General features: G+C 37.6%; 6 protein-coding genes and 1 pseudogene across 6 annotated transcripts; 2 read left to right on the top strand and 5 right to left on the bottom strand.

Moving 5' to 3' along the window:
• Positions 1–2,335: 2,335 nt before the first annotated feature.
• LOC110271801 (uncharacterized) lies at positions 2,336–3,109 on the bottom strand. Its single transcript, XM_021123203.2, has one exon. The coding sequence runs from the start codon at positions 3,107–3,109 to the stop codon at positions 2,336–2,338; it is 774 nt and encodes a 257-aa protein (XP_020978862.1).
• A 30-nt stretch (positions 3,110–3,139) lies between these two features.
• On the bottom strand, positions 3,140–3,661 carry LOC148563491 (uncharacterized). The gene has a single exon (XM_088486829.1). The coding sequence runs from the start codon at positions 3,659–3,661 to the stop codon at positions 3,140–3,142; it is 522 nt and encodes a 173-aa protein (XP_088342955.1).
• Positions 3,662–5,894: 2,233 nt separating this feature from the next.
• Positions 5,895–8,109, top strand: LOC107643147 (Rieske (2Fe-2S) domain-containing protein). The gene is made up of 3 exons (XM_016346721.3): positions 5,895–6,506; positions 7,304–7,564; positions 7,666–8,109. Exons 1-3 carry the CDS (start codon positions 6,096–6,098, stop codon positions 7,852–7,854), a joined length of 861 nt encoding a protein of 286 aa, XP_016202207.1. The 5' UTR covers positions 5,895–6,095; the 3' UTR covers positions 7,855–8,109.
• A 13,718-nt stretch (positions 8,110–21,827) lies between these two features.
• On the top strand, positions 21,828–22,609 carry LOC107641734 (uncharacterized). The gene has a single exon (XM_016345206.3). It carries the CDS (start codon positions 21,864–21,866, stop codon positions 22,488–22,490), a length of 627 nt encoding a protein of 208 aa, XP_016200692.1. The 5' UTR covers positions 21,828–21,863; the 3' UTR covers positions 22,491–22,609.
• A 3,596-nt stretch (positions 22,610–26,205) lies between these two features.
• Positions 26,206–30,618, bottom strand: AAE1 (acyl activating enzyme 1). Its single transcript, XM_016346720.3, has 2 exons — positions 28,179–30,618; positions 26,206–27,763 (listed from the first exon to the last, which is right to left on the bottom strand). Exons 1-2 carry the CDS (start codon positions 28,374–28,376, stop codon positions 26,291–26,293), a joined length of 1,671 nt encoding a protein of 556 aa, XP_016202206.1. The 5' UTR covers positions 28,377–30,618; the 3' UTR covers positions 26,206–26,290.
• Positions 28,934–31,341, bottom strand: LOC148563490 (pentatricopeptide repeat-containing protein At4g20770 pseudogene; annotated as a pseudogene).
• A 49-nt stretch (positions 31,342–31,390) lies between these two features.
• Positions 31,391–33,757, bottom strand: HSD5 (hydroxysteroid dehydrogenase 5). The gene is made up of 6 exons (XM_016346719.2): positions 33,340–33,757; positions 33,041–33,233; positions 32,683–32,768; positions 32,463–32,594; positions 32,196–32,360; positions 31,391–32,060 (listed from the first exon to the last, which is right to left on the bottom strand). The coding sequence occupies exons 1-6, from the start codon at positions 33,706–33,708 to the stop codon at positions 31,758–31,760; spliced, it is 1,248 nt and encodes a 415-aa protein (XP_016202205.2). The 5' UTR covers positions 33,709–33,757; the 3' UTR covers positions 31,391–31,757.
• Between the last annotated feature and the right edge of the window lie 28,065 nt (positions 33,758–61,822).

Genomic DNA, 61,822 nt, shown 5'->3' with positions numbered 1-61,822 from the left:
TACAAAAATTTATACCAATCCACAAACTAAAGAATTCGCACAGCTGACTTATGGGTATTTGATAACTAATAAGTCTCTCAAAAATAATTTATTTATTTAATTATTTAATTTAATAAATATAAAAATCCTAAATAGGACTGGTCAACATGAAGAAGTAATGGAAATACCAAGCCAAGACAATGCCAACACAAATCTTCATAACAGAACGATTAGAAATCGAAAAACTATCTAAGATCTAATGGTCATACAATGAAAATGGATAAAAAAAACTCACAACATGCATTATACATTCATATTTACACAAATACCATATACCTAATAATAACATAAATTGAATTTTGGAATAGAAAAATATCTTCACAATTTTAGCAACTATAAATGAAATTGATGACAAATTTGGATGGAACTATGTTGAATGTAAAAAGTGTCAGAAGAAAACATATAAAAAAGAGACAACTATATTTGTGGCACATGTAATCAAACACCACAATATCCAACAATAAGGTAACTCTATATACTTTTCATAATTCTATCTATCAGATTATTAGTTACTAATTCAATACTCATTTTAGGTTCAGAATTCAATTAAAGACTTCAGATCAAAGTGTTACAACAACTTTTGTACTATTTGATGGGGAAGCAAAAAAAATTGTTGGCAATAATTGCTTTAAATCTAATGACACTCCAAAAAAATAATGACATTGAAGTACCACCCCAATTGAAACATTTGTGCAACCTAACACTTATATTTGAAGTCAAAGTAAATTATTTTAATATCAAAGAAAGTTCTCAATAATATACTATTACTAAAACATTTGTTCCAACCAAGAACACTGAACCTCAACACCCGTTACAACAAATAAAATAGGTAATACTCCAAAAAAATCATTTATTCAAGACATCATTTTTATTTCTAATTTAAATTGATTATAGGAACCAATTTCGCCAACACTATTATCATCAGATGAAGATCACATACCCATCAAGAGATTAAGGAGAAAGAAATCCATACAAATTCAAGACACATCTTCGGAAGAAGAACATACATGCAAAGATGGAATAAGTAACACAATAGAAAGTACATACAATTCAACAATTCATAAAGAGCATGCTTTCACAAGAACCTACGACAGCAAAAAGAAAGCAACAACTCTAACAACAACCAATAAAGAAAAAGGAGAATGAGCACCATATAAGAAGACTAAGTTCATCAACTAAAATAAATACAAAAATCAAACTATCAAATAAAAATGTTACTTTGTACAACTCCAACATCCAAATTTTGTGTACTACAAATTATTTTAAATAAAACACATTTTAAATTTAACTTTAGTTTACACATATTTAATTTAATTCTATAAAAATAGCAATTTTTAATATTTATTATGTACTATAATTAATTTACCGTTCCGCACATCGCGCAGGTCTCATTCTAATTACTTATGATGACTAAACAACACATAATTAGATATTTGCGTATGTCCATACATAAATAGTTTTATATGTGTATATATGACCGTAATAAATTTAAAAATTATTTATTTTCAATAATATAATCATACTCGATTAAATATGTGTAAAATTTTTACATAAATAGTGCATGAAAATTAATTTTTATTTGCTACTATTTCACTTTCACATGTTAATAATAACATAAAAAAATTGGATTATATTTATACAATTTTAACAAATAATAAAAACTGATTGCAAATGATAAACAAGGAATAATTATACGCTTAGTCTATTAATATACTAATATTTTTTAGGGTAAAAAACGTAAACAAGCCAAAGGGAGAACAATTTGACACGAATAAGCCAAAGCAAAATCTGATTCATCAATCAACCAAAGCACATTTCTATGTAGTTTGAACCAATATGGTTCGAACTCACTTTCCAAATAATTCGAACCAAATAGGTTCGAATTACACATATAACCCATAGCCACATAATTCGAACCAATTTGGTTCGAACTCTAACTTCATAATTCGAACCAAATAGGTTCGAATTACACTGAAGAAATAGTCACCAAGTAATTCAAACTAATATGGTTCGAATTACTCAGAATTTGTTCCACACAGCAATTTAAGTTACGAACATAGTTTTCGCATCATGTCTTAATAAAACTCGTACAGTTATTTATTCCGGTGTGAATTAGACATACATTTCGTTTAAAACTGCGGAGACAGAACATATTCATTAACTAAAATCCCATTCAAAGTACATCGCACTAACGTTAACAAATTCTATCAGTCACCAACTACAAGTAAGAAAACCGATAATAGTGGAATCTAAACGCAAAATTGAAATAACAAAAGTACCAAAGCCACCAATACACCTAATCATGTCCCCGTGTGTGCTCTGCTCCTCCGAGCTGTGGGCAACTTCGACGTGTGTGGCTGGGCTGCCGACAAAGCCCACATCTCTTTGGCCGGTTCGGATCTGCCTCGTCCATATTGGTCCGTATCCGAGTGGACCTGGGACGACCCTCTCTCGCACGCCTCTTATTGGGGTCAGGGATGACAGTCGGCCCGTCATATGGTGGCCAGAAACCCTCTGGAATGGGAGGTGTGAAACCCATCTGATACACACTGAAGACTGAACTAAGACGATACACCTGGTGGACGTAAGGCTCCCATGTAAGCCGTGAGTAGGCACAGCATGCCAGTGCGTGGGGACACGGGAAATGAAGTGCCTGGAAGTATCCGTAGTCACATGTGTGAGATGCAAGCGAGACTCTGTAGCTACCCAGTGAGAAAGAACCAGTCGAAGTTGTCTCTGCGACGGTGAACTCGGAGTTATCCCTGTCGTACACAGTAACCATGAAGCACCTAGCCGTCTTCAAGTTGGCCTCTATACACTTCACCAAGTGCTGACTAAATTGTTGTCCGGTTCCCATCTGTGCCTCAGCCTCTCTCCCTTTGCGAACAAATAATTCGGCCAACCTTCCGTATGTTGCCTTCACTAGCGAGCACACAGGAAGGTTTCTGACACCCTTGAGGATCGAGTTCACACACTCAGATATATTTGTCGTCATGTGTCCGAATCTACGCCCCTCATCACAATGCTGTGTCCACAACGAATACTCAATCCGGTTCGCCCAGTCACACATCGCCGGGTCTTCGGACCTAAGAATATCAAACTAGTAATGGAACTCGACCTCGGTTTTAGCGTGCGCCACATTCACAAGTAGCCTCCTTGCATCTTTGCCCTTGAAGGTGAGGGCGAAATTTGCCGCAACATGTCGAATGCAGAATGCCCGGCATGCAGACGGAGGTAACCAGCCTCCGTCAGGAGCCTCAAGCGCGGCCTTGATGCCGTTATGCCTGTCTGAGATAACCAGCAGACCCGGCTGCGGTGTCACATGCTCACGCAGGTGGGAGAGAAAGAAGAACCACGACTCAGCATTCTCACCCTTGACTAATGCGAATGCAACAGGGAGTATGTTGGAGTTCCCATCCTGTGCAATCACGACAAGCAACGTTCCCCCATACTTGCCATACAGATGGGTGCCGTCAATACTAACTAGGGGCTTGCAATGACGGAATGCCTCGATATATGGTGGAAACGTCCAGAATAGTCTGTGAAAATAAGCTCGAGACTCGTCCAACTGTCCACCGACACGAACAAGGCTCGTCTTTAGCACTGCAACAGTACCAGGCATCGTCAACTGGACTCCTAACACCCACCTTGGGAGCTCGTTGTATGACTCATCCCAGTCACTATAGATGAGGGCAACAACCTTCTGCTTCGCCAACCAGACCCTCCTGTAAGTCGGCCTAAACCCAAAGTGTGCGGTGGTGGCATTTAGGAGCACCTTGATGCTGACGGATGCATCAGCCCTAACCATTGTCATAATGAATGCCGATATCACATGGTAATCCAAACTCCTGTGGTCGCTGGAAATGGAGGTGGCGAGACAAGTATGCGGTCCGTTGTAACGTTTAACTTCCCAAATCCCCTTGCGCTGTCGGAGACTAAGCCGAATCAACCATGTGCACCCATTGCCGAACTCAGAACACTTGCCCACATACCGGCGATAGTCAGACTCCACGACCTTGTACTTTACCCCTTGTCGGATGCTGTAAGTCTTGACACTTAACAGGGCCTCTTCTTTATCCGAAAATTGCTGACCAACCTGAAACTCTGTCAGACCTGCAGACCCTTCAGCATCTCTAGCGCCAAATCCAGTCGGCTGCCCAGGAACCCCCTCCTGCCTCATGGCATCCAAGTCCAAAGAGGAAAAATGTGGAGGGTACTGCTGCGTGCCAGAGCTAGAACCACCGCCCGCCCCAGCAGGCTCACTTGCTCCAACATCATCGCCACTGTCATCAGCAATCATATCCGGCTCGACATCATCGTCCTCTGGATCATCCAAGAATCCATCTCCAACCCCAGCCGGTGCAGCACACTGTAAAGAGGTCCGCAGATATTCCCCTTCTCCGACCTCGTCGCCTACACTGCCGTTGAGATCAACAGCAAACGAAGGGGAGGCGACAGGTTGGACGGGTGGCTCGTACGCAGGGACGGAGGAAGATGCAACGGCAGGTCTAGAGCTAGAACCGGCTACCGTGGCTAAAGTGGTGGTATTCCGGTTTGAACCCCCCGAGCTGGACACCGCGTCAACCAACTTTGCCAACAGTTCTGGTGTCCTCACCTCTGGAAACTGCCGGCGACAATGAAACATGACCTGCAAGTCCTCATCACTCCCGATCGTGAAACAATCGTACTTTACGGTTTCCTGGAGCACCGTGATTGGAAATCGATAAAAAACTTCTTAACCCGTTTCACACCTTCCAGACCAAATTTCAGCAGTACAGAGCTAACAAGGTCCTCATACCTCGTCGTAGGCCTGACGATAATACAGAGAGGATCCTTATCAGTGAACTTCACACCGGAATGAGTTTTCCTCTTAATGAATCCTCTGTGGTGAACCAATACTGCGAAACTCTCCTCACTAGCCATGTTACCCCCATCTAATGATAGCAACTCACGTTCACACCATATATATACAGCTCTGGTCCTCACTAATTCGAACCAGCCTAGAACGAAATATGGTCTGTGTAATTCGAACCAAGCTGGTTCGAATTACTTGAGGAGTGTAATTCGAACCTATTTGGTTTGAATTATGAAGTTAGAGTTCAAACCAAATTGGTTCGAATTATGTGGCTATGGGTTATATGTGTAATTCGAACCTATTTGGTTCGAATTACTTGAAAAGTGAGTTCGAACCATATTAATTCGAACTACATAGAAATGTGCTTTGGTTGATTGATGAATCAGATTTTGTTTTGGCTTATTTGTGTCAAATTGTTCTCCATTTGACTTGTTTACGTTTTTTACCCTATTTTTTAACACTTTAATAAGTAAATAAAAAATAAAATTTAGGTGCTTCAAAAGTAACTCGATGTTTTTTGCGCTCTGAACCATTAAATGCTTAGCACAACAGTATTATAGATTTATCATTATTTTCAAATTTAAATTAAGAAAGGAAAATAAAAATTAACTTCAAAATGAATTATATAAAAAGATATTTCAGAATAATTATGATACATGTATAAAAAAATTAATAACTAAACAAACACTGATATAAAATATATTTAAAAATGAATTAAATAGTATATATTTATAAACAAATATATAATAATTAATTTAGTAATTTTATTTTTTTTATATTGGTTATATTAATATAGATTTATTTATCTTATCTCCTAAAAATATATGTTAAGTTTATATATTAAAATTCTTTTATTAAAAATATAAAAAATTTAAGTTTATGATGTATTTATTTTGTATTTGTTAAATAAAAATATTTAAAATTGTTTGCTTGAGAGGATAAGAAATAACCAACATAATGCATTAAGGTAGTTAAAAGAGTATGAATATTGGTGTTACAAACAAAATACATTACGGTAGTTGGTAGTTACATAAGAACACTGCAATTTGGAGTTTGATGTGGATGAATGAATAAAATGGTGCCAAGCATTAAGACTACAATTGTGGTTCATAATTCATAACTTATTGCATTATCCTCTCTGTGTGGTGCTGCTTCATGACTTCACTTTCTCTCTCACACACACACCTTCCTCCTTCCACTGATGGCCATGGCCACCACCAATCCTTTCTCCCTCTCTTCCTCCAAATCCCACTTTCCCGCTCCTTTCTCTTCTTCTCCTTCTCGCAACCGCAAACACCCCTTTCTTCTCTGCCACCGCCATTACACCAACTCTCTTCGGCTCTGCTACTACCCTAGGTCTTCTTCTCGCCGACGAGTGGCGTGCAAGGCCGCCCAGGTTTCCGTCGCGGAGGAGTCGTCGTCGTCGGGAGGGGAGAATTGGGTGCCGGTGGTGCCGCTGGGGGCGCTGCCGAAGGGGGAGCGGCGCGTGATAATACAGGATGGAGAGACGATTCTGCTGCTTTGGTACAAAGATGAGGTCTTTGCAATCGAGAATCGTTCTCCTGCTGAAGGCGCTTACAGCGAGGGTTTGCTCAATGCCAAGCTCACGCAGGTTCTGCTTCTTCCGTTTTCTACTTTCTTACGCAATTCAATTCTATCTAGCTTAGGGTTTTTGCATAATTATAGTGAATTGTTCGTAGTTGCTGCTAAAGATGTGAGCTTGGTTAGTTCTGTTGCTCTAGAATTTAACTTCAGTTTTTTTCTTTTAGAACTGGTTAATTGTGAATTAAGATTCAAATAGAATTCAATTCATTTCATGAAATTATTGTTAAACTAAAGGATTCAATTCATGATGAAGTTACATTCCAAACTAAGAAAGGTTTGACGGATTGTATAAGGAAGATGAATGTGAAAGGAAACTGAATAGAGAGATTGTATTGCATTATGATATTCACTGTGCACAATTGATTATATATGAGGAAAGGAAAAAACCGTCCTAACTACTCAGAGATTCTGTTATACCAGAATTAGCAATAACAGAATTAACCAACTAGCTTGTGACTTAGTCATTAAGTAACAGAATTAACTACCCTACTGATTACTCTCTTGATCGCTATACTCTATTAAGGTTTAACTCATAACAGAAGAAATATTAAATTCCCGTGAATTGAATTATATCCAATTATGCATTCCAAACTCCCTCTCTATGCACACCCTGCATTGGATGAGATCATTTTTATTTCCGGTTTAAAAATTTTTGTAATTTATGGAACCTTTGGACAAGTTTTGTGAGATGAATATAGACAATCATCATGGGGTCGATATTGGTCCATGCAAATTAACTCACGATTCTGGCTAGTTTGACTTGGAAACAAGCTAATCTTTTTCCATTTTCTTTCTACTTTTCAGGATGGATGCATAGTTTGCCCAACAACTGATAGCACATTTGATCTAAGAACAGGAGAAATCAAGGAATGGTATCCCAAAAATCCTGTTCTGAGAGTTCTCACGCCTGCTCTCAGGTCACTCTTTGTGTATCCTGTGAAAACAGATGAACAGAATATATATATCAGCATGAGAGGAGGTGTGACATCTGACGCCTCGGCCGAAATTGTCTTCAGTGGGAAGGCTCAACCCGGTTTAACAGCGAGTGATGTCAATGTCGACGAGGTAACAAACAACATTAGCATTCTGTTTTGATTGTTAACTTTGGATTCATGCAAATTACATTTTTATCTTATTGCTTCCATGATTTGTGTGTGTGATTATAGGTTAGAATGGTTGTTGACGAGGATTCAGAGGGATTTGGTTTTACTGGTAAAAATGAATTGATAAATGGGAAAGCAGCTGTTATTGGCTTCCTTTTGTTGTTGGATTTTGAGCTATTAACAGGTAAGGGTCTTTTGAAGGGAACAGGCTTCTTGGACTTCATATATTCAGTATCTAATGCTCTCAACTAGATATCGTCATTGTTGTCGTCATCACCGTCACCATTTATGTGCATTTCCAGGACATAGCAACATTATACATTTATAATTATATCCTTTTTTTAGTCATCACAATTTGCTTTGGGACACCCTATATCTCAGTGTATATCTGCAACCTTTCTTTCTTTTTCTTATTTTTTGTTCCCTCTTAACTCACTTTCTGCCTCAATGTCACTGATTGTACACTACTCATAATTTGTAATTCAAAAGGGTGACAAAGTGATTCCAGAGTTTGTGTTTTTTATCCTTATCAACTTTTTCAATAATGGATAGTCATGTTCTCTAGAATCTGATTTATATTGCAATTAACAAAATTAAGACAGGCAATATAAAACACAGGAATATGGGTGGTTGAACAAGCAGTCATCAATAGCATAGCAAAGAAGTCACAAATTCACAATGTAGCAAATGTGATATGCCAAAATGTCATCAATTCCATTACAATATCTATTCTCTAGGATCTAGATTCTACTATTCTAGAAATGTAAAAACCAAGACATATAAAGTAGTATTGATGAAAAATATCGGTTATAACGTGCTCGATTCTCCTGTCTTTCTTACGTACTATTGGAACAACTATTAAGCTGGCGAATAATTTTTGGCTTGAGAGAGCAATCATGTATAGATTTTATTCCCACTTTCTCAAATTGATATCTTTAAATATTTTTTACTTGTTTTGCTAAGTGTTTCGAGGGTATTAGTTAAAGTCATCTGTGTTAGAAGTTCTTTTTAGTTATTATATACCTTTTTTAATACAATAAAAGAATTGGAAACTTGAACTCTTTAGTCTACCATTACAAACTTCTTATATTTAATACCTTAACTAGCATTCTTAAGGTACTTATTAGTTAAATTATTTTTAAATGGTTCTGTTTGTTAAGATTACTAATTAAAAACATGAATTTAATTTTCAATACATTTATCAAAAGAAATAAAAACTTTAATGACTATAATATTAAAATAAAAAAACATTTATTAGCTGAATTCTTTTTAAATATATTAACCTTTTAATAAATAAAAAATGAAAGAAATAGTTAATTTAAAAAGAAAGCAGTATCTTATTTATCCATCTTCAACCTGAAGCGTAATCTATACATGATTGCTCTTGGTATTACACGAAGATGACTTTGTAATTGGTCAATAATTACTAATTGGAGAACCTTTTACGTTCAAGAATCATACATTTAAAATTTTTGTTTGTTGATTATTGGTTAATTTAATTGAGTCCTGGTAACAAGGGTCCTATAAATACTTTCTAAAAATACTATAAATTTTGGCTAATTATTTTAATATTTTTATTCAATGCCTTTACTCCTGAGAGTATTTTTTAACTATTTTTTAAAATTTTTATTGTCTTTTCAAATTTATTCCTTTTTTTTATTTATGTCCTTCAGCCTAATAAGTCAAATTTATTCCGATTTTTAACTATTTTTATCCCGTACTATCATTAGGTCAAATGCGCAAGTGTACGATGGTAGGTGGTGGAGGGAGATCAGCTACTACCTCACTGTCATGGCTGGACTCCAGGTCTGCGGCATTTGTCGCTGGACTCGGCGTCGCCTTGGATGCAGGCTACTAAGCGATAGGAGGCGGTGTCGTCGCCGTGGACGGCGGCATGTAGTTGGGGTTAGGGACCATGATGAATGGCTGGTCCGCTAAACCCGCAACTTATGGTGTGACCGGGGTGGTCGGAGTAGAGGGAGAGGATCCAGAAGTCTCGGGGTACCGGCGACTACGATTGGCAACCTAATCCGCAGCACCTCTGTCTGTCGACATGTCTACAAATAACAGTCATCAACGCAGCAATTAACACAATTAGACAATTCCAAACACTTCAATAATTCAAGACCTAATGTATTGAATCTAACCTAACTTAATCAACCTAAATCAACTAAGATTAGAAAACTAAACCTGAACTAACTTTAAAACTTATTCAAAATTGAAATTGAAATTCTAACCAAATCTAAACTAAATTAAATTGAAATTAAATAATTAGCAAACAATCTCAGTAGCAATTTCTCAGCAAAATGGTCATCGACGCAGGAAATAACAAAATTAATGAATTTCAAACACTTTAATAATTCAAAACCTAATGTATTGAATCTAATCTAAATTAATCAAACTAAATTATAAACCCTAAACAAATTCAAATTACAAACCCAACAATCACAACATTATGATTACCTATGAACCAAAAGATATCCCAATAAAGAAAATTCTAATTTTACTCTAAATCAACCTAACAGCAAAAAGTAGTTTAACTAAACCAAATTACTACCGAAAATTAAAATCTAATTAAATCATAATGAATTTAAAACAGAGAAGATTAAATTGAAAATTGAAAAAATTCCAAAACCAACCTCAGAGCAAGAAGAGTGGAGCAACGGTGGAGGTGGAGGTTGCGGCGGTGGAAGTGGCTCGCTGGAGTGTGCCTCGATGGAGAGAGCGGCGGACATCGTGGTGGTGGAGGCTTGGCTCGCAGTGGAGGCTTGACGTCATGGTGGAGAGAGTGTTGAGCACGGAGGTTCTGGCTCGCCGAGAACGGTGGAGCAGCGGCATCAGCGACAGGAGGGGACAGAGAATCGGCGAAAACGGTGGAGGCAGTGATCAGAGAGAAAGGGTGGAGACGTAAAGAGAGGAGGAAATTCGAAATGGGGGAGACGAAGGTTTGCGTTATCATTTAAGGCATGTTACCATCAGATTTTTTCGACGGCAACATTTTTCGTTTGTCCAAAACGCAGCGTTTCACTAAATAAGGTTACTATCAGATTTACCCGTCAGTAAATCCGATAGTAGTGGAGCACGCCATAATTTCCTTTTTTGCTGCCACCTGTTATCGTCGACCTTACTGTCGGAACAACAATTCTGACGATAATATTTTATCGTTACAAGTTTATAGCCAAATCCAATGGTAAATCCAACGGCAAACTCGTTGTTAATGTCCGACGCTAAATCTGACGGTAAATTCTACGGTACTCGACATTTTTCTTGTAGTGGTGAAGATGTGCTCGATGGCACAGGCGTGAACGCTGTTAGTTGTTCCCTCGCAGACTAACGCTGATGGAATGCTGACCGGTGAGCGACGGCAAGCTGGTGGCTGTCTTCCGTCAGGAGCTCTGCTGCGATGGATGACGACGCAGCGACTGGGGCTAATTGGTGCAAGGACAAGGCACGATGCATAATAGCTGCGATGGAGGATGCGCGGCGGAGAGGCGACGAGTGGGAGAGCTGGCTGCACGCGAGGAAGGGTGACTGATGGTGGTGCATCAGAGATACGACAGCGGTGCAACGTGCGGGAGGAGATTGACTAGAGGAGGAGCGTGAGAGAGAAGACAGAAAGTGCATATACGGAGTGGTTTGTGGCTTAGGGTTGTACGACGCGTATATAAAAAGGGGGCAAAACTAAATTTTCGAATTTCAAATTTAGGATTAAAAGGGAGTTTCTTGAGTTGGCTTATATCATAGTTGGTCCCTTATACTTTTCCTAATATTTATTACAACAATCCTACTAGGTAACCAACTAGGGGTGCAGCTAACTAGTAAAAAAAGAAAGCCCAATAACGAAAAAAAATTGTGCCTATTTTTGAATTATCTCTTTGGAAGGAACGTGAATTCAAATTATCACGAGAAACATCCAAAACTAAATGAATCTAAAAAATAATCTATAACCAAATGGAAACAAAAATCTAAAATCATTGTAAAACGAATATCCAAAACCTAATGAAAAGAAAGATTTGAAACGTAACAAAAAGAAAAATCCAAAACCTAACAAAAAATACATATTTTCAAAATCATTTAAAAAATTCAAAACCTAATAAAACGACACATCCAAGAATATTAAAAAAGAACATCCGAAAACTAAGAAAAGAAACATCCAAAACTATTAAAAAACATCTAAAACCTAAAAAGAAGAAAAAGAAACATCTAAAAACATATAAAAAAATACATCCATAACCTATGAAAAAGAAACATCCAAAACCTAGATGACAACGAAGAAGAATGCCGTGTATGGCGACTAGTGCACGGTTGATAGGCGGCGCTGCGTGGAACTGCGGCGGGATGAAGTGGCGGATGAGTGGCGTTCTCCATGGAGGTTGCTGCGTTCAGAATGGGCGTGCATGCAGCAGCGCTGTGTTTGCAAAGGGATGGTGCTACATGTGTACGGCGGCGGTGCGTTCACGAAAGAGGTTTGCGCGCGGTGGTGGTCGGTGACGTTGAGAGGAAGTTGAAGGCCAGATGTTGCCCGCGATCAGAGTTGGATGATGAGTGGACAGCACCGCCAAGAGGTGTAATGGATAGGGCGGACGCATGGGAGGTTGCGGCAAAGAAAGTAATTGGAGCAGGAGGTCACAGTAAGAGTTGATTTTGAGCGACTTATGTTTCTGAACCTAACTCTAGCTTTTATTATTTCAAAATCATATTTTTTTAAAAATTGTTCAAATTGACTGCAGATGGATAGAGTTAAATTACCTATACTTTCTCTTATTACACATGTTTTTCTTCAGCAGTTATTGCACAATAGTCAGGAATATATATATTTTGCACTAGTTTCTGAAAAACACATTTATTAAATGGTTATGTACGATTTTGGTCTCTAAGGTATATGCCAACATTTTTTTTGTCCTCAATTTTTTTTGTATATAAAATCGTCCCTAAGATTTAACTTAATTTTAAAATCGACATTTTTACTAAAATTTTAATTTTTATTACTAAATTATCCCTAATTAAAAAATTATAAAATAAAAAAGAAAAAAAAGAAAGAAAATGGATGAAAAGGAAAAGGGGAAGAAAATCACGCGAGGAAGGAAGGAAGAAGGGGGAAAGGAAGGTGGGAGAAGGGAAGCTTCGTCGTTTTACTCATCCTCCTCTCGCCACGCCTTGCTGCCGTCGAAGAGCTCGTGGAGAGAGAGAGAGAGAGAGAGAGAGAGAGAGAGAGAGAGAGAGAGAGAGAGAGAGAGAGAGAGAGAGAGAGAGAGAGAGAGAGAGAGAGAGAGAGAGAGAGAGAGAGGGTGCCTCGTTGCCGTCGCACTCCGTCGCTGCCGCTGATTCTTCTAGTCCTCGACGCCGCTTTTGGTCCTCACCGTTGTTCCTCCCTAGGTGTTTCTAATTCGTTCTGCTTCTGCTTCTGATTTGATCTTTGATCTCTTTGTGTTTTGTTCTTCTAATTTTATTGTTGTTATTGTTGGCACTGTGATGAAGAAGAAGAAGAAGATGAAAAGGAAGCAGAGATGCTTCTAATTTTATTTTTGATTCTGTTTTTTATTTTGTTAATTCATTGTTCTTCTATTTTTGTTTTTTCTGCTTCTGATTCTGTTTCTGTTTTTAATACTTTTGATTCTGCTTATGTTTCTACTTCTATTTCTATTTCCAATTTTATTTCTGCTTTTATTTCTAATTCTGCTTATGTTTTTATTTCTTCTTTTTCTAATTCTGCTTTTGTTTTTGTTCCATTGTTATTGCTGAAGAAAAAAAAAAGAGATATTTTTGCTTTATTGTTGTTGTTAAAGAAAAAAAAATAAAAGATGACTTCATTGTTGTTGCTTTTAATTCATTTATTATTGTTATTGAGTATTTTGGTAAAGAAAAAGAAGAATATAATTGTCTGAATAACGATTTTAAAAACAACTCAAACTTTAAAGACGATTTTATATTAAAAAAAATAAAAACAAAAAAATATCAATTTATACGTTAGAAACCAAAATCGTACTTAATCATTTTTCAAACCAACAAGGATGGGATATGCGAAGCTTGGACCCGTGTGGTGACCGTGTAGGACTGCAGGCAATGACCAAATTCCTAAACTTCTAATGAAGCTTCTTATTTGGATGGATCTTAATTTTTAAAATATCGTTAAATATCTGGTAATGGTCTGTGTGCGTGTCACTCTCAAAATAGGGTATATCATGAATGTTTTTTAAATCTATTAATTTTTTAATAAACTTAAAAAACGAGAAAACTTTATTTTAATAATGAGGGCGTAAAATAATTATTCGGAATAAATAACTAATACTAACAAGTAATACATAAAAGATGCTATTTATACAATTTTTTGTTTACATTTCTTTTGTAAATTTTTATTTTATCGCATAAAAAATAAATTTTTTTTCTCTCTCGCTTCTTATTAATAACTTTTAATGAAAAGAATAACATAAAAAAATATAAAAATTATAATGCACATAGCATTCGTCCATTTCCGTCTAAGTTCGATGATGCACTCTTGAAGTTGAAGTCTTCAACGATGCGTCTTATAATTCTTAAACAAAAGTGGGCACAGCTGGATCAGAGCACGTGTGCTTTTACAAGTTCTTAAAAGTTGAAGGACTCTTGAAATCATAAACCATGCAATTGCTTAGTTATTTCTAACTAGTATTTTGATTTTTGAGTAGAACCCCTCGTTTTTTTAAAAAAAAAAAAACAAAAATTATCTTTTAATAAAGAAGTAGTATTTAACTCGAGCTTTTAAGTTAATTTTGTGTTTGGTGAGAATGAATGAGCTCTTTATAGTTGAAAATGACGGGCAAAGAAAGGTATTATGTTCCATAATTCCATAATTCCAACATTGATATGCATTGTGGAATAGAAATTAAACAGAAAAAACAAATTTACACTTTTGGGTGGTCAACAAAATCATAAATCAAGTAGTGTATAAAGCTTAGATATTTGTTATAAGCTGTGGCTCTAATAAAAGTTTGAATGCCAATGCAACTTGCACTACATAGCTTGAACCATTCTCTATTAGCAATTTGCACAAGTGCAAGTGGGGGGAGGTTAAATTAAATGTATTTATGCCTCTCTATGTTTTGAGAAGTTAGGTTTAGATATTTGATGATCCCATGATTGTGACACAACTACCATGCTTTGCTTACTTCTTGACCATCTTTGCTAATATGCCGACATCATATAAATTACATTATTCTTAATTGAAAAAAAAAATTAAATCATGAAACATTTTGAACAAGGTTGATCGTGCCGTGTTGCATGTCTTGTACTATCAAGCATTCAAGATATACATAGTGGCAAGTTAGGGTTTCAACGTTGACTTTGAATTGCATAAGATTAATATATCATCCAAATTTATATATTTCTCCAAAAGCCAGTGACGCTGACTTTTTAAATTATGTATGAATATTAATAATTTAATATGAATTAATCAGTTGGGACTAACGATAATTGATTTTAACTTATGACTCGACCCATTAACAATTAAACATATTTATAAATTTTAAACTATGCAAATTAAATATTTACGAGTTGACTTGAATTCACGAATGAATTCAAATAAAAAAAAAATATAATCTATAATTTTTTATAAAAAAAAGTTATAATTTATATGTAAAAAGATTACTATTTATATATGTTATTTATCTATCAATTATGATTTATATCATTTATTACAATTATATGTATAAATTATATACGTGTATCAAATTATATATCATTACTATAATGTTAAAGTATAAAATTTATAATATATTTTTAATATAAATAATTATAATAAGTAATATATAATCAAACAAGCTCGTAAATTAATGAGTTTATTAAAATTTAAATTCGACTTATTTAATATATGAACTTAAAATTCTAACTTAAACTTAGTTCACAAATTTATAAACTTAACTTATTAAACTAATAACGAATTGAATTCAAGTTAATTCATAAATTGGCTTGAATCACTTCTAAATTCTAGTCCTATATACAACAAATAGTTGTAATCTCAATTTTTAACTCAAGTATATTACATACTTTAATTTGAATGAAACTTATAAAATAATTACTTTGTGAGTCAAAATTTTTAATAGATTAATATATCAATACATAATTAAATAATCACAATTTAGCTCATCATTTTATTTAATACGCCCCAAATTCTCAAAGTACAATGGTAATACGGCAAGTAAAATTAAACCATATATATATATATATATATATATATATATATATATATTAGATTATAATATTATTAATTAACTAATCAATTTGAATTAATTTAAATAAATATTAAAAATTTAAATATTATTTTTTATATGTAACAATTTATTAATTAATTACAAATTTTTAAATAAAATCGGATCTATAACGGATGAATTTTGATGAGTTGAATTGAAATTTAATAAGACTTTACATCCAAGCAAAATACTTAACCAAGTATAACTAAGATGCTATAACAACTTTTCAAATCACACACTTCTTCTCCATCTCCTTCTCCTTCTCCTTCTCCTTCTCCTTCTCCTTCGTTATCATCAATAATATCAACATTTTACGAACATCTTTATTAGTTCATCAACATTTTACAAACATTTTATTAGTTCTGATTTTTTCTGCTGGCATCATTAAATAATTTCGGTTTATTTCTTAATTTATTTCGGTTCATTTGTATCGTTGTGTGTTAATTGAGGTTTACTTGATACTGCTGATAAGTATTGACCAAATTTTTTATTCTTTAAGTAATTTCGATGTATTTTGTTAATGATTGAGTTTTTTTTAGCAAAAAAGAATGAAATTATTTATTATCACTTTATTTAATTGTATTAGATTTCATTCCATTCCATTCCATTTGTATTCAAAGTCATTCCAACCATTAGGACAAATTATTCATCGACAACACATCTGGACTGAAAATGAACCGAAAATATTATTAAAGAGAAACCATTGTATAATACCAAATGAACCGAACATTTGTCCATTATATAAATTCAAATTCAGAACCATCTGCGTCTAGAATGAACTGAAAATATTATCAAAACGAAACTATTGTATAATACCAAATAAACCGAACATTTGTCCATTATATAAATTCAAATTCAGAAACACCTGCGTCTAGAATAAACCGAAAATATTATCAAAGTGGAACCACTGTATAATACCAAATGAACCGAACATTATCCATTATATAAATTCAAATTCAAGGCGAAGAAGAAGACGCTCCATGCGTACACGAGCGTGAGAAGAAGAAGAAGAAGAAGAAGAAGAAGAAGAAGAAGAAGAAACTCTATATGCATAAATGAGCGTAAAAAAAGAAAAATACATTTATAATCACACTCTTTTAATGAGAGTAGTTTTTGTTGGTATTGAAGCTATTTAAATAAAAAAATATTTAGATGTGAACAACCTGATTAAAATTTATCTTAGAAGGAAAAAAATATTAATTAACTGGTGTCATAATATTTGGATTATTTTTCAGACAAGGAAGTCGTGAGACGACCAGCGTGATGGTAGGGCACGTTTATATTAATATTACTAATTAAGACAAGACATTAAACACATTTTCTTATATTATATAATAAATCCATGAAAGATATACCATGAGATTGAGTGACGTAAAATTTTGATTTATAACGTCACAGGTGACGTAACATGATATCTATCTCCACTCGCAGCCCATACCTCACCGACCAGGAAAGAGAACACAATGGATTAATCGCAATTTGATATTACTAAAACTCATTACTGAGCGCGCGTGATGTTCACCTGCAAGGCCTCCGAGTCACGAAGAGTTTGGAATTCTACATTCCCTTTCAGACCATACTGCCACCAAGTCACGACTCACGAGGTCCCATGACTAAAACCTCCTCCTCTCGTTTCAATTTAAATTAGTATTTAAAAAATGCTAATTAATATTTTAAAAATAAAAGCATTCACTCACCTTAAAATTTCATGAAACATGTATTAAGAAAATAAAAACTAAAAAATCAGCAACTCCGCTAGGTGACCAACAGTCTGTAGCTAATTAGTAATTTTTTATTTTTTGATTTTTTTTTAGAAAAAACATAAATTCAAACTATCATAAAAAATTTAAAATTTAATGAAAAAACATCTAAAATATAAAAAACTTTAAAATTATTTTTAAATTTTTAAATTCTAAAATTATTTTAAAAACTATTCTAAAAAATTTTAATAAAAAAATTGAAACTAACAAAAAAAACATCTAAAAACCTAACAAAAAGGAAATATTTAAATTTATTTTAAAATTTTCAAAAGCTAACAAAACAAAATATCCAAAAAATATTGTAAAAAAATATTCGAAAATTAAGTAAGAAACATCTAAAACTATTAAAATAATCATCCAAAATCCAAAAAAAAAAACCTCTAAAACATAAAAAAAAATAAACATTTAAAAATTAGGAAAAAAAACATAAAGAAAAGAAGTATTTGAAATTTAGTAAAAAAAAACAATCTAAAAATAATAAAAAGAATCGTCCAAGAAAAAGCAACGCTGCCAGATCACGGTATCTGGATGTGGCGGGGCACCACAACGTCCTTCCGCTGCTAGTCGCGGTGGCGTGCGGCAATAGCAGCAACCTTCTTTCTCGTTGATGCAGCAACAACATCGGCGTGCAATGACCCTCGGCGATTGGACGTGCGGCGATTGGCTTTGGAAGAGAAGGAAGCGGTGTGCGACTAACGAATAAAGGAGCGCGACATGTAGCTATTGGAGAGGGGCGCAGTGTGCTGCGGTAGGAGAAAAGAGCGCATGTGGCTATGGAAGGGAGGAGCGGCATGCGGCCGTAGGGAGGAGAGAGGGACAAGGGTAATAAAATTGAAAGAGTGCATAAAGAGTAGGTAAAGATAAAGAACACTTTGTTATGTATTTCTTAATCAACGATAGTTTGTTTCTTGATCTTCCAAGAGACTAAAGAATTACCTAAAAAGAAACAATAGCCTGTTAAAGATCGCTGAGTGTTAGGACATTCGACCCAATCAGAGTCATTGAAGGCGAGAAGCTGAATTTCTGTTTCTCTTGGAAAAAAGAGTCCTTTATCAGGTTTAGTTTTCAAATATCGTACACATGCTTAGCAGCTTGAAGATGAAATTCAGTAGGAGATGTCATAAATTGACTTAATTGTTGAGTGGCATACATGATGTCTAGTTGAGTAGTGGTAAGGTAGATAAGACGCCCAACCAAATAACGATACACAGAAGGGTCAGATAGCAAGGGACTTTTGTCTTGATATAATCTTGTGGTACTATCCATTAGAATAGAGGCAGGTTTAGCACTTAATAAACCAGAATCTTCCAAAAGATCAAGACAATATGTTCTCTGAGATAAGCCAATTTCTTTTGCTAATTGAACTACTTCAATAACCAGAAAATATTTAATGGACCCAAGTCTTTAATTCGGAAGTGTTGGTGCAAAATAGATTTAATGGCAGCAAGTTCAGAAATAGAATTACTAGTGAGAACTAGTTTATAGAAATTTGACCACCAGTAAATTTAACAAATAGACTATAATCAGATAAGGTCTGCTGATATCCATGAGATAGCAAAAGATGAGAAAGGTTGTCATACTACATACGACTAGATTGTTGTAAACCATACAATGACTTTAGTAACTTGCATCATTGATTTGGCCAAGGAGATGTAAACCCGGGTGGCAGAGTCATGTAAACATCTTCAAAAAGATCCCCATGTAAGAAAGCATTATTTACATCTAACTGATGTATGGGCCAATGCTTCATAAACGCCAATGACAAAACTAATATGATGGTGGCAGGCTTGAATAGAAGAGAAGGTTTCCAAGAAATCAACACATTCAGTCTGTGTGAATCCTTTAACCACAAGGCGAGCCTTATATCGATCAACTGAACCATCAGACTTGTGTTTGATACGATAGACCCATTTACAGCCAACCGGCTTAACACCTGTAGGACAATCAACAAGACGCCAAATTTTGTTCAACTCAAGAGTATCCAACGCATCTTTCAGAGCACTACGTCAATTAGGGTGTTGATTGGCATCTTTAAAGAACTTTGGCTCAACGTCAGAATGTAGAGATAAAAGAAACCTTTTATGTGAAGATGAAAGAGAAGAAAAAGGCATGACTGAAGATAAAAGATACATGCACTTTGAGGGAGATTGATTTGTAGAGGTGAGAGAGGAATTGCACAAGTAATTAGAGAGATATGTTGGAGGTCGATGAGGTCGGTCGGAATGACGAGGATGGAGTTGCTCAGGCGGTGAGGATGGTGACGGAGGATGAGGAGGTGATGATGGACTAGTGTCTAGTGCGAAAGGAGAGGAGGGTTTGGACCTTGAAAGAGATTCGATTGTCATGGGTTCATGTTAGTTAGGACACGACAGTGAGGAATGAGAGGTTGTTGGAGAAAATGAAGAATTAGATGGAGTTGGGTCAATGGGTATGGGTGAGGGTTCAATTGGAAGGGTTGGTATTTTTGGGTTATGTGTATTAACAGAAAAATTGTTTGGTCCAGAATTTGTTGTTGAGTTGGAAAAAGAAATTGGGTCATTTATGTGGATCAAAGGAAAGACTAATTCATAAAATATAATATTTCAAAAAATTTTAATATTTTTTTCATCCAAAAGATAAATGATATATTCTTTAAAATCATTTTGAAAACCAATGAAAATACCCTTTTTGGCTCTTGGATCAAATTATGATCTATTTGTCATTAGGGTAGAAACAAAACATAAACATCCAAAAACTTTAAAACCATGATAATTTGGTGGATGATTAAATAAAATCTCAAGTGGTATTTGAAAATTAATTAGCGATGATGGAACTCTATTAAGCAAATAAACAGCATGTTTAACAGCATAAGACCAAAAAGATAATGGCAAATTAGATTGAAACATAAGAGTACGAGTTATATTTTAAATATGTTGATACTTTTGTTCTATCCGTCCATTTTATTGAGGAGTTTCAACACAACTACGTTGATGAATAATGCCTTTTGAAGCATAAAAAAATCATGTAAAATAAATTCTGATCTATTATCAGAACGGACTAAAGTTTTGATTTTAGAGTTGAATTGTATTTTAACTAAAGCAATAAAATTCTTTACATGATTTTGCACTTTTTGTTTTGATTTTAACAAAACAACCCATGTAAAGCGACTAAAATCATTGATAGTTAAAAAATATTTATGATTATAAAGATACAATTAAATATATATAGAGTACGAAAGATAAAAGCAAAGATAAGATAAGAAGGTAATATAAAGATAAGATAAGATGATAAAGGCTAAAATTATAATAGAATTTATGTATTCTATTGGGTTGAATTTGTGAATCGTAAAACTGTTTTATTGTTATTATGGGCTAAAATAGAAAAATGATTTAATAAAAAATTTGTGTGATTGTTTTTTTATAATAAATAAAATTGAGTGTGCGAATGAAATTAAGTTAATTTTTTAGATTTTTTTTTAATTTTTTTTAGTTGACCATATCAATAATTAATTTCTATACTTTTTCAAAATTTAGTAATAAGAGTAATCTTAACTATCTCTTAAAACATACTTGAGATGTGATGGTAAATATTTATAATCAATTTTCATTTGTATGAGTTATTAATTCTTAAAGCATAGATTTAATATAAGAACGATAGCATATACTTAAGGGAACACGAAGCTAATAAGAAAGAAAAAAAAATGTTTGATGCATATCAAAATTACCAGCTAGGATGAATATTACTAGTGCTAGCTAGGTTAGCTACTGTGGTTGCCATGCTGTCATTTCCATTGGCTACCAATAACCCAAACTTCGATCTCCATTCTCCAACTTGCAGGACTTTAAGGGAACACGAAACTAGTAAGAAAGGGAAAAAAAAATGTTTGACGCATATCAAAATTTAACTATTAAATTAATTATTATATATGATTTTTAATGTATAATAAATACGTATGAAAATAATTGTACTAATTTAGTATTAGATTAATGTTGTGTATATTACATTTACTTGTTATATTTTAATAATATATGGGTTAACTTGATGTTAATTTTTATTTTATATTTTTTTTAACTTTGATTAAAAAAATAATAAACTTATATAATAGCGTTGTAAAAAGTAGTTAATAATATAAACTTTGACTTTGAAAATATTGACTTTGCAATATTGAATATTAAATGCCTCGTAAATTCTTGCAAGGCCCTTTGACTCTGAAAATCTTCAAAACCTTTATAAAGGACTTTTGTGGTCACAAGGCTTCTCCATGTTCTAAAGACACAAAAACAGAGTCATCATAATCATGAGTCGCAGTTCGTGGTTGCATGTAAATAACTCTGCATCATCATCATCAACCACTAACAATAATAAGAAGCTCAAGGGTGTTAGGCGTCGAAAGTGGGGCAAGTGGGTTTCGGAGATTCGTGTTCCGGGCACCCAAGAGCGTCTCTGGTTGGGAACCTACGCCACGCCGGAAGCAGCTGCGGTGGCTCACGACGTCGCCGTTTATTGCCTGAAGAAACCTTCTTCATTGGAGAAGCTTAACTTCCCTGACACCTTGTCTTCTTATCATCACTGTCTTCAGCAGAGAGAGGATTTGTCACCAAGGTCCGTTCAGAAGGTCGCTTCAGATGTTGCCATGGATGTTGATGCGCGCAACATTAATGGGAGATCAACAACGCTCACTACCACCACCAGTACTGTTGCAGTAACAGAAACTAGTAGTGGTAGTTATTGTTCCGACGTGTTACCTGAAACTGGCGCAGGTATGAACAGTTATGATGTTGGATTTGGAGGAGATTCTTGGTGGCAAGGTTTGGGTGATGGTAATGGTGAAACAACTTTCCAAGAAAGTAGTAGTGAAGATCATCATCATGGTGGTGGACAAGGAGATCAGCCATTGAGCATTTCTGTTGAAGATTATCTTTAGTTTCATCATCTCCTTCTTTGTTTTTGATAGGACTTTAGGTCACGGCTATATTAGATCTATATCAAATATTAATATAAAATATATATTAAAATATAAATATATATCAAAAATAAATTAAATTACACGTATATTTATACACAAATATGTTAATAACTGATTTTAATGTATAAATAACATTTTCTTAATTAATTACCAAGAAATAGATTCATCTGTCTTATTTGAGATTGGTAGCTCCTCTTTTCATTTTTTATTTTAACATAGTTCAAAGTCGAGATAATAAAAAAAATACAAATATTATTTGTATTTAAAGAATTAATAATTAAATTAGTGGTTATATATATATATATTTTATTTGTGTTATTTTATATATTTTATATTTTAATATATATTTTGTATAAATAATTACTTTATTTATTTATTAATTTTTAATATATATATATATATATTTAAAAAAATGTAATTTAACATTTAAGATGTATGATTATTTAATATTAATATACTATAACTGGTACATGTCACGTGTATAAATTAGTTGTTAGGTGAAAAAGAAGTTCAAAATAATTAGTAGAAGAAAAGAAAATGTTTGATGTTGTACATGGAGCTCTGATCTTTTTACTAATGCTGCCAATGTTATGAGAAGATTTTGTCTTATGTAAGGTCTACCTTATCCATTCTGTCAAACAAGAAAAATGTTTGAATTGGTCAGCATTTGATGAATGAATTCGGTTTCACACGTCACTGGTAAAACCACTGAAACTCGAGTGGCTCCACCGTTCTTTAATTCTCAACCACGAACGCGCATTTAAGTAATTAAGTATTGTTTTTGTTATTATATTTAATCATTAATTCAATTTTTTTAATTTAATAATTTAATAATATATAATTTAATAATTTAATAATATATTTTTAGTTTATATTTTTAAATATTAATAATTAATTATTAACTAAAAATAATATATTTTGCTAATAAATAATGGCCAACATATTTCGACTCAATTTTTTAGTGAAAATTATTCTTAGTCATAGAAAAACGGCATGTTTTAATTCAATATGAATTTGATTTTTTTAATTGCAGAAACCAAATTTTAGGCTTAGATTTGAAATTAGACAAAATTTCAATTAAAATTTAAGAGTAAGATTTTTGAAGTGAGAAGTTCAGATTTTGAGGATACATAAATTAAAAATTTGATTTGTGGATGATTAATTTTTTTTATTTTTATTGTAAGACAAATCTGTGAGTCAAATTTGCAAATAAAAAAATTTAAATTCAAAATTAAGAAATATACGAGTCAAATTTATAAAATTTAAGAAATCGACCTTCCGATTTCACGTGAACGAAAACTAACCTTTCAATTTTTTCGAATGTAACCTTTACCACCGGATGAAATACACCAACTTTTAATAAGAATGCAAAACACAATTATCTCTCTAATATTAAAATTAAAAAGTGACATATTTCTTCCTTAACAATAATGTCTAGAAGCTGATTTCCATTCTGAACATAATAATAAGAGTTGACCTAAAATTCCATTGATTAATTAAAAAAATGTGATTTAATATATGTAATTTCATCCACTAGTAGTCCACCATGGATCTGCGTCTGTCATTGTTTACAAGTCAATTTATAATAATGGTCTATTGAAACTACTAAAACTACACTTCTTCAGAACAGAGTATAATACGTGTTTTGCGGGGCGGCATTTATTACTTATTAGAACGAATTGTTCTAAACAAAATCGAATTGAAAAATGATAGTATCCTCTAGCTGGAAAACTGCAAATATTTCTGTCCGGAACTCAGCATTAAATGAATCCTGTACACAATACAATAACATTAAATTGAGCACTTGAATATTTATGTTTTATAACAAGTCATTAATACTTTGCATAAAAAGCAAGTTCAAACAACTAGTAGAAAATAATATAGCTAGGAAGCCAAGCTATTCCAACAGATGGACGTTTGAACTTTGAAGACTTTTGTGTGTGTCTGGTTTGTGGTTGGCATCTGTTAATGTAAGTTAAAGTTAGCTTTAAATGAATACAATTGTACATACATAGTATTTGGTTAATTCAACATGCATTAAATTTTATTCTAAATATATTTTTGGTGAAAGTAATAATTTTTTGAGACTTGCTACACATACAAATTTTTTTGATATACAAGTCAGCCTAAGTGCAACAAAAACAACTCTCAATTTAAAGAGCGTGTAAACACACTTCCTCAACTTTGAATAGCGCAAAATGAGAAACGGTTCTTTTTCAATGTTTGTATTTCACGTTCTTTTTCCTGCTCTTTTTCTTCTCTTTCTTCTTTACGGTCCTTCTCATTTTTCTTCGTATTCCTTATTCTTCTTCTTCGCGTTTTCATCCTCATCATGGTTCTTTTTATTGTTGTTATTGTTGCTGCATTTTTTTCCTCCTCCTCCTCTTTCTATTGATTTTGCAACATTATGTATTTTTTCTTCTTTGTTTGATTTTTTCTCGCAAGAAGAATTATAAGAAAACGGAATAAGAAGATGAGGAAGAAGAAGCAGTAGAAGATGAGAAGGAGGAAGATGAAGAGTTTTGAATTATGCAGAACTTATGAGAATAAAAATACACTTAAATATTTTCGTGTTACACTCAAATTTGCTGCAAATACAGAAAAATGTTTCATCTAATGCTGCATTTTTTTTTCTTATTTCTTTCTTTCTTTTAGTTAAATGAATATAAATTCATCATCTTCCAAATAATTTTACAGCATTACGTGTTTCTTCTTCTTCTTTGTTTGATTTTTTTGTTTTTATTATTGTTAAGAGAGTAAAATAAAAAAAAACTTGATAAGGTAAAAAAAAAAGAAAAGATAAATAAGAAAAAAGCACCAAAAGATGAGAAGGAGAAAGAGGAAGAGGAAGAGTTTTGAATTATGCAGAACTTATCGGAATAAAAATACACCTAAATATTTTCGTGTTACACCCAAATTTGCTGTAAATACAGAAAAATGTTTCCTCTAATGCTACATTTTTTTCTTTTGAATTGAACCATACCTCAGCCACTTGATTGGATTCAAAACAATAATCAATTTTGTTCTGGTCCAATTGACAATCTGAACCTGAATTATTCATTATCTTCAACAACGAGATAACTGATGATGGAGGAAAAAGAGAAAAAGAAAGGAGGAGAAAACATTCCAATGAAAAAAAGAAGGAGAAAGAGGAGGAGGAAGAGGTGGTGTTGATGATGACGATAATGAAGAAGAAAAATAACGAAGAAGAAGAAGGAGAACGTGCAGTAACAAGAAGAAGAAGAACGTGTAGCAATCGTACGAAACGCGTGAATATAAATAACTTGTAAAGACTTATATGAAAAAAAACGCTTGTATGTAAAGAATAATTCTAATTTTTTACTTCTTCATGTGTGAGAATTACGTTAAAATAGTAATAGGATGTCAATTACCTATTACAACCTTTTATTTTGAAAAGTAATATGCTAGTCTTAAGTTTTTACTTTTATTTTAGTAATTTTGTATTTCAATAAATTCTGAATAACATCATCCAAACAAATTTTATTTTTTCATAATTATGTTTGACAAAAGATTTTCAAATACAAATTACATTATTATTGATCCAATTTTAATCAAAGTTAATTTTAAAATAGCACATTCATAAATGAGAATACTCATTTGCAAACCTTAATCCAAACACACTTAGTTAATAGACAGATTTTGGCACAGATGATGATCAAACTTGCACCATTTATTTCAAGCACCTGTCATTGGAAAACAATGCATCCAAACTGAATATTGATTAGTATGATTTACATTTACAAGCGACTAATCTTGTTCTTAGACAAGCTTCCCATGGCCTTTGCTTTCTCTCTGAGAATGAACTTCTGTGTTTTGCCAGTTGAAGTCTTTGGCAGCTCAGAAAACACCAGAGTTCTTGGAGCCATATAATGCGGCAAACGGTTCCTACAGAACTGTATTATCTCCTCTGCTGTGGCACTCTTACCCTCCTTCAGCTTCACAAATGCACATGGTGTCTCTCCCCAATAATCATCCGGTCTCCCAACAACCGCCGCCTCAAGAACTGCCGGATGACTATAAATCACACCCTCCAACTCAATGGTGCTAATGTTTTCTCCACCAGAGATGATAATGTCCTTCGACCGGTCCTTTAGTTCTATGTAGCCGTCAGGATGCTTCACTCCCAAGTCACCACTCCTAAGCCATCCCCCTTTGAATGTATCTTGGGTCGCTTTCAGATCCTTTAGATATCCATTCATCACGGTGTTTCCCCTGAACATCACCTCACCCATTGTTTTTCCGTCGGCCGGCACACTCTTCATTGTGACTGGATCTTTTATATCAATTTCTTCCATTCCAAGGTGAGTCACTCCTTGGCGGGCCTTCATTTTCGCTTGTATATCTCGGGGAAGGCTATCCCATTCTGGTTTCCAAGAGCAAATTGTCCCCGGACCATAAGTTTCTGTCAAGCCATATGAGTGAGTCACAATGAATCCTAGTTCTTCCATCCTGAAGAGCACATCCGGGGGTGGCGGGGCAGCACCAGTCATCACTGCCACCTTCCTTGGAAGTGGCTTCCGGACTTCACTTGACGAATTTATTATCATATTCAATACTGTTGGTGCTCCCCCAGTGTGTGTCACCTTGTACCTAAAAATGCTGTCAAATATTCCTTTAGCAGTTACATTTCTTAGGCAGACATTCGTGCCGCCCTGAGCAGCAATTCCCCAAGGGAGGCACCATCCATTGCAATGGAACATCGGAACGCACCACAAATATACCGGCATAGACCCCATCTCGTTCAGAAGGACTGTAGCCAGAGAATTGAGATATGCACCTCTATGACTATAGATTACCCCTTTAGGACTTGATGTGGTCCCAGAAGTGTAATTGAGTGAGATTGGATCACATTCATTCTTTGGCCTCCTCACCTCGAATTCAAGACTTCCTTTAGCTATAAGATCCTCATATATCAATGTTCCGGGAGGGGGTGAAATGTTGGCCGTGTCCGGTGAAGCCTGACCACACTCCAAAATTAAGACCAAAAGTGGAAGCTTGGTGTTTGATTTTGCCATGATTTGCAGTGCCCCTCTAGCAATATCAAGAAGTTGGTAGTCCACAAACAAGAGTTTGGCTTCAGAATGTTTCAATAACAATGCAACCATTGCAGAATCATGGCGTGTATTTAGAGTGCAGAGAATTGCCCCTGACATTGGAACACCAAAATGTAGCTCATACATAGCTGGGATATTAGGGGCCAACACAGCAACCTGCTCAATCAAATATTTAATAACTAGTAACCATCACCATGGGATTTAACACTTATCTACAAGTGCTTACAAGTTTAAAATTTTACTATTGAACTCTTTTGAGATGAACTCTCCAATCTGGTTTTGATTAACATGAAGATAACTAACTCCATTAGAAGAAAATCTTCTTCATCTTCTTTGTAATTTTAATTTTAAAGTTTTACTTGTAAAAAAGGGAGTATCTCTTAATTTTAATTTGGTGAGGTACTATTTTCATCCTATTTTTAACTTTTCGGTCAATTATTTCTTTTCTCCTAAAAACAAAAATACTCAGTTTAAATTAGTAGAACCGAATATATGAATAAAACAGAAGCAGCACATGAAGGGTGTGATATGTATACACGAAATTGACGAAGTATGAAAGAAAGTGACAAACCACGTGACCAGGAGAAATAGCGAGGTTGGCGATGGAAGAAGCGAGTCTGAGGCAGCGCTGATGAGTGAGAGACCAGGTGTAGGTGACGTCACCGAAGACGACAGAGGTGCTGTCGCGGTACACGACGGCAGAGCGCTCCAAGAAGCTGATCGGAGTCAACGGAACATAGTTGGCGGAGCATCGGATACTGCCCTCCATCGTCACCCTCTCCAGTCTCCTCTTACTTTTTGCAAAGTTAATCTTATCTTATGATGTATTATAAATATAAATATAAATGGTGTCAAACTGTTAAAGACTAAAGAGCCTTCTTAATTCTAAGACAAATATAGATAGTTAGAGATATAAATGGTTCACCAAGAGAAGACGCAATGTGTCAGCATCATGAGTCATGTCTTAAAATAGAAAATTTTAGTAAAAAAATTTAAGTTCTTTAAATTATCGGGTAGAAAAAGAAAAATCAAACATTTTTACTGATACCATAACAATCATGTAGCTAACTAGCTAAGTCTTATTTATTATGTGTACGAGGACAATATCTTCATTTTAAAGTTGGTCAATTTTAATTTATCCACAGTTACAATTGGTGCAAGAATTATAATCAATCACTAGAGTGCTACAAAGCAGAGAGAGACGGTGACCAATTTGCTCATGTGTTGTCCTTTTTCCTGGCTTGACAAATTGAATTTCGTAGCCATCTGAAACATGTCTTCCAGAAATCAATGAGTTGTTTTCCAATAAGGTGGAAGGTTAATAGACTATATAATATTCTGAATATCATTCTTGTGCTCACTCCAGCTATAACCAAGATCCTTGCGGACCCTATTGTCACTCATTAGATCTCTGACAGCCCTTGCATCCTCCCATCTTCCCAAAGAAGAGTACATGTTTGCTAGAAGCACATAAAATGCCGAATTTAGAGAAAGAGCTTCTCGGCTGCTCTTTTTGCTAAGCTCAAGTTAGTGTGAGTGCGGCATGAGTTCAGCACCACTTCCCAAACAACTGGATCATCCTTGCATGGCATGATATCTAGGATCACTTCTACTTCCTGGAATCGCCCTGCACGAGAGACAATCTATGATGCAAGTGTAATGATCTGACTTTGGCACCACCCCAAATCTTTGCTGCATTGAATTGAATATCTAAACTCCTTCATCAATCAATGCAGAGTGGCTACAACCAGTTAAGACAGCAACAAAAGTAATATCATCTGATTTTTCACCAGATGTGATCATGTCCTTGTAGTGGGAAACAGCTTCATCACGATATCCATTCTCTGCATAACTGTGTATCATTTCGTTCCAGGTAACCGTGTTTTTACCTGGCATCATATCGAAAAAGTATCTGGCTTGATCCACATTCCCACATTTACAATACATTTCTATAAGAGTACTGCCAACAAATATGTCATCATCATAACCATCTTTTACGATCTGAGCCTGGCGTCCCTAGGATAACGAAAAGAGTTTTGCGCAAGAGCTCACAATGGTAGCAAAGGAAAACTCTGAAGGATAGAAGCTGCATTGGCGCATCTGCTTGAAGAAAGAGAAAGCTTCGTTTTGTCCAGATAATTTATTGAGAAACCTGCTATCATTGAGTTCCAACAAACATCTACTTCAGACAGTTTACTGAATATATTCTTTGAAGACTCCATTTTTCCACATTTTGAATACATATTAACAAGACCACTGGAAACATACTCATCCTTGTCAAACCTGAACTTCTGAGAGGCTTCATGGACCTGTTTTCTAGTCTCAAGGAGTCCCAATTCAGCATATGAACTAAGAATAACTGCTAATGTAGTCCGATCAGGATGCTAACATTGGAACTGCATTTTTCTAAACATCTTTAGCGCCTCTTCATGATCTGCATTCTAGCTATAGACTGAGAGTATAGCATTCTGAACTCTAACTCGGGCATGGCATGCTATCAAATATATCATGCCCGGTTTCAACATCCCCAGACTTGACACATGCTGCTAGCATATTGAATTATTGATATAAGTAACATCATCCGGTTCATATCCACAGCACTGCATTCTCTGGAGATACCCATAGCTATCTCACCGTTGCATTTGTTGCCATACCCAGCTATCATCACATTCCAAGAAACAACACTATGCCGAATTCATATTGGCGAAAACCTTTTGGGGATATCCATGTCCCCTATTTTCGCACATATCCAGCGTTGAGTTGCTTAAATGGATGTCTCCTTCAAATCCCAGTTTAATTGAGAGTGCATGTGTGCACTTGTTTTCCATAACTCTGATTGCATAGACCAATATCCCTTTCATCAAATCCTCCTTTCGCGCACACGCCCAATATGCTGGACAAGGATACAGAATCAACATGAACCCTTTTTTGCAGCATGAGCCTAAATATCTCCAAAAGCTTCCTTGACTTTATTCATCTGTGATAATCCACCCATCATTGTAGTAAAGGTAACCTCATTAGGCTCATCAATGTCATCAAAAACACGAATTACATCCCCAGAAAAGGTCGCACCTACATACATGGACAAAAGAACATTAACTACATAAATGAGACCGTCAAGACCAAGCTTGATCACAACCCCATGATTTTTCCTACCGCATCCTGCATCCAAAAGAGCACCACAAGCACTAAAAACATTATATGGGAAGGTTTAACACCTTGTTACTTAATCAAATCATAGGTATCCAATGCTTGTCGTTCATAGCCAGCACGTAGCATTGTCCTGATCATGGTGTTCAAGGAGATGGTGTTCCTTTCAGGCATTTGCAGGAACAAACGACACGCGTCTTGCAAGTTGCGGTTTTTGCAGTATGCAGCTAAGATGTCATTCTAAGAGAAGATGTTCTTTTGAGGCATTTTCGCGAACACTTGATGTGCAGAGACGATGTCATCGCTGTTGGAGTACAATTGGACGAGGTTCTTGGAGAGAAAAGTGTCGGAGAAACAGCCCAGTCGGAGGATTCGCGGGTGAAGAACCTTGCCGGGCACCACTCAAGTAGCTTTGCCAAATAAAAACTCTTGCTTTCCATTAAAAACTTGCTTCACTTCGAAGTTTAAACTTCCCAAGTCAGATTATATAATCTATTTTTTAGCAGCACTGAAAATTTTAAAAAGGGCTCTCTTTGTTGCAAATCAAACATTTTTTGTAATAAATTTTATTAGCTTTATAATTATTAATTCAACTTAAATGTACACAAAAATATACACACACAAAATCAACTATTCATATAAAATATATATTAAAAATAAATTAAACAAAATATGTATATTTATACAAATATATAGATAATGACAGATTTGGTGACCACTTTCATGAAAAGCTCACCGCATTTTAAGTCTCTAAGGCAGGAAATTCCATTTTGGTGAGACAGTGTTTTCAAGATATTTGATTCATACGACAGATGCATTACCAGAGAGATTTATTTTCGTAGTTTCTACATAAAGAGATGATAGGTCTGAGACTACATGACATAATAATAGGTCCACAAAAACAAGCTTCCAACAAGAATTCAAGAATACAAGTTAAACCACAGCTTCCTTGCTTCCTTCATTGCTTGGAGGGGATGGGATCCCTTTGATTGAATCCATTTTAACTCAACTGGCCGCCGCCGGAGAAGCTATAGGGAGCGAGGAGGGCGGTTCTCGGGGATGGTGCCTCCAACATGGGCCTTCCTTCAAGAGATCTGCCGGTGCCTACATAGGATGAAGTCCTTTTGGTGCCTTGTGGTGCAATCAAGAGCCTAAATGCCCAGTTTAGAACATTTGGAGCAAACACCCTGTATAGTAGAAACACATCATACCAACTTGGATACTTCACATATGCATCTCCTCTACATGCCCCCGCCACCATCAACCGCGCAAACTCCTCTACCGGTCCGCCTATCACATTCATCTATCATCAATCAACAACAATTCAAGATGAGTAATGATTACAAGTCCTAATTCATCCTCTAATTCTCTTTCTCTTTCGCATCTAAATAAACGTGAAATTAGTTAAGATGGTAAATGCTAGTGCGCGAGGGCTTACCTCTCTTTCTTCTTTCCACTGCATCTCGGCGCCTTCCTCTAGCATGAACTTTCCACTTGTCATCTCACTTCCAATCCAACCATGAGTTGCTATAGTTACTCCAACTTCATCTCTCAATTCAAATCTGAGAGTCTCATAGAAGTTCACTAATGCTGCCTTTGCAGCCTATTACCACCAAGTAACACACACAAAATACAGAACGAATCAATTGACAACAAATCATTAAAACACAGAACGTCGATGTCAATTAAATTGATAAATTCTTACAGCATATAAACTCATCCTTGGCAAAGGTAACCAACTCTCAACCGATGCATTGATAATCACGCGACCGTTGGTTCGATGAAGGTAAGGAAGAGCCACAAGTGTTGGATAAATATTCCCCCAGAAATTAATATCCTGAAAAATTAAAGTATCAAATTTTAAGAAAAATTGGAAGTCTTAATGCTGCGAATTGGAAATAAATTATTCTTATTTTATTTATTACCAAGAGAACAGGGAAAACTGATGTGTCTGTAACTTCTTCAAAGTAGAATGTGTGTCCCAAACTTACTGTATTTACAAGATGATCAACTGCAACATCAACGCCATGGAAACATAAATGAACAAGTTATTGGTTAGAAACGAGTAGTATTATCTAAATCATTTTTCATTAACAATAATGTAAGCTCAGTTGTAATTAATTTTGTAGTAGGAGTACATACATAAGGTATAACACTTAACAAACATTTTTTATTGGTGTGTACTCGTTAGGTACTTGTACTACAAAACCATTACTTCAATTATTGCTAATGGAAAATAATGATCTAGATAACAAGTAATGAAGTAGATACATTCATACATACCACGGCCATAGAAATTGATGGTTTCATTGACGAATCGGCGGCACTCATCTTCTTTAACAACATCAGCTGCGACAATCATGACATGCCTTGCGCCCATTCTTCTGGCGTTCTCCGCAATCCCTCTTAATCTGTGCTCTCTTCGTGCCACCAGCACTAAACATGCTCTCCTCAATGCATACTCATATGCTATTTGCTACAAATTCATTATTCCAATTTCCAAATCATTATATAACTGTCACGAAATAGAAGTTCTGATACCATGTCATGAAACAAAGAAGAAAGAAAGAGAGTGAACTTGCCTCTCCGATGCCGGAAGAAGCACCGGTGATGATGACGACCTTGCCATCCATGTTGTCGCCGTAGACGGTGTTGTAGAGCCACTCGCAGGCATGGAGGAAACAGAGTGCAGGCCATGAGAAAGCCAGCGTGATCAAACTGGCAGGAGGGACAAACAAGTTGAGCACACTGTTTATCAAATCCATCATGATGAGTGATAGAACAAAGATGATGAATGAAAAAAAGAAGAGAAGAAGCAAGGGAGGAATATAAAGTGGGTAAAATGTGTATGTTGAAACATGCAAATGGAGAGTGTGCTGAGAACACACGTGGATTTGGAGAGAGCTTGTATTGTGACGGATGGAATTCAATAGTGTGAGTGCATCAGACATATCATCATCATCGTCATCATATCACAAATTCTTTTATTTCTTCTATTCTAGGAAATGCACTGCTGCCGTTTCCCTTCTCACTTCACAAACATGAGGACATATCTGTAATTTAAATTTTTTTATATAAAAATAATAATTAAAATCTATTTCATAATTTAATATATTTATTTAATGGTAGAGATTTATGTTTAGTTGTTTTCACCTAAAATTGATAACTAAAAATGATTAGATTATTTATTCACTTTACATAAAAATAACTTAAAAATATTATTTGTATACTAAAATTAGCCATTAAATGATTAAAATTAGCTATTAATATATTTATGTATAAATACATATGTAATTTAATTTATTTTTAATGTATATTTATATTTTAATATATTTTTTATATTAATGATTGATTTAGATAGTTAATTTTAATATACACTTAACACAGTCGTGTGTGTGTGTTCGGTAAGTTGGGTACCGGACGATTCGGGATGACTGATTGGGTGTGAAAGTGAGTCTCTGTCTCAGTTTGGGTCCTGAGAACGAACAATGTGAGCGACCGGCCTCCCGGATTCTTCTCGAGTTGAGGGGGTGCCACCTGCAAGGACACTCCGACGCTCAAGTCAATGGGTGTGCAAGTGGCGGAGAGAAAACGTTGTGGTGACGTAGCTCTGGGGAGGGGTAAGACCCTCCCCTTATATACCTTGTCAGTGTGTGGGTCCCACGAGGGGAGGTCTCCTTCCTGGAAGCTTCGCTTCCCATAGCTGTCACGTAGCTGTCAACCAGGACGCGTGTCTGGGTCGTTGGCCCGGCGGGTTACATATTCTGAGCCAACCGTGCAGATCGGTTTACCCATGACCGGGCGGCAATTTCGCTCAGCTGGGCTGGGCCGTAACAGTGCCCCTAACGCGCCAGCTGCTGTCGCGAGCACCGTTGATGGCGCGTTCCTTTTTCCCTCACAAAGTCGTCGTTTCGTCGGTCCCCTGTGGTGAGAACGCGCTTTCTGTGCGCGTGCAGACCTGTTCGTTGTTGGGGTGCACCCTTTGTCACCTCGTTTATCGCGCCGAGTATTTAATGCTCTTAATGGCAATTCAAAATCCCGCGGGAGAAGACCATTATGCCCCTGTCCTTTGCGCTTCTCAGAGTTGGTTTTTCTTGCGGTTTTCGTTCGGTTTCATTTCAGTTCTGCTACATTTCCTTTGCTTTCTCCTTTTTCTCTCGAGAATCTTCATCGCACACCTCTGTTTCATCTTGCTCCTCATCAAGTCCTCGATCTCTTTCCATTATTATCCTTATCCTGGTAAGCTTCCTATTCTTTTTCTTAATATTGGTGTTTATCCTTCTAGCTTTGCATGCGCGTTTGTACTGTTGGTATGAACTGCCTGATGTGAACTGCGTATTCGCCTGTGTTTTAGCATTAGGTAGATGCTGTAGGGGGGTTACCATTCTAGGATTTTGTTTTTCTTGACTTTATTTTGATGGTTATAGTTAATGGATAGGCAAATTGTAGTTGCTGGTAGTGCTGTAGTTTTCTAGTAGTACTTCCGACCTCCCGGCCTTATAGACTGATTTTGAGTGGTACCCCCACTGTAGGTATGGCTCAGCGTCCTGTCGTAAGGGTCGTGAGGCCGGCTCCGTACGACCGATATGCCTGGGTAACATCGGATGTAAAGGAGACCCGAACCAAATACCCCTGGAGGAACTGGAGGAGTTTCGACAGGCTGGCTACCTTTGTGGAGGTACCGACGAGGAAGCTAATTACGCAGTCTTTGTTCCTGCCGACAACGAGTGAATATATGAACTAAACCTGCACTCTCCTCAGGTCGCTGACTGGATGTGGTTGTATAAGGCCATGTTCACTCGTTTGGGAGTCCGCCTTTCCTTCTCTCCTTTTCAAATGGCGCTGCTCAATCGATGTGCTGTAGCGCCGTCCCAATTGCATCCGAACAGCTGGGCTTCCATCCGCTGTTTTGAGATAGTGTGTGAATATCTGGAGCTGCTGGTGTCGGTTGAAGTGTTTCTTTTTCTTTTTACTTTAACAAATCCTTCTAAGGAGGGGAGGGCTAAAAAGGGCTACATGTCCTTCCAGGTGGCCCAGGGTCGGTGGATCTTCGGCGTGTTTGAAGATTCGTATCACGATTTTAAGGATAAGTACTTCAAGGTCCGCCCGGCCGAAGGTCGGCATCCTTTTTGGTTGACTCTAGAGGGGGAACGTCGCATACCGACGTACTGGAGCTTTGGGGTAGGGACTAACGCCTTTACTAAGATAACGTATAAAGGGTTGTCCCCCGAGAACAAGAGGGTTGCCGACGTCTTGTTGGCTATTTTCGGGAGAAATCTTGTTAACCCTCATCTTCTTATGGGTGACCGGGATATGGCCAGGAGTTATATCCGTGAGTAGTCGTTTAGTGACTTGTTTTTACTTGCATGTTGTTTTGGTTTACCTGCCCATTTTGACGGTTGAATGTTTTCCGTGTTTTACTGTAGTGTCAATGTCTGCCGAGGTGACCAGACTTGAGGGTTTGTTCAATACCTTCTTGGCAGGTAGTGATGACGACTCTGCTACCCCCGCTCAGGAGACCCCGGCTGACGACGTCATTGAGCCTGAGGTCCAGTCCCAGCCTGCCCAGGGGGAGGGGACCGGGGCCAACGCCTCTTTGGGTCCTCAGCTGGAGGCGGGGGATGGCTCGGGGTCCCGACCTGAGGGGGCCGAGGAGGAAGGAGAGAATCCAAAGAAAAGGAAATCACCTGCTAGTGCTGAATTTAAAATAATTGAGGAGCCAAGGAAAAAGAGATCGTCTTCTAGCCCGGAGGGGGTTCTCACCGTTATGGAGAAGAACTTCGATGCCGGGAGCTTTATTGATTCCCAATTACTCCCCGGCACGGAGGACTTCTTCTATGGTGGGGACTTCTCTGCCCAGGCGAGGTGGATGTACCGTACTCTGCTCAGGGGGGCCGCCATAGCTAGGAAGGCTGAATCTGCTTTGGCGGGGTCCCGATCTCTTGAGATGAAGCTTAATTCTTCGGTTAAGGCTAACGTCAAATACAAAGAGGAAGTGAAATTGCTCTGGGAGCAGCTCGCAGCTGCCGAGGAGAGGGCCAAGTTGGCCGAAGAGAAGGCCAAGGTTGTTGGCGACAAGTTGCAGACCGCGAAGGAGAAACTGAAGACATCTGACGCTGCCGTGGTTCATCTTACTGACCGGGAGCTTACATTGGAGGGTCAACTTAACGCCTCTCAAGGTCGGGTGGCCGAATTGGAGAAAGAGCGTGACGTTGCTCTTTCCTCGGTCAAGACGGCTCAAGCTGAGACTGCTGAGTTTAAGAAGAAGTATAAAGAGACCGTCAAGCAGGGCAAGAATGCCATCCTGATGACCAAGGAGGCTCTCAAAGCTCAAGTGAAGCTGCTGTCTCCCGACTTCGACACCTCGACTGTTGGCGTTTTCAAGACCATCAAGGATGGCAAGATCGTCGATATTCCGAAGAAGTGACTCCTCTTTGCAACTTGTGTTTTTGTAACTTGTAATGTTTATTACCTTTTGTACTGTTCGAACTTGTTTGCCGCCTGACCGGCATGTGACAAACCATTTTTTCCCGCCTTGTCGGCGTTTACTCTTCTTTTTTGCTCTTTACCGTGTTGTTGATATTAACTATTGTTTATGACTGCTTTACCGTGTAGTTGGTAATTAGCGAAGCCAGGTGATGAGTCCATATTTGTTAGTATATTTTGGTTTGAATTGAACGGATTTCATCACATAAATCCACATTTATTCATCCAAATAGCATGCTTTTGAGTTTTCTTCTTAAATTGTGTTTAAATGTGAAAACATGCTCTTTTGTGCTTAGTTCTAGTTAATTTTATTCACTTTAATTCCATTTGGTGCCTTGATGTATTTGTTAAGTAATTTCAGGTTTTCAAGACAAGCATGGGTTGGATAAGTGAGGAGAGGAGCATGCAAAAGGGAAGAAACCATGAAGAAATGAGATTTGGAAAGCTGCCAGCCCTGACCTCTCTGTACTAAATTGGTCATAACTTGAGCTACAGATGTCCAAATGAAGCGGTTCCAGCGGCATTGAAAAGATAATGTCCGGGGCTTTGATTTGATATATAATTTGCTATAGTGGACATAAGTCTACCTGTGCGAACGCACACAACTTGTGCATACGCACAGGTCAGAAAACAACAAGTGTGCGGACGCACACATCTGTGCGTCCGCACAGGTCCCTGCACGTGAGCTCATTAATTGGAAACCGCTAGGAGCAATTTCTGGACCCTCAAAACCCATTCCAACTCAGTTTTTGAAGCTATTTAAGGCCAAAGTGAAGAGGAATGAAGGGGGGCAATTAGGTTTAGGTTTTCTATGTTTTTGCTTTAGTTCTCTAGAGAGAGAAGCTCCCCCCTCTCTCTAGAATTAGGATTTTTAGCTTAGTTTCTATTTAATTTCAGCACTTTAATTCTTGTTTTAATGTAGTTTCCTTTATGTTTTTATGTTTTCTTGTCTTTATCTTCTTCATCTCTTTTGTTCTTTTCTTTTTTATGGCAATTTTCATGTTATGAACACCTTTGTTATTTTAATTCTAATTAATGCAAATTTATGTTTCCATGTCATTTATTGCTTTCTTTAGTTGTCGTTGTCACTTTCTTGATTTGGTAGTCTTAGAATTTATTTTATTGTATTTTAATATTATTTTATTCTCATGCACACCAAGTGTTTGATAAAATGCTTGGCTTAGTTTTTACTTAGTTTTTCTACACTCTTGGCTTGGAATTGTTGACTTTGGTATCCCTTGAGTCATTGATGTCCATTCTTGTTTGATATATTAGAGTAAGTTAGTTGATTTGGTTTTCCTTGACTCTATGTGACCCCTTAGTGTTGACATAGGACTTAGGGATTGAAATTAACTATGCCTATTTGACTTATCTTCGATGTAAGGTTGACTAAGCAGGATTAACTCTTCATAATCATCATATGTTTGTGGTCAATGACTAGGATAGGTAGCCTTAGTCCTCAATTACTTGCCAAGAGGTTTCTTGCATTTTAAGTTTCCTTTACTTGCACTTTAATTTTACTTGCTTTGACTTTTATTGCTTTTGACTTTTAATTTCTTGCATGTTAAGTTTTCTCACTCTTGGTTGAGAAATTGGATGTTTGGGTGGAATTGAGTTGTGGACGTCCATTCCGTATTATGTGAGAATGGTTAATTGGTTTGGTTTCCATTGACGATAGTCTTTCACTAAGTAATTAGTGAGTTGAATAGGACTTATGGATTGAGATCAATTACACTCTTTTGACTAATTCTCAAGGAAGACTGATTGATTTGGATTGATTTCACACAATTGCCATGTTTGTGGTCCATAACTAGGATAGGAATCCTGAATTCCCCAATTCTTGCCAAGAGTTGCCATTTACATTCCTTGCATTGCCTTTACTTGATTTCCTTGCCTTCCTTGCTTTCCATTCAATTCTTGCTATTTACATCTCTTGCTCTCTCTTGCATTCACAATCCCCATGCTTTCATGCTCTCATAGCCAATGATCGTACAATTCATTGCAAATCCTAGGGAAGACGACCTGGGAGCTAAATACTCTCGGTTTATATTTTGTATTTGAATTTATCATTTGATTGTGAGAATTCATTTTTGGTTTGGACTATGCTACCAATGAATCGATGCTTGTCTTGATTGATTCCGAACCAAACAAGAATTCTCTTTCATCACCAGGCTGTGGCTTTCATCATTTTAATAGCCGTGTATTTTGGCGTATAATTTCGTGGTTCTCGGGGTGATCAGTCCCAGGTTACCATATTGGCTTGAGGCCGTTTACTTGCCGTGGTGGTTTAATTAATAATTAATGAATGCCGATAAAAAGGAGGAGACGACAAGTAGTTTACAAATGGCAACAGTAAACGGCCGAAACGTAAAGTGGCTCAAACGCAAAATGATAATAACTATATAACAAACAGTTCATCATAAAGGGTTCTTACTAGGCCGGTGGGCTTGTCATAGGAATAGAATCTTTTTCGGTTGCCCGTGTTTCACGTTCTCGAAACTTCCTTGCCGTCTAGTTGCTCCAGCTTGTAGGCGCCGCTGCCGATTACCTCTTTCACTCTGTAGGGACCTTTCCAGTTTGCCGCCAGCTTTCCTTCCCCCGGAGTCGGGATCCCGATATTATTGCGCCTTAGGACTAGGTCGTCCCGTTCGAACTCTCTCTTGAGCACCTTGGTGTTGTAGCGCAAGGCAATTCTTTGCTTTAGCGCCGTTTCTGATAAATGGGCCATTTCTCTGGCTTCATCCACCAGGTCCTTTTCCACGGCTTCTTCGACTCCTCTTAAGAGTAGTCGCGGGCACAGCTCACTGATTTCCACGGGTATTATTGCATCTACCCCATAGGTGAGCCGGAAAGGCGTTTCCCCGGTGGTCGACTGTTGAGTTGTGCGGTAGGACCAAAGAACTAAAGCCAACTCGTCTGCCCACGCTCCCTTCTTTTGGTCGAGTCGCTTCTTGAGGTCCTGCAAGATGACCTTGTTCGCGGCTTCAACTTGTCTGTTGGTTTGGGGATGCTCGACTGATGAAAACTTTTGCTTTATGCCCAAACCGGCAAGGAACTCTCCGAACTTTTTATCAGTAAACTGTGTCCCGTTATCCGAGATGACGGCTTCCAGGATACCGAATCTTGCTATTACCTGCCTCCACATGAATTTCCTGTAGTTTGCCGAGGATATGCTAGCCAGCGGCTCGGCCTCTATCCACTTTGTATAATAATCAATGGCCACTATCAGGTATTTGACCTGCCCTGGCCCGACCGGGAAAGGTCCTAAGAGATCGATTCCTCATTGTGAGAAAGGTCGGGAGGCTGTCAGTAGGCTAAGTTCAGTTACTGGCGCTTTGTGGAAGTTGGAGTTCTCTTGGCATCTTTTACACCTTCTCACGAACTCCTTAGAATCCACCATCATAGAGAGCCAGTAATATCCAGCTCTGATGAGTTTCCTGGCTAAGGCCTTTCCTCCGATGTGATGGCCGCAGCATCCCTCATGGACTTTCCTTAGGACGAAGTCTGTTTGGTCGAGGCGGAGGCACTTCAGCAGTGGTTGGCTCAACCCTTTTTTAAACAACTGGCCCTACATGATTGCATACTTGGCTGCTTTTCGCCTTATTGCTTTGGCCTCCTTCTCGTTGCTGGGGAGCTTGGCCTTTTCCAGGAAGTCGACGATCGGGTTCATCCAAGAGGGATCTGCCTGGGTCAGATGTAAAGCCACTACCGATTCTTTCATTAGGCCCTGAATGAGAGACAGGTTGCCTGTGTGTTCCTTTCTCTTGGAACGTGCTGGACCGTGACCTCCTCAAATTGTTTGCTCAACTCTTTGACTTTCTCCAGATATTTCTGTAACAGTGAGTCTCTGGCTTGGTAGGTCCCATTGATATAAGAAGTTACGACCTACGAGTCGCTACATACCTCCAGCCGGGTAGCTTTGACTTTTTTTGCTAGAGCTAGTCCACCCAGCAAGGCCTCGTACTCTGCCTGGTTGTTCGATACTGGGAACTCAAATCTGACTGACTGCTCGTATACAACTCCAGCTGGATTTTCTAAGATGATTCTTGCTCCTCCGAACGTTTGGTTGGATGCTCCGTCCACATGGAGCTTCCACCGTGTGTTCGGTGCCCCGGCGAGATCCCCTGTCACTTCTACTAGGAAGTCAGCCATGGCTTGAGCTTTGATCGCGTGCCTTGGTTCATAATGTAAATCATATTGGGAGAGTTCAACAGCCCAAGTCATCATTCTGTCCGCCAGATCGGGCTTCTGGAGAACTTGTCAGATCGCCTGATCCGTCCTAATGACTATTTGGTGACCCTGGAAGTACCGTCGCAACCGCCTCGACGAGGTCAGGAGTGCATATTCCACCTTCTCCAGTTTGCTATATCTTAGTTCTGCTCCTTGCAGTGCTTTACTCACAAAATATATCGGTTGCTGGGCCTTTCCCTCTTTTCGCACCAAGACCGCCGCTAAGGCTTCATCGGTTACTGCCAAATACATATACAGTGTTTCTCCATTTCTAGGCCTCGCGAGGACGGGTGGCGCCGAGATTATCTTTTTGAATTGTTGGAAAGCCTCCTCACATGCCGGGATCCACTCGAACGCGATCCCCTTCTTCATGAGGTTAAAGAAAGGCAGAGCCTTGGCCGCCGACGCGCCGAGGAAACGGGATAGTGCGGTGAGTCTGCCTGCTAACCTTTGGACATCTTTCACGTTTCCCGGGCTCTTCATCTGTAGGATGGCTTCACTTTTTTCCGGGTTAGTTTCTACCCCCTTTAGGTTATCATGAACCCCAAGAATTTTCCAGCTTCGACAGCGAAGGCACACTTCAACGGATTGAGCCTCATTCCGTGTCGACGAAGAGAGATGAAGACGTTTTCCAAGTCGGCTATGAGGTCGTCAGTTTTGTCAGTCTTGACCAAGATATCATCCACATACACCTCTACCGTTTTTCCGATGAGGTCTCTAAAGACCCTGTTCATCAGCCTTTGATGTGTGGCCCCTGCGTTCTTCAGCCCGAACGGCATTACTTTGTAGTAGTATGTCCCTTCTGGCGTTATGAACGCTGTTTTATCTTCATCTGGCCGGTGCATCGGTATCTGGTTGTACCCAGAGTAGGCATCCATGAAGCTCAGATACCGGTAACTCGCCGCCGCGTCTACATGAGAGTCGATGTTGGGTAGTGGGAAGGAGTCCTTGGGACATGCTTTGTTAAGGTCAGAGTAATCCACGCACATTCTCCATTTCCCGCTGGGTATCTTAACCAAGACCACGTTTGACAACCAGGTCATGTAGTCGAGTTCCCGAATGAAGCCCGCTTCTAGCAGGCTGGCCGTCTGTTTGGCCACTTCTTGTGCCCTTTCTTGGGACATTTTTCTTCTCCTTTGAGCCACCGGCTTTGCCTCCGGTCTGACGGCCAGATGGTGCGACATGAGTTGGGGGTCTATACCCGGCATGTCGGCCGGGGTCCAGGCAAACAAGTCGTCGTTGGCTCTGATCATCTCCATCAGGGGTTCTTTCAAATCATGGGGTAGATTCCTGTTCACAAAGGTAAACTTCTCGTCTGAGTCGCCGACCTTGAACTTTTCAAGGTCCCCCTCTGGTTCCGGCCTGGGCTTGTCATCAACTCTGGCATCCAAGTCGGCAAGAAAAACACCGGATGCTTCTTTTGACTTCTTTCTCAGGGAGAGGCTGGTGTTGTCGCATGCGACCACCGTCTTCAGGTCTCCCCTGATGGTCCCCACTGATCCATCATCAGCAACAAACTTCATTAGTAATAGCTTGGTGCAGATCGCCGCCCCGAACTCGTTGATGGTCTTCCTCCCCAGGATGAGGTTGTAGGCCGTGGAGTCCCTCAAGACAATGAACTCCGCCATTAGCGACCTCCTCCCCCTGCCTCCGCCAATGGAGATCGAGAGGGAAACTACACCGTCTGGCTTTATGAAGTTGTCGCCTAAGCCTACCATGCCGTGTTGGTGGCCTTTCAAGTCGATATCCCGTAGGCCCAAAGCATCAAATACATTACGGAACATGATGTTGGAGTCAGCCCCCGTGTCCACCAAGATCCACTTTACTAGGCCGGTGCCCACCCTGGCCGTGATCACCATCGGCGGATTCTCCGCAACCTCATCGAACCACTGATCTTCGGAGCTGAAAGATATCAAGGGTACCCTCCGGGAGGTCGGTGCAGGGACAAAGGACATAGCTAGGATCTTGGCGTCCTTCTTGCTAGCCGATTTTGATCTGGGAGGGACGTCCCTTCCAATCACCACATTTACCACAGTGAGGCCACACTCAGCGTCCTCCTCGGGTTCCTGTCTCTGCCTTACGGCGCGACTTTTATCCTCGGTTGATCGGTCCCTCCTCTTTGATTCCCTTATTAGGTGGGAGAACTCGGCCAACTTTCCTTCTCGAATGGCCTGCTCCAGGGCGTCCTTCAGGTCAAAGTAGTCTTGGGTCTTGTGGCCATAACCCTTGTGATAATCACAATAGAGGTTCTTGTTTCCTCCCGTCCGGTCCTTGAGTTGTCAGGGCTTCGACAAGATGCCCATGTCGGTGATTTATTGATAGACCTCGACGATTGGGGCCGCTAGGGGCTGTAGTTGGTGAACTTCCCAACTCGGAGAAAGGGTTTGAAAGCCTTAGCCGATCATCCGTCTCTAGAGTGTTCCTTAGACCTTTTCCCGCCGCCAGATGGGCGGGCATTAGAGTATGCGGGCTGCTGTTTATTGGCTGCCATGACCTGACTTATTTCTTCATCATTGATATATTTCCTGGCTACGTTCTGAATTTCCTGCATTGTCTAGATGGGCTTGATGGTAAGGTGTTTTCTGAAATCCTCATTTAGCAGCTGAGGTACTACTTGGTACGACCCGGTGCACTTGCCGGTTAGTTTGTAGTTATAAATTTCGCACCAAGTTTTTGGCGCCTAACTTGGAATGTGGCCTTTCCTTGTGCGTGCTTGTTAATGTCTTGCGCCTAACTTGAGAAATCTCAAGTTAGGCGCAGCCTTGGCAGAATTGATGGAAGAGAAATATGGACTATTATATATCGTTGGAAAGCTCTGGAAGTTAGCTTTCCAACGCCATTGGAATCACGTCAATTAGACCTTTGTAGCTAGAGATATTCAGGTTTGAGTGCAGAGAGGTCAAGATTAACAGCATCATTTGCCTTCTTCTCTTTTTCTGCGGAAATGACGATCGGAAGATTGATGGTTTAGAATTCACAATAAATTCTCGTTGGTAGTATAGTTTCTAAACCAAGCAATAATCCTTTCGTACAAAAGTTTTGTTTGTCACTTAAGCAAATCCAATAATTTTGATAACCGAAGTATTTAAACCTCGGGTCGTCTTCTCAAGGAATTGCAAGAAAGTATGATTTATTATTGGTTTTGGAAAAAGATATATTTTTGGGTTTTTGAAATAAGGAACAAGTAATTTAAATGGCAATAAAAATAAATTAATAATTAGAAAATCTCTTGTCAAGGTATGAGAACTGGAAATCCTATCATAGTTATCCTTATCAGGTGTGATGAGAATTGTTATTGCTCCCACTTAGTTAACCCTTACTAAATAAAGAAAAGTCAAGTGGACTAATCAACTTGATTCCTCAAGTCCTAGTCAACTCCTATGGAAAGACTAGCTTTAGAGGGATTCGAATCAATTAGCAACTCCAATTTCAATCAACAGCTGAGCTTGATAACTCAAGTGTTACCAATTAATCAACCAACGCCAAAAGGGAAGAAAATCTACTTGAATGAAAATAATTTGGATAAATCAAAAGCATCAATGACATAAATAGAATAAAACAATCATCAATCTGAAACACCTCAAATTATATTAATTAAGAAAATCCTAACATGAATAGTTCATAAGCCAAATTGAAAAGATAAATAACAATTAAAGTAATAGAATAAATAAAAGTAGAAAATAAATTAAAGGAACATTGAACCTGTGATTGAAGAGAAGTAGCCTAAAACTAAGAGAAATCCTAATCCTAAATCCTAAGAGAGAGGAGAGAGCCTCTCTCTCTCTCTCTCTCTAAAACTACATCTAAAACCTAAAATTATGAATTATTAAAAGCTTATTGAGTCTCTGCATGTTCCCTGACTTTAATCTGTGTTTCTGCGCCAAAAATTGGGTCAAAATGCGGCCCGAAATCGCCCCAGCATTTTCTGAGATTTCTGCAGATCGCGCATGTCACGCGTACGCGTCGGTCACACACACGCGTCACTAGTCGTTTTGGCGTGTCACACGTTCGCGTCAAGCACGCGCTCGCGTCGCTTTGCAGAATTCCAATCCACGCGTACGCATCAGGCACGCGCACGCGTCATTGCAACTTCTCCATTTCACGCGGTCGCGTGAGCCATGCGTTCGCGTCGCTTCTCGCTGGTCATCTCCTTAGTTTCTTGTGTTCCTTCCATTTTTGCGAGCTTCATCTCCATTCTCTAAGCTATTCCTGCCTTATGAAGCCTGAAATAATTAACACACACGGATCACGGCATCGAATGGTATAAAAGAGAACTAAAATATACAATTAAAAGACTTCTAGGAAGCATGTTTTCAATCATAGCATAAAACTAGGAAGGAATTGTAAATTCATGCAAATCATATGAATAAGTGAGTGAAGAGTTGATAAAAACCACTCAAATCAGCACAAGATAAACCATAAAATAATGGTTCATCAAACTCCCCACACTTAAACATTAGCATGTCCTCATGCTTAGCTTAAGGAGATAAAATAAATGAGTAGGGAAAAATAAGACTCAGGCAATGCAATGCAATGCGATGCAGCCTATGTATATGAATGCAATTATATACTAAGATGTTTCTATCTACTTGGTTAAAAGTAAACAAGTTCTCCAAGACAAATATAAATCAAATTCTACTAATCCAAATCATACGATAAAAGACAAGTAAACTTGTAAGAAGATAGCTCATGAAAGCAGGGAACATAGAATTAAGCATTGAACCCTCACTGGTAGTGTATATGCACTCTAATCACTCAAGTGTCTAGGGTTAATCTCTCTACTCTTCTCTAGTCATGCTTTCTAAACTTTGTTCTTCATCTAACAAATCAACAAATATTTAGTATATCAATGCAAACATCATGAGGTCTTTTCAAGGTTGTAATGGGGCCAAGGTAAGGGTGAGGATATATGTATGGCCAAGTGAGCTGAAATATGAATCTTTAATTAACCTAAGCTTTCACCTAACATACACACATACTCTATATAACTCTAAAATCATGCCTGGCTACCAAAAATTCCTACTTTTGTATATTTCACATACTCATGTATCAACTTTTCTTTAATTTTATCACATATGCATTGATCTTTTATTAAACTTAATATTGGGGTAATTTTGTCCCCTTATTTATTTACTTAATTATTGAATATTTTTTTTTGGATTTTTTTCTTTTTTTTTCTCTTTTTTTTTATTTTTTATTTATTTTTTTTTTGTAGCATAAAAATAAACATAACATTGTCAATGCACATGGATTTTTAATTTTTCTAAGTTCACATGAGTATGTACCCAAATTCCAAATATCTTGTCATTCAAGTTCCCACGGTTCTCCACACTTAGTTGATACACAATCTCTATCTTAAGCTAACCAAAGATTCAATTTGGGGATATTTAATTTATTTTTCTGCTTAAGGCTAGTGATGTGGTAAAATATAGAACAAAAGGGGATTAAGAGGCTCAAGGTGGCTAACAAGGGTGACATAAAAGGGTAGGCTATTTGGGATAAGTGAGTTAATGACAAATGATTGTCTCAATCATATGCAAGCATGTAAATACACTAAATAATGGACATATAGAATGGAACAAAGCAAAGATTGCAATCATAGAGAAGTAAACACATAAGAATAAAAATTTATGGTTAAATAATGTAACCATGTAATCTTAGCTTTTTAAACTATGTTCCAAATACAACTTCAAACAAATTTAACACATAAGTTTTTAATTTAAATTAGTGAAATACTATAAAAATTTATTGAAAAAGAAAATATTACTTCAACCAAGTAGTAACTAAATGCATAAAATCAAACAAACATGCAATCAAATATGCAAATGCAACAATGAACAAACAAAGAAAATAGAATATTGGTATTGAAAAGAAGGTAACTAACCCCTGAAAGTCGGTATCGACCTCCCCACACTTAAAGATTGTACCGTCCTTGGTGCATGCTGAGATGTACAAGTGGACGGGCTGCTCCAACTGACGCTTTTCTCCAAGGATTGTGCAGATAGACTTGTTTGTCGCCCCATGTAAACATTTTCTGTTTCTCTTCCTCGGTGGCCATCCTGAAAGAAGAGGAAAAAGAAGAAAAAGTAACCCAGAAATAAAGATAAGAAAATAAATAAAGTCTGGGTGGGTTAATGCCAAATAATGGGGTCTCAATTACATGGTAGCTACAACATGCAAGTGAGAAAACAATAGAAGCACATGGCATATTAATAGTACAAAAATTGCAACAAATGGGGGAGAAGTGTGGGTAATGAAAGACAATATAAATTCATGTCAATGCAAAAGGAATACCAGTATTATAAAAATTAGCATTGACTTATAACTAATAATACCCAATCAGAATAAAATAAGTCATGAAGCACCAGAATAATTCAAGAAAAGATGTAACAGTTGAATAAGAAAATTTAACACCAATGGAAAAATAAAAACATGCACAAAATTAAAATGCAATGAATGAAAGTATGCAAATAAATTAAGTAAAATAGAATGGAAGTGAAGAAGATGAGAAGTCAAAGAAAATAAGAAAGGAAGAAGAAAGAAATAAGAAGGGAAAAAAGATTTGGATTTGGGGAAGAAAAGATAAGATAGTTGGCGCTGATATGGATAAGTTGTGCGTCGCATGTGACGCGGACGCGTGAGTGACGCGGTCGCGTGGTGTGCGATAAGGTCAGGTGACGCGGACGCGTGGGTCACGCGGTCGCGCGACTTGATTTATGCGAATGGCGCGAGTGCAGCCTCGCGTTCGTGCAACTCTCTGTTTTAAATGCATTTTGCCAAAAATCTGGGTGACGCGTTCGCGTGGGTCACGCGAACGCGTGAATGGCCATTTTTTTTGAAAATGACGCGGCCGCGTGAAGCACGCGGTCGCGTGATGGGGCTAGTGCTTTCAGCATCATTCCAGCCCAGCTCCATCGCAACTTGCTGCCATACACCTCTTTTAAGTCGATTTTACAGGGCACGCGTTCGTGTGGGTGACGCGGATGCGTGGGCATATTTGTGCCTAAGGCATGCCTCCAGCCACACTTTCGCGTGACTTTCTATTCAATTTTATTTTCTTCCCAATGCACCTGTGACGTGGACGCGTCAGCGACGCTTACGCGTCATGTGCGTCTCTTTTTTTTATGCAGTATGCAAAATGCAAGATGTAAAATGCAGATGACTATGCAAAAATTATGAATGATCACGAATGAAAATAAAATAAATTAAAACTAAGAACAAAAAGGAAAGAATATACCATGGTGGGTTGTCTCCCACCTAGCACTTTTAGTTAAAGTCCTTAAGTTGGACATTTGGTGAGCTCCTTGTCATGGTGGCTTGTGCTTGAACTCGTCTTGAAACTTCCACCAATGCTTGGACTTCCAATAAGCTCTATCAATAAGCTTTATCAATAAGCTTTGACGATCTGGTTTTCTATCGGTAAAGAAATTCACAAATATAATCGCGTTATAAGTATAGTTTCTAAACCAACAGAGAATCCTTTCGTACAAAAATTTGGTTGTCACAAGTAACAAAACCCAACAAAATTTATAACCGAAGTATTTAAACCTCGGGTCATCTTCTCAAGAAATTGCAGGGAAGTATGATTTATTATTGGTTATGGAAAAAAGGTATATTTTTGGGAAAAAAGGTATATTTTTGGGTTTTTGAAATAGGGAACAAGTAATTTAAATGGCAATAAAAATAAATTAATAATTAGAAAATATCTTGGCAAGGTATGAGAACTGGAAGTCCTATCCTAGTTATCCTTATCAGGTGTGACGAGAATTGTTTGTTGCTCCCACTTAGTTAACCCTTACTTAATAAAGGAAAGTCGAGTGGACTAATTAATTTGATCCTCATATATTCCTGGATCCCAAATCTTGATTCTACACCCGTCTTCAAGTTGATCATGATGATTCCATCCGGGTGGTTCAACCTTAGAATTCTCATTTAGGCACCCAAACATCCTCCTAGACCCAATTAATTGAGAATTATGCCAACCCTTGCAATCAGGCCTTGAGCTTCTAACCATAATGGACCTAGGATGGTGTTGCCAACCACTACCCATCTCCCTTTTACTCTTAATGCTACAAAGAGCTCTAAGTTGACCATCTGTCTCAAGTAAACCATATTCAAGTGGGAAAGTAAAAGTTAAGGATAAGAGTTTTACCCACTTGAATGTTGTATTGGATGGTAATGACTTTGGGGGAGGTGTTTCTAATGATCTTGCAAGCTCCACTCCCTTGTGCTCTTCTTTGAATTCCTCCACCTCCTTATAAGCTTCTTCAATTTCAACCTCTTACTCTTGGTAGCTTTCTTCCAATTCAATCTCCTCTTCATTGCTTTCCAAGGGCATGGGAGGTTGTGCTTCTTCTTCTTTAATCTCCATCTCTTGATCAACCTCTTCAAAGTCTTTAGCCATGATATGCCTTGGAGGTTGTACACCCTCTTTGGCATCAAATTCAAATGTCTTGGAAGGAGGTTCTATGATTGGACTTTCCCATGGAGGTTCTGCATCTCCTAAGTCTTCAACAACTTCTTCCTCTTCAATAATTACTGCTTTGTCCAGTTGTTTTAGTATAAAATCGTACTCATCCTTGATGATTTTTTTTCTATGATAACTCCTTTCAACTATTCCTTCATCTTCAAGGGTCTCTCTTATCTCTACATTTTGGGCCTCCTCTTGCTCTAAGACAAAATCAGACTCCTCCTTGATGTCTTCCTTCACTAATTTTTCAACCACTTCTTCGACTTCAAGGGTCTCTACTACCTTCACCTTTAGGGCCTCCTCTAGCTTCTTATGAAGTATGGATTCACGAAGACGATTCCTACTCTCTTGTTCCATGTCAATAGCATAACTGGGATCATCTTACTTTTGGATTGATGGATGTGGGTGCTCTTCCATAGAGGGTGGTGATGGGATGGAAAGATCATTATGTGGTTAAAAAGGGAGTGCACTAGAGCTTGAGGGTTGAATATTGGAGGTAGAGGGTTGGTTCATGTGGGATATAAGATTTTGGAGTGTAGAGGTGAGACCAATGATGTTAGAGATGAGTGTGTTGTTATCCAGGGGTGGATAGGAGGGTTCATTTGTTGGGAGAGAGGGTTCATTTGTTGGGAGAGAGGGCTCATAATACGGAGGTGGTTCTTCTTGATAAGGATACGGAGATAGTGAATATTGAGGTGGTGGTTCTGGGTGTGGTTCATATGGTGGTTGGTGTGGTGGATATGGGTTAGGGTCATATGGAGGTGAATGGTATAAAGGGGCCTGTGAGTATGGTGGTTCAAAGGTATGTTGGGGAGGCGGTTCATAAGCATATAGTGGGGCTTGTTGGTAACTACAACGGGGTCCACCATATTCATCATCTTGGTACGCTCCCTGGAATGGCTGTTGACCATAGTAATTTGGTGGAGGTTGGTTGTCACGAAAGGGTCCACCATAACTATTGTCTTGGTATGCATCACAGAATGGTTGTTCGTTATAGCGCATTGGAGGGGGTTGTTGCCTAAAGGGTTGATCAGATCCTCGTGGCTCCGTCCATCTCTGATTGTTTTGACCTTGATGCATGTTCCTGTTATAGCTTCCATTCCTTTCAATATTATTAGAACCAAACTCAAAGCGACGGGGGTGAGAACTCATAGTAATTATTAAAAATTAAAAACAAAAGTAAAGGCAAATAAACAGGTAAAATAAAATATTTACAATAACCAATAATAAGGCACACGTTTGCAATTTTCCGGCAACGGCGCCATTTTGACGATTGATGTGTGAGCATATTTCCTATCTTTTCCTAGTGAATTTGCATCTAATTTGTTGAGTTTAATTAAGAATTAATTATATTTTAGCCACTATGGATGCTATTTTGAGTTTTATGCAATTTTATTTAATTTAGGTAGCATTCGGATGGATTTGATGAAGTTTCTGCAGAGAAAGAGAAGAAGCCAAGGAGATGACCAGCGAATATCGACGCGGACGCATGGCTCATGCGACCGCGCGGAATAGAGGAAATCGCAATGACGCGATCGCGTGTCTGACGCAAATGCGTGGACTGGAATCTGCATAAATGACGCGAACGCGTGGACGACGCGGACGCGTCACATGAGCGATCTGCAGAATTGACAGAAAACGCTGGGGGCAATTTCTGGGCTGTTTTAACTCAGTTTTCAGCCCAGAAAACACAGATTAGAAGCTGCAGAATGGACAAATCAAGTGGTCCCCACCCATCAGTTGAAGACTTGTTAATTAATTCGAATTTAAATTCAAATCTTAAATTAGGAAAAGATATTATTTTAAGTTTAATTTTAAATATTAGATTTTAAATTTATTAGGATTAGTTATAAAAAGGGATCGGATGCCATAAAAAAAAAAACTCTGTACATTTTACCATAATCCTAGTTTTCTTCTCTGAACTATGAGCAACAAATCCTCCATTGTTAAGGTTAGGAGCTTTGTCTATTTCTATGGATTAATTTTATTGCTTTTTCTATTTAAGGTTAGCAACAAATCCTTTTTTTTTTCCTTTACGTTTACTTCCACCCACCTCCCCTTTATACCGTACTTTTTTTTACTTTTATTAAAATATATATATATATAATTAAAAATAAAATAATAAAAATAAATAAAAATAAATGTTTAAATAAATAAAATAGTACTAAAATTTATTTTTTTTTTAATTTCTGAATTTAAGTTTGGTGTTACCCAGTTAATTTTATTTTAATTTTCTTGTTTATTTTTCCTTTGAAATTTTCGAATTTTTTTATTTATTTAGTATTTTTATTTTATTATTTTACACAGGTTACCTCACAGGTATTTCTCTGCACTCTGACGTAGAGAGTACCATTTTTTCTTGTTTTCTGCTTGTGTATGCGCAGGAACAGAGACAAAGAACATCTCTTAGACTTTGATCCTGAACCTGAAAGAACTTTCAGGCGACGTTTACAACAAGTAAGACTTTACAAGGCTGCAGAGTCCACTATGGCAAATAATAATACTGTTAATGTCAATGTGGTAAATCCAAATGGGGATGATCAACAAAGGAGAGTGCTTGGCTCTTATTCTGCTCCTACTGCAGATCTTTATGGAAAGAGCATTGTGGTGTCTCCTATAAGTGCAAACAACTTTGAGTTGAAGCCACAATTGGTCACCCTGGTGCAACAAAACTGCCAATATCATGGACTTCCTCATGAAGATCCAAATCAGTTTATATCTGATTTTCTACAGATTTGTGATACTGTGAAGACAAATAGAGTGAACCCAGAGGTGTACAAACTCATGCTCTTCCCGTTTGCTCTGAGGGATAAAGCAAAGTTGTGGTTGGATTCCCAACCAAAGGAGAGTCTGAATACTTGGGATAAGGTTGTTACAGAATTTCTCACTAAATTTTTCCCACCAAAGAAGCTGACTAAGCTCAGGTTGGAGGTTCAGACTTTCAGACAGAAGGAGGGTGAAACTCTTTATGAAGCGAGATACAAGCTACTGACTAGGCAATGCCCTCCGGACATGTTCTCCAAATGGACCCAATTAGATATCTTTTATGAAGGTTTGGGTAAGATGTCCAAGATGAGCCTAGACACTTCTGCAGGTGGTTCATTGCACAAGAAGAAGACACCAGAGGAAACTATTGAGCTGATTGAATTGGTTGCAAGCAACCAATATTTATACTTATCTAACAGGAATCCTGTGAACTCTGAGACCCCTCAGAAAAGAGGCGTGTTGGAAGTAGAAGCTGTTAATGCTCTTCTTGCTCAGAACAAGCTTATGTCTCAGCAGATAAATCTACTTATTTAATAGATGGGTGGCATGCAAGTCTCAACTATCAACACTCAAAATCCACCCCGAGAAATCTCCTATGACATGGCAGGTAATTTTGTTCAAAATGATAATCATGATTATGCTCAACCTTCTTATGAACAGGTGAATTACATGGGGAGTGGCCATAGGAATCCCAACAATGATCCATATTCTAAGACATACAACCAGGGATGGAGAAATCACCCAAACTTTGGGTGGAGGGACCAACCTCAGAGACCTCAGAACTTCAACAATAGTTCTCAGGGCGGTTTCCAACAGAACAATGATTTGGAAGCAATATTGACAGGTTTTAGACAGGAAACCAGAGCATCCATCAAGAACCTGGAGATTCAAATGGGTCAATTAGCCACAAAGGTTAATAAAATTGATCAGAGGACCACTAATAGCCTTCCTAGTAACACAATTCCAAATCTAAGAGAGGAATGCAAGGCTATCACTGTAATAAGTGAACAAGTGGCAAGTACGGAAGCACAAGTTATACAGAAAATCAGAGCCTCTATTAGAAACTTAGAGGTGCTAGTGGGCCAACTGAGCAAACAAATACTTGAGAGGTCTGCAAGTACATTTCAAGAGGATACAGTGGTGAACCCAGGAGAAGATTGCAAGGCTATTCAATTGAGAAGTGGTAAAGTAGTTGGCTCTGAGACCAAGGCCAATGAAAAGCTAGTTGAAAAGGAAGCTCCAGAGGAGAAGAAGGGGGAAGTGGAGCACACCCCTCCAAATCGTGCAGACAAGCCATTCCCAGACTCTCTTGACACTTATCCTACATTGCCAAAGGCTCCTGAGTACAAGCCTAAAATGCCATATCCTCAGAGACTTCAAAAGGAGACCAAGGACAAACAGTTTTCAAAGTTCTTGGAAGTCTTTAGAAAGTTGCAAATCAATATTCCTTTTGCTGAGGTTTTGGAACAAATGCCCCTCTATGCCAAGTTCATGAAGGAGCTGTTGTCAAAGAAGAAGCCTTTAAAGGGAAATGAGATAGTGGTCCTGACTAAAGAATGCAGTGCCATCATTCAGAATAACTTACCAAAGAAGATGCCAGATCCAGGGAGCTTTCAAATTCCATGCACCATCGGGAGTACAACCTTTGAGAAGGCGTTATGTGATCTGGGAGCAAGCATCAATTTAATGCCCTTGTCTGTGATGAAGAAGCTACAGATCCAAGAGGCACAACCCACAAAGATAGTATTACAGATGGCGGACAAATCTATGAAGCCTGCATACGGATTAGTGGATAATATCTTGGTCAAAGTGGGTAAGTTCTTCTTCCCAGCAGATTTTGTGATTCTTGATACAGGGGAGGATGAGAATGCCTCTATAATTCTAGGAAGACCATTCCTAGCCACTGGAAGAGTTCTGATTGATGTAGAAGTGGGTGAATTAGTGCTTAGAGTGCATAATAAACAACTGGTCTTTCATGTCTTCAAAGATGTACATTCAACAGGTGAAGAAGAGAGGTGCATGCAGGCTGAGCTTATTGATCCAGACCTTCAAGAACCCCCTGATGATGCACAGCAGAATTTGCAACTCAAACCTCCTGTGGTGACAACCGATAAAATTCTGCCTGACATCAAACCTAAGTTTGGTGTTGGAACTGCATCATCCACCAAGGAGGAGGTCCCCAAAAAGAAAAAAAATACCCAGAGGATGGAGAAACAAAAAGATCCCCACTGAAGGTTTCTCCCCAGGAATGAAGGTGGTGTTGACCAGCAATCCAGCATGGGTTTATACAGTAATCAGAATCCTCTCTCTGGAGCATATTGAGCTACGTTATGGAGACACGGGAAAGAAGTTCAAAGTAAGGGGTGAAGAGTTGAGCTCCTATGATCCTCCTCCTTAGAGGAGCTAACCGTCAAGCTAGTGACGATAAAGAAGTGCTTGTCGGGAGGCAACCCGATAATTTCGTATCCTTAGCTATTTTTCATAGTAGTAGTTTTCTTAGTTATTTTATTTTATTTTTATTGATTTCTTACTAATTTTCTAATCATGCAGCTATGTTCTTCCAGGAACCGAACACCTCAAGCTATATTTCAAAAAAAGGGGGGGGGGGCACACGACGCGCAACCATCATTGACGCGAACGTGTCAATCATGTGTGCGAAAAAAATAAAAATTGACAGAGAGTTGCGCGGGAGTGGCGCTAGACTCATGCCTTTCGCACAAACGATCCCACGCGTTCGCGTTGTTTGTGATTTTTGCCATTCATGCGGGCGCGTCACCGACGCGAACACGTGACCTGCAAATTCGACGTAAAAGAGCGTTTGGGCAGAGAGTTGTGCCGACTTGGGGCAAGAAGTGTGCTAAAAGAACAAATTGGGTCACGCGGACGTGTAACTGACGCGTTCGTGTCAGTTGCACATACGACCATCCACGCGAGCGCGTGCATGACGCGCACGCGTCGTATGAAAATTTGGTTCCCAAGCCATGCGAACAGAAAGTCGCGCGGGCGCGCGGCTGGCTTCGCGCGAATCGCACAAAACCCAGAGCACGCGGACGCGTGCCTGACGCTTACGCGTCATTATGAAAAAATCGCGACCCACGCGTACGCGTGCCGTACGCGAATGCGTCGCTTACGCCGCCCAGTTTTCTTTCTCTCTCTCCCAATCCTAATTCTCTCTTATTCTCTTATCCTTTTATTTTTCTTTCATCTTAATATTTATCTCTTTTTATTTTCAGTTCTTCTTTGCTTGAGGACAAGCAAACCCTTAAGTTTGGTGTTGACGCTTCGCTTATAGGTTTTCTGTCTATTCTTATGGCACCAAAGGGAGGCGAATCATTTTCACGGAGGAGCACAACCTGAAAAATAAAACGTTCACTAGGATAACTAAGGTGGTTGAGTTCCTTTCATTTTTTTATTCCTTTCCGCTTTTATTATATTATGTTCTAGTTTTCTGCTACTTTGTTTTGTTTATTGCATGATCCTTCATTAGTAGATTCATAGGTTCTAGTTTAATTTTTCTGTTAAGTGCTTTAATTCTGAAAGATGTCTCATGTATTGCCCACTAAGCTTGAAATCAAAAAGAAAAAAGAATAAATGTAGTGCATGAGAATTTGAATTTAATTTTTAGAGTAGTCTCACTTACTTAGATGTGGTGGTATTTTCTGTGATTCTGAATGAATGCTTGAACAGTGCATATTTTTTATAGTGAAGTTTATGAATGTTAAAATTGTTGGCTCTTGAAAGAATGATAAAAAAGAGAAATGTTATTGATAATCTGAAAAAAATCATAAAATTGATTCTTGAAGCAAGAAAAAGCAATGAAAAACACAAAGCTTGCGAAAAAAAAAAGGCAAAAAAAAAATAGGGAAAGAATAAGCAAGCAGAAAAAGCCAATAACCCTTTAAACTAAAAGGCAAAGGATAAAAAGGATCCAAGACTTTGAGCATTAATGGATAGGGGGGCCCAAAAGAATAAAATCCTGGTCTAAGCGGCTAAATCAAGCTGTCCCTAACCATGTGCTTGTGGCGTGAAGGTGTCAAGTGAAAAGCTTGAGACTGAGCGGTTAAAGTCGTGATCCAAAACAAAAAGAGTATGCTTAAGAACTCTGGGCACCTCTAACTGGGGACTCTAGCAGAGCTGAGTCACAATCTGAAAAGGTTCACCCAGTTATGTGTCTATGGCATTTATGTATCCGGTGGTAATACTGGAAAATAAAATGCTTAGGGTCACAGCCAAGACTCATAAAGTAGCTGTGTTCAAGAATCAACATACTGAACTAGGAGAATCAATAACACTATCTGAATTCTGAGTTCCTATGGATGCCAATCATTCTGAACTTCAAAGGATAAAGTGAGATGCCAAAACTGTTCAGGATTGCAGTTGTAAACCCCACTGTAAGAGAAGACATGGGCTTAATCGAACTCTCATTCTCATGCAAATTCACATCCTAAGCTTATATTAGTTTTGGTTGCTTGAGGACAAGCAATAGTTTAAGTTTGGTGTTGTGATGCGTGAGCATCTTTCCTATCTTTTCCTAGTGAATTTGCATCTAATTTGTTGAGTTTAATTAAGAATTAATTATATTTTAGCCACTATGGATGCTATTTTGAGTTTTGTGCAATTTTATTTAATTCAGGTAGTATTCGGATGGATTTGATGAAGTTTCTGTAGAGAAAGAGAAGAAGCCAAGGAGATGACCAGCGAATATCGACGCGGACGCATGGCTCACGCGACCGCGCGGAATGGAGGAAATCGCAATGACACGATTGCATGCCTGACACGAATGCGTGGACTGGAATCTGCACAAATGACGCGAACGCGTGGATGACGCAGACGCGTCACATGAGCGATCTGCGGAATTGACAGAAAACACTGGGGGTAATTTCTGGGCTGTTTTAACTCAGTTTTCAACCCAGAAAATACAGATTAGAAGCTGCAGAATGGACAAATCAAGTGGTCCCCATCCATCAGTTGAAGACTTGTTAATTAATTCGAATTTAAATTCAAATCTTAAATTAGGAAAAGATATTATTTTAAGTTTAATTTTAAATATTAGATTTTAAATTTATTAGGATTAGTTATAAAAAGGGATCAGATGCCATAAAAAAAACTCTGTACATTTTACCAGAATCCTAGTTTTCTTCTCTGAACTATGAGCAACTAATCCTCCATTGTTAAGGTTAGGAGCTCTGTCTATTTCTATGGATTAATTTTATTGATTTTTCTATTTTAATTTATGTATGGATTTATAATTTAAGAATTGTTTTCGCTCTTTATTTTATGAATTTGGGTGGAACGGAAGTATGACCCTCTTTCTATTTGAGTTCTTGTAAAACTTGGAAAAGCTCTTTACTTGAACAACAGCTTGAAAATATTTTCTCCTAAATTTTAATTATCTGGATTTAACGGGATACGTGACATATAATCCTTTTAATTCTGGGTAATTAGAGTTTTTGTGGCATATAAACTGGAATTTAATCATCACCCTCTAATTGGAATTAATTGACCAAGGAATTGGTTGTTGATGAATTTTAGAGGAGACTAGAAAGGTCTAAGGAATTAGGGTCTAGTCACATATAGTTTGCCATAAATTAAATCCTACATAATTAAAATAGTTAGTAAGGAAAGTTAATCCAAAAAAATAGATAACTCTGAAGCCTTAACTGTTTTCTCCCATATTTTATTTTCAATTTATTTATGTGCCTGCCTTTGATATTCTGAGTTACTGTTTAATGCTTTTTGAACATCAACACTCTTTTCTGTTTGTCTAACTAATCCTATCAAACGCTATTGTTGCTTAATCCATCAATTCTCGTGGGATCGACCCTTACTCACGTAAGGTATTACTTGGTACGACTCGGTGCACTTGCCGGTTAGTAAGTGTGGTTGTAAATACCGCACCAATGATCGGAAGATTGATGGTTTAGAATTCACAATAAATTCTCGTTGGTAGTATAGTTTCTAAACCAAGCAATAATCCTTTCGTACAAAAGTTTTGTTTGTCACTTAAGCAAACCCAATAAATTTGATAACCGAAGTATTTAAACCTCGGGTCGTCTTCTCAAGGAATCGCAGGGAAGTTTGATTTATTATTGGTTATGGAAAAAGATATATTTTTGGGTTTTTGAAATAAGGAACAAGTAATTTAAATGGCAATAAAAATAAATTAATAATTAGAAAATCTCTTGGCAAGGTATTAGAACTGGAAATTCTATCCTAGTTATCCTTATCAGGTGTAATGAGAATTGTTATTGCTCCCACTTAGTTAACCCTTACTAAATAAAGGAAAGTCAAGTGGACTAATCAACTTGATTCTTTAAGTCCTAGTCAACTCCTATGGAAAGACTAGCTTTAGAGGGATTCGAATCAATTAGCAACTCCAATTTCAATCAACAGATGAGTTTGATAACTCAAGTGTTACCAATTAATCAAACAAAGCCAAAAGGGAAGAAAATCTACTTGAATGAAAATAATTTGGATAAATCGAAAGCATCAATGACATAAATAGAATAAAACAATCATCAATTTGAAACACCTCAAATTATATTAATTAAGAAAATCCTAACATGAATAGTTCATAAGCCAAATTGAAAAGATAAATAACAATTAAAGTAATATAATAAATAAAAGTAGAAAATAAATTAAAGGAACATTGAACATGTGATTGAAGAGAAGTAGCCTAAAACTAAGAGAAATCCTATTCCTAAATCCTAAGAGAGAGGAGAGAGCCTCTCTCTCTCTCTCTCTCTAAAACTACATCTAAAACCTAAAATTATGAATTATTAAAAGCTTATTGAGTCTCTGCATGTTCCCAGACTTTAATCTGTGTTTCTGGGCCAAAAACTGGGTCAAAATGCGGCCCGAAATCACCCTAGCGTTTTCTGAGATTTCTGCAGATCGCGTATGTCACGCGTACGCGTCGGTCACGCGCATGCGTCGCTGGTCGTTTTGGCGTGTCACGCGTTCGCGTCAGGCATGCGCACGCGTCACTGCAACTTCTCCATTTCGTGCGGTCGCGTGAGCCATGTGTCCGCGTCGCTTTTCGCTGGTAATCTCCTTAGTTTCTTGTGTTCCTTCCATTTTTGCGAGCTGCCTCTCCATTCTCTAAGCTATTCCTGCCCTATGAAGCCTGAAACAATTAACACACATGGATCACGGCATCGAATGGTATAAAAGAGAACTAAAATATACAATTAAAAGACTTCTAGGGAGCATATTTTCAATCATAGCATAAAACTAGGAAGGAATTGTAAATTCATGCAAATCATATGAATAAGTGAGTGAAGAGTTGATAAAAACCACTCAAATCAGCACAAGATAAACCATAAAATAATGGTTCATCAGGAAACTCCATCAAATCCAGTCGAATGCTACCTAAAATAAACAGAATTGTACACGAATCAAAGTAGCATCTATAGTAGCTAAAAGATAATTAATTCTTGATTAAACTAAAAAATTGAATGTAAATTCACTAGAAAAAGATAGGAAAGATGCTCACGCATCACAACACCAAACTTGAATTGTTGCTTGTCTTCAAGCAACCAAAACTAATACAAGATTAAGATGTGAATTTGCATGAGAAATGAGAGTTCAGTTATGCTTGTGTCTCTTCTTAAAGTGGGATTTATCTATTGCAATTCTGAACAGTTTTGGCATCTCTCTCTCCTTTGAATAAGTGGAATGTCAATGTCATACGGAATTAGAATCCGGATCATATATGAGTTTCCTGATCTTTATACCTCAGTTAAATCCTTGAACACAGCAGATATCCCTTAATTCTCAATTAACTGGTGCTTTGCACCTTGAGCCTAGCTGAGACTTTAAATATTCTGTCTCAAGGGTTAATTGACACAAGAACACCACAAGCACTTAATTGGGAAACTCTTTTGAAGTTTTAATTTTTCTTTCAGCTACTCCCAGACAGTGGTGCTCAAAGCCTTTGGCATACTCTACTAATTATAATTGATCTCGACTCTAAATGTTTTGTCTCAAGGATTACTTGACACAAGAACACCACAAGCATATGACTAGGGAAACAACTCTTTGAGCTTTTAATTATGTCTGACCTCCCTAGTCATTGATGCTCAGAGCCTTGGACCTTGCTTTTATATCCTCTTTTTTTTTTTGCTGTTTCTTTTGCTTCAAGGATTAACTGTCACTAATCTCAGAAAATTCATAATACTTCCCTAAATTTCTTTTCCTTATACGTCAACATTTCTTAATTCAAATTCAAACATGCACGGTTTATGTCATGCATTCAGAATCACAGAAAACACCACCACATTTAAGTGAATAAGACTATTCTTTGTTATAGACTCTAATTCTCATGCAATACACATTTTTCTTCTTCATTTTCTTTTGAATTCAAGCTCAGTGAGCAATACATGAGACACTTTTAAGGATTAATAGTAAAAAACTGAAATTTCAAAATAACGGAATTAAACTAGAACCTAGAAATTTAAATAACAAAGGATCATGCAGAAACCAGGTAAAATAGAAGAAAACAGGAATATAACATAATAAGAATGGAAGGAAATATAGAATGAAAGGAATTCAACCACCTCAGTTATTCTAGTGGCCGTCTCATTCCTCCATGAAGAACATTCATCTCCCTTTGGTGCTATTAAAATAAACAGAAAAGGCCAAAAGCGAAGCGACAAATAACTTGGTGCAGAATTTATAACCACAAACTAACCGGCAAGTGCACCGGATCGTACCAAGTAGTACCTCAAGTGAATGAGGGTCGATCCCACGAGGATTGATGGACTAAGCAACAATGGTTAAGTGATTTACTTAGTTAGACAAACAGAAAATGGTGTTTGAGAGTTCAAAAGCATTAAACAGTAAATTCAGAATATCCGAAGGCAGGCAGTAAATAAGCTGAGAATAATATATAGAGAAAACAGTTAAGGCTTCAGAGTTATCTATTTTCCGGATTGACTTTTCCTACTAACTATTTTAATCATGTAAGATTTAATTCATGGCAAACTATATGTGACTAAACCCTAATTCCTTAGACCTTTTTAGTCTCCTCTAACTCTCATCAACCGCCAATTCCTTGGTCAATTAATTCCAATTAGAGGGTGAAGTTTAATTCTAGTTATTATGCCACAAAA

Source organism: Arachis ipaensis, chromosome B5 (genome assembly GCF_059453495.1).
Source record: "Arachis ipaensis isolate K30076 ecotype BB chromosome B5, ASM5945349v1, whole genome shotgun sequence".
NCBI lineage: Eukaryota > Viridiplantae > Streptophyta > Magnoliopsida > Fabales > Fabaceae > Arachis > Arachis ipaensis.
Note: the sequence above shows the minus strand (reverse complement) of the source record. Positions and strands in the feature narration are given on the sequence as shown.

Bases quoted from the DNA above. Each gene is read 5' to 3' on its own strand.
- HSD5 (XM_016346719.2), bottom strand. From the start codon at position 33,708: ATGTCTGATGCACTCACACTATTGAATTCCATCCGTCACAATACAAGC. The intron at 32,595-32,682 runs GTAATAAATAAA...TTAATTTTTCAG, and splicing joins CAGTTTTCCCTGTTCTCTTG to GATATTAATTTCTGGGGGAA. The intron at 32,061-32,195 runs GTAAGCCCTCGC...GATTGATGATAG, and splicing joins AGTGGAAAGAAGAAAGAGAG to ATGAATGTGATAGGCGGACC.
- LOC110271801 (XM_021123203.2), bottom strand. From the start codon at position 3,109: ATGTGTGACTGGGCGAACCGGATTGAGTATTCGTTGTGGACACAGCAT.
- LOC107643147 (XM_016346721.3), top strand. From the start codon at position 6,096: ATGGCCATGGCCACCACCAATCCTTTCTCCCTCTCTTCCTCCAAATCC. The intron at 6,507-7,303 runs GTTCTGCTTCTT...TCTACTTTTCAG, and splicing joins TCAATGCCAAGCTCACGCAG to GATGGATGCATAGTTTGCCC. The intron at 7,565-7,665 runs GTAACAAACAAC...GTGTGATTATAG, and splicing joins GTGATGTCAATGTCGACGAG to GTTAGAATGGTTGTTGACGA.
- LOC107641734 (XM_016345206.3), top strand. From the start codon at position 21,864: ATGAGTCGCAGTTCGTGGTTGCATGTAAATAACTCTGCATCATCATCA.
- LOC148563491 (XM_088486829.1), bottom strand. From the start codon at position 3,661: ATGCCTGGTACTGTTGCAGTGCTAAAGACGAGCCTTGTTCGTGTCGGT.
- AAE1 (XM_016346720.3), bottom strand. From the start codon at position 28,376: ATGGAGGGCAGTATCCGATGCTCCGCCAACTATGTTCCGTTGACTCCG. The intron at 27,764-28,178 runs GTTTGTCACTTT...TTGATTGAGCAG, and splicing joins CTATTTCTCCTGGTCACGTG to GTTGCTGTGTTGGCCCCTAA.